We start from the raw sequence: 72089 nt of genomic DNA, 5'->3' as shown, positions 1-72089 counted from the left end.
GCCTTAAAAGGGACAGGAATTGCTCACTTGGGGATCTCAACTCTCGAGATAGGAGTCTCGCTGATGCTCCTGGCCGAATAAACCGCTTCCTTCATTAACTTGGTATCTGAGGGGTTTTGTCTGAGGCTTGTCCTGCTACATATGATCATGGCAAAAGGCATCTCCTCACAGGCTGGCAGGAGAGAGAATGAGTGCCCTGCAAAGGGGGAACCCCCTTATGAAACCCTCAGATCTTGTGAGAACTAACTCACTATAATGACAATAGGATGGGGAAAACCACCCCCGTGATTCACTTATCTCTACCTGTTCCCTCCCATGACATGTGGGGATTATGGGAACTACAATTCAAGATGAGATTTGGGTGAGGACACAACCAAATCATATCAATGTGTAAATGTATATGTGCGTTTAATAGCTATCCACATGCCATGTCTGTTCAACAAACTGGTTATAAATTAATCACTCTGATGTCCCTGTGCTTCAATTTGAATATTTTCTAGTCATTTGTCTTCTACATTGGTAATCCTCTTTTTAGCAGGTTCTTATCTGCTATTCAACCCTTAAATTCAATTACTATATTGTTTAGTTTTATAGCTTTTATTTGCATAACAAAAGATTCTAGTGCCCTGGTAAAATTCATCATGTCATTATATTTTTCTCATGTATTAATCATAATTATTTTAAAGTCTATGGCTGAAAGCTCCAACCTATGAACCACTTGAAGACCCATTTATAAGCCTTTAATTTTCATTTTGTTCTCATTTTAAATGAACTTTTTATTTTAGAATAGTTTTAGATTTATAGAAAAGTTACAAAGATGATACCAAGAGTCATCATATACCTTTACACCCAGTTTTTTCTATTATTAGCATCTTACATTACCATGGCACATTCATCACAAAAATTGATCAATATCCATGCACTATTATTAACTAAAGTATGCATTTTGTTCAGATATCCTTAGTTTCTACTTAATGTCATTTTTTGTGATCCAGGTTATCATCTAGAATATCACTTTACATTTAGTTGTTATGTCTTTTTAGGCGCCTTTTGGTTGTAACATTTTCTCACACTTTTCTTGTTTTTAATAACTTTGATAATTTGACATTTGAGGAATGCTGATCAGGTATATCACAGGATTTCATTATATTAGATTTTATGTGTTGTTTTCATTATTATTAGTCTGGGTTACAGTTTTTGGAGAAAGAACACATCAGTAAAGTGCCATCTCATCACATCATATCAAGGGTATATGCTTGACTTACAACTATTTGCATAGATTACTTGGAATTCTTCTACATAGGAAGTTTGCCTATCACTTTCAATTTATTAACTCAATCATTCATTTTACTCTTTACCTATTTTCTTGCTCAAATTGTTTCAGATTTGGCCATTGGAACTCTTTCGGTTGTTTCCTGTGTCCCTTTGTGATGCCCCATGCCCTCCTCCATTCTCTCTCCCCACCAGTCTCCTTTTTATTTTTAGCACTTCCTTAGTTTCTGATGCCGTAATATGTCCCAGGCTCTCTGTTTCAGTATGAGAATCAGCCATGTCTCTGAGGGCTGCTGGTTCCTTTCATTGGTTTTCAAAAGCAAAATCTGGATGCTGGGTGTGTTCATCGCTAGTGAGTCGTTATATTTTTTGGCTTGCTTAGCAGATAGAGCAAACAAATATGTTTATGTACTAATCTATATCCCATTACTTGCAATGCTTAATTTTTATTATTTTTGAAACATTGACTATTAAAAACAAAGTATCTGAGTAATTTTTTTTTTTTTTTTTTCAAAAGAGAGGATATATTAAACATTGATTTATTTGAATTTTCTTAGCTGGTGGCAGACATATAGATTAGGAAACTATCATCTTGATTCAATTAAAGATTGGACAGATTCAATAGTGGATTTAACTCTTCTCGAGACTTGGTCTGATTATTTTTTCTTAGAAATAGTCTCATTTGAGAACCTAAGGTGTTTGTGGGCTCTCTTCGTTGGTGGAATCTGAACCTTGCTCTGCTGCACTGGAAGACTGCAAAAGTTTACTCAGCTTCCTGACTTCTTGGCTGCTGTATTCTGTTTCATCTGTAGGGCTAGGGAATCGGACAGTTTCTCAAATGGGGAACCAGCTCAGGTTACATTCAATTCTTTGGATTCCTGCCACTTCTAGATCTTGTTCCCTTATGTCATGGCAGTTCTGTAGCCCTAAAATCTAATTATTGTTTTTCTAAGCCTGTGAAACTTTCAAAATCTCTGCTTGGGGCCTTTCACTTCCTTATTTCATGCTGCTTATAACTGGGGCAAATGGCTTGACGAAAACGTGGGGTGGGATGTCAGGATCACTTCATTGAGTTTCCTTGGTATTCATGATCTTGATTGCCCAAGTCCTACCTGAGGTAGCTCTCTGACACCTTCAAACACACATATATTTTAGAATATATTTTATCCACTTTTTTAGTTGTTCTTGGAGGGAGATTTGGTCTGCCACAAGTTATTCTATGACAAAGTAAAAATAATCTATAAGAAAATGCATTAATCTCAAATCTCATGATTAATAGGTGAACATTAATTTTAGTTATAGAATCTAAATATAGTCTTACTAATTCAATGTTTTTCTTTTACAGATACTCACAATTAGATCCTGATGATTAAGCTGAGTATTTTTAAGGTATTTGTTTTTGGCTGAGAACTAAGAAGAGTTTGTAAGAACTTTTTTTAGCTGAGTAAATAACCATGTTATGTATTTTTAGTAATGTTTAATCGAATATTGAACACTGCATGAAAAAATGCATGGCTTCATATTCCCCTAATAGTAAACTAATATTTTTATTAATAAAGCATCTGATATGCCACATTATTATCTCTGGGTTGTTGAATCAAGTAAAGATTAGCCCCACCTTGCATATTGATTCAAGGAAATAGATTCTATATGTTATTTTATTTAAAAAGGTTAAATGAAATGTCAGTCAGTTATTAGAAAATTTCAGTACTTGGTTGATTGTGAATGCTTCAATATAGTAAATAACACTGAACTTTAAGAAAGGCAGCATTTGTGGAATATAAATTAAAATTTTGTAAGGGCTCTGAAAAGTTAAGTGATAATATGATGTTCATGAACATAAGTGATTGTAGCAGTGAGATAACTATTTTTAGTTAATTTTTTTCTATTACTTTTTAAAAAAGAACTCATAATTGGAATATTTTATATATTATTATACTTATATTTGTTTTAAGATTATACATATTTTTATATAATCTTTAAAATAATTTGCATTAACATGTTAATAATTCTTAAATTGATATTAGAAGTATTAATAAAAACATTTTAAATATACATATAAATGTGGAGAAAGGTAATTTGAGTGATAAGTAATAATAATCAAGTGTAACACACTTGTGTTAATAAGAGACTAATCAACTTAGTCTCTAATTCTCATGTCCTTGTACTGTATCAGTGAATGACTTTAGGACTCTCACATTGTAACTTTTCAAAAAGAATGTGGCCTACACCAATTTTAATGAAAATTAATTAATTATGACAGTTTCCCATGCTCTCTAATATGTATTCTTACTTATTCTTTCAAATAGTCTTATTAGAGCTACATGTGAAGTCACTCTTACCTACCCTACCTTACACATATGAAAACAGAAGCAAAGATATGACAAAAGAAATGCAAAGACACTATAATTTTCTCTTTCTCTGCATCCCTGGAGACTCACCTAATATTTTTATGGGATGAACTAAATATACAATTTTGTTTCTGTTCTAGTTTTCTTTCTTAGTGAACTATAGCAAATTTTTAAAGGATTTTATTTAATCACATTTTTTTCATTTGTTGCAAATATAGCAATAAAATTTCCCCATTAACAATATATATTACAATCAGAGTCATGAATAGCATGGAATGCTTGTTATTAACAAACATTCAAAAGCTTAGACACTTCTTGCAGTAGTAAATAATAGTGTATAATCTGTTAAATTCTAAAAAAGACACAAGATCAAGTTTAAAAAGTGGGCCTAATTAATTGGTATTTATTTATTCATCAGTTTAAAAATCCTTTATTTATCTGGAATCATTTGTTTTGTAGATGCATTTGTAAGTCATTTGTTTTGTAGATGCATAAATAAAAGTTATGTTATATAATCATAGATTCTACAAGACATAAGAGATCCTAGAGGTCATCTAATAAGAATCCTCTTATCAAAGATAGAATCCAAGACTTCACTGTTTGCTGACTGGAGAGTTTGTTGAGAAAGTCATCCTAGATGTTTTGACTTTTGTCTAGAACTCTTTTCTATGAAATATGATGAACTTCTTTAATATTCTCTCATTATTGTACACGCTGCTTTATGGCAGCTGAGCAATCTTTTGGCATATTTACACACAAAATCATGTAACAATCACAGCCCTATCCGTCAAAGCTCATTGGTTTCCTGTTCCCTAGTAGAGACACAGAGATTTATTCCCCCAAGTTCTCTTTAATTTTTTGCCATGTTGTGGGCCTGTGAGCCCCTTCAGAATGTAATGTGCAGTTGAAAGTCCATTTCTCTGCTCTGTTTAGCGCTCCAATCAGAGGCAGATTTCTTAATATCTGTTTGCCACTTAGTATATATTTTCTGCATTGTGTCTAATATGTATGGTTCTATAATTGAAAAATTATTCTCTGTAGCCCAGGTGGTATTGTACAGAATGGGTTCGTCAGTATTGATTTAAGCAGTTGATGGCTGCATTGGAGAAGGAAAGTCATTCAATTGTACCAAAGAGCTTTCAGTAAAAAGCAATTTGTTAAGCCTGTACTAAATGGCATCTTCAAAAGATATCTTCAGTAATAATCTTAAATTTAATTCTAAGTTTTTCTCTGCATTATAGCTTTGTGTCTTCTTTTATAGTGAAGACATTTTTAAAGAAAACAATAACAACAACAACAAAAGATTTTGCCGTGGGTGATTGCTAAGCATTAAATTCACTATTTTTTTTTTTTTTTCTACTAACAAATTTCTCAGCTGGCATGTGATTGGGGGATATAATAGTAGTCAGCTCTCTTAGAGAAATAGCGCAGCAGTCTGCTCTTCAGTTTCTATTTTGGGGAGAGTGTAGAATACTCATTTGCTATAGTTTTCTTATTTAAAAAAAAAACCCTTTATATTCTGGAAGTCTGCTTCAGTTTTCTAATTTGAAACTATTCACATCAAACGGTTTGATGCTATTGTTTCAGCCATGATTTCTGTGGATTCTATGTTAACCAAAAATCTGGAATTTGTATATTTGCCAAAGATGCATCACTATTTCCACTTGGTGAAAATTTCATTGCCTCTTGTTGGTTATTACCTTGACTGACATTACATGAGTGATCTCTTCTCCCCACACCCAGGTCCCCACTCTCTATGGCCTTTAACTTCTCCTGGTTTTTCTTTTCTCCATTGCACTTATCATATTTTAACCTAATTTTATTAACTCTTTATGATTATTATTTATTATCTATCTTTCTTACTGAAATGTAAGCTATATGAACACAGGAATTCTTGTATATTTAATTCAATCATATATCCCAAGTGCCTAAACAGTGTCTGGCACTTGATAAGTATTGTTGAACAAATGAATTTTTTTAAAAATTTTTTTGTTTTGAAGGTCCATTGGTATAAATCTGTTTTATTCATGTAATTGTGAATAATAATGGTATTCTTCAAAAAAATAATTTATTAAGCAACACATATGTGGATATCTTTACACTATTTCCAAGGAAGAAATTATAGCTCAAAGATATCCTGACTCTAAATAGTTTACTTATATTAATATAAAACAAAAAGAAGGTTCAAAAAGAAGGCTCCAAAGTCAAGGGAGTTTCCAAATTCTGCTGAGAACAACATTGGGAAAAGTTTTATGGTGGGGATATCTAAGTGCAGTCTGGAGCTGAAAACCATATTGTCAAACGTTTTCAGTAGATCTTTTTTATCATCATTAGTTTCTACATGAGGTTTAGTAATCCATCCTGAGTCCTTTGTTCTCATCTTGACAGATAATCTTTCTCCCAATCTACTTTGCATGACAAGTATACAATGACTATTATGATTTTGAAATATTCTTTCTTTACATTTACATTTATTAAAGTAGACATGACATTTAATATCTACTTATGTCCTTACATGTTTAAATATTGTGATGCCTACTAATATGAATCCTATTTATCATTATTCAAAGCCTTCAATTTTTTGAACATGTGATATTTGTTTAAAAGGGCTGTATCTATATCTAGTTTATATCTTTGTCTATCTACATTTTTATGTATAGATCAATTTAAATATAGCAGACATATTTATATAAATAAATAAAACACATATAATATATTTACATAAATATAAATGCCATAAATTTGTAAAGCAGAGAAAGATAAATAGGAAAGGAGAAGGGGAGACATCAAGAGCCTACAATCTTGTCCTTTAAAAAGTACCCATTTCTGGAGTTCAGAAAGCAATTACTGTGAAGAACAGTGTGCCAAGTCAGCAAACTCTGTGCGGCGTATGGTGAGGTAGATGGAAGCACTTGCAGAACTCTTTTTACCTAGGTTCAAAACAAGCCAGGGCTTAGAACCAAAGCAGGCTGAATGGTTCAATTTTTGTTGGCTTCTCAGCTCACAAACTAAAATAAACATGAATCCTATAGCTCTAGCAGGAAATAAAGATAATAAAAATCAACAGATAAAAGTTAAACAAAAGATCAAGAGAATCCTATGGCTAGAGAGCAGCTCGATGGCTAGTGCCTTTCTTTCGAGTGTTCTCACCAAGGCATCTCCTGAGCAGAAGTGCAGTCTAGCTGTTCATCTGAGTGTCCCAGCCGCATGGGACAGAGCATGGTCAGAGGAGGTGGGGGGAAGTGACAAAGACAGAGAGGTGAATGTGCTTTCATGAAACAGCTGTAGTCTAAGACCCTGGTTATGTCTTCAGACCTTAGAGAATATGAAGTTCAAAAAATAACCATTATTCCATACGCTCTGAAACCTAATCTGCATCCTTGAACTTGACAGGTAAAGCGCAGTCTTTCTCCATGAAGGTAAAATGAAGGAGGCAACGGAAAAAGGTGGTGAAATTGTCCCATTTTACTGGGGCATGATGTTGACAAAATAACTGAAAAAATATTAATATAAAATAGAGTCCCAAATTATGCCATAAAAATACTGGTGAGAGGATGGATGTGACATCTTCAAAGGGAAAAGCCTCAAAGGAAATAGAGAATGAAATTTAAACACCATAATCTTTTGTTTAGTTCTTAGCCAAAGAAATTTACAGTGTAAATAAAAACAAATATATTCTATATCTTTCTCATGTTACAGAAATAAATTTTGTAATAGGAAACAGCATATCTTTCAACATCAACAGAGTATATGCTTTAGCTTATGTTGAAGAAAACAATTACTTCACAAATGAGTCTGCTAAACTGCAAACTTCCAAAAAGCATTTGGCTTTGTGCAGAGAAAAATTATGGATTTCAAAATAAGGCAGGAGGAAAGTGAGCACTAAAGGACCCCCTCTTAGGCCCTCTTGCTTTGTCTTTTATGCTCTGTGACCTGCTCCTTCTTTCTGAATAGGCTTTTCTTGTTACTGGAATGTCAAGCTCTTAAGTTAGATTTTGGGCCTAGAGAAAATCTGTGGACAACACATTATGAAACATCTTCAAATAATTGTGGCTTTAACCCATATATGCTAATACAAATTAACAACCAGAAACAAATGATTTATTATCTATGACCTAATGCTTGTAGACCTCAAATTTCTTTTTTTTAAAACATTTGAGCAGGTTTTATCAACTATTTTGCACATTTGAAAATAATACTTCAGTAGATTTTATCTGCATATATTTTATACACATATCTTTAATGTTTTATTCATTGTTGCTATTATACTGGATCCATTTCTGATAAATTGTTGAGATTGAAATATGTAATTTGTTTCCATAGCGAGGGAGACTAATAATGTTTCATTCACTTGAATAAGTACACATACCTCTTCAAATACATAACTTTATGATCAGAAATTGTACCATGGGTATTGGAATAATTTATTAGTAATATATAACTAATACACTGAGGTATAAATGTGTTTCTTAATCTTGCCTATAAGGTATATTACATAAGAGAATACTTCATTATAGTTTATGTAAAATTAGTTTCTAGAACTCAGAATTTGTTGGAAGATAAATGTAGGAGATTTTGTGATGCATAAATATGCCAATTATATGCCTAACATTTTTTTTTTTCTTTTTTTTGAGACAGGGTCTTGCTCTGCCACTGAGGCTGGAGGGCAATGGTGCAATCTCAGCCCACTGCAGCCTCTGCTTCCTGAGCTCAGGCAATCGTCTTACCTCAGTCTCCCAAGTAGCTAGGACTACAGGAACGTGCCACCACACCCAGCTACTTTTTCTATATTTTGTAGAGATTGGGTTTTGTCATGGTGTCCAGCCTTGTCTCGAACTCCTGAACTCATGTGATCCACCTTCTTTGGCTTCCCAAAGTGCTGGAATTACAAGCACATATGTGATTTTTATGCACGGTTTGTTCATATTATAATGCAGTTTGTATTATTTTAGAATGCATTATATGTGACAATTGAGTTTTGCATATTATTTAAAAGAGTTCCATTCTATCTATACTCAACAAAGGTTGTTCAATAGTTGATAATATTTGAGGAAACAACTATTAAAAACCTCATATTTTATAAACAGTCTTTCAAAATTCGTATGATATGGCTTAAATAAGATTAGCATGGATTAATGGCCAGCTTTCAAATAAAACTGAAGATCAATTTATTTTAAGGTAATATCACTTCCTCTATTTAAGGTTGTTTTGTTTAGTTCCAAGATAATTCACTCCAATTCTGAATACTAATTTGAAGGTTTGAATGCATTGTCGTTACATGTGATGAATTCAAACGTGTGCTTGCTGCTTTGCTGAACCATAAGAAACAGCATATATAGCAATGATATTTAAAATGCACAGCTTATGTTGGACTCTGTGTGACAACCAAGTGACAATGATAGATCCAAATGCAATCCCAACTTAGAGCATCAATTAGGAAAATGGCAAAGGCCTTTCTAACGTTATAAATTACTCTGTGGATGCCAGTAACGAAAGCTCTCACTACCAGTAATTTTGCATGATTATGGTTTGGACAAAAGATAGCTGATGAGGGTTAAACCTTGTATTTATACAGCTAAAAAATATTTCTCACTAGATATATAACTGTGAGCATGATCTCAACAGCTTCTATGACTCTAAAATACACCTATGCCAAACAGATTTCAGATTTCAATCACATTTTGCTATGTCTTTAAATGACAGCAATAGTATTTTTTGAGATATTAATATTCAAGTTGCTAACACTCACATAGCAGGGTATTTCTATGAAACGACATCTATGCATGTCTTGATTATTAGTTTCATCAGTTACTGACTGTGACAAGTGATCCCTTTTCTGTTTATTGCAAGATTAGTTGTCTGTTTGGAATGTCTTAGAATATAATGTCAGTACTACACTCTGTTAGCTTTAGACTTTCAGAAAAGAATGCACAGCTTACATTTTACTTTCTGTGACAAACAAGTGGCAATCCCTTATGACTGAATGTGTAAAGTACTTTATGTTACCTTTAAAATATGTTTTATTTCTGGATTTCTTATTACTTGTAGTATGATATACTGCTTGCTGACTTGCGTTAAAATATCAAGCATCCCCCAAATAATTATACTTGTAAATCCATTGCTATCTGATCTTTCTACTATTGGTTCTTGAGCCTGATGTTTACACATGAAAAAATTTAGGGATTAGTGAGAATTCAATACCTTCATTTTCTCTGGATTCATAAAATTTAAAGTTAAAAAACATCTTAAAGGATATGAAGTCTAAGCCCTTCATTTGACACCGAAGGAAACAAGAACTCAGAAGTTAAGTGACTTCTTTGAAGTTGGTAAATTGGAAACTTCAACAATGTCACAAAAAGCCAAGATCCACTAATAGACCAAATGCCTTTTCGGAAGATAGTTAATCTCATAAATAATTGCTTTCCCATCCCCTCGGAATATTTAGTACTTTGAGTCAACATCCATTCAGAAAAATAGAAACTACTATATTATAGATATTTCAAACAGAATAAAGTTTAACTCAGGGAACTGATTGTAAATGTGTTGGAAGGTCCTGAAAGGACCACTATTGATGGGGGATACTGATAAATACAAAACAAACAAACAAACAAACAAAACTTCGCTTTTTCAAAAAACTTCCTTCCTTTCTTCCTTCAGTTGCTCCAATTAGGCAACCTTGAAAAAGCCAGATGACAATACCAAGAGATCCATAACGAATTATAAAGGTTGATTGCAAAACTTACAGTAAAGCCAGAGATGAGATAGTTGAAAGAAGGACTTCTGATTCCAGCAAAAGTAATGCATGTTCTGTGCTCTCACATTTGGATGTGGCAATGCCAAGCAAATAATATGACTTTGGATAATGGGACTTTCTTTATTCAAGAGCAGCTATCGGGGAGGGGCTTAGCTCTGAGTTTTCAACCATTACCATTATCAGTATCTGGGGGATGAATGCTTTTGTCCTGAAGAAAAGGGATTTGGGTATGCAACACAATGTCCAGTACCATGGTAGACACTTCTACAAGCTGATTAAAAATTGCATTTTTAATCATATTGTTCCAGCTTTCAGCGAGCAAATGTTTTTAACCTCTTGCAAAATCGAACACATTCTTACTGAGGTGATGCTAATGAAAAAACTCACAGGCAGTTATGCCCCTCTCCAGACTTTATCCTTCCTGTCCCTCTTCCTTTGCTCCTTATTTTATGAATGTGGGTGTAAGTCATTGCTCAGAGGCCCCTATGGAAGTGTTACTTACTTCATCTCACTCATTTAAATATTGAGTAAATTTCTTGATTTTCTTTCTGGACACCTTCTTCACCCATCCTAGCCAGGTGGGAGATTTTTCTCTTCACTATCAGTGAAGGCTTCAAGATTTTCTTTGACACCTTATGAATAAATAACTCTTCATGGCCAGAGTCAGCAATATTAGAATGCACAAGTGCTTAGTTGAGCTGGAGAAATGCATAACCTGGTTTTTTTCCCACAGTTCCTCCAAATGAAGAATAAGGGTTTTCCCTATGTTCCTAACACCAAAAGAGAGATTCAATGTTGTCACCAGAGGGCATTGCATACAGGGTCTTCGGGAGGGAAAGGGTTCGTTCATATACTCCATCCCCTCACCTCCTAACTCTTGTGACCAGGATTACTCAAAACATAGCTCTTTTACTGCTGGTTATTTCCTCACCGAGCAATAAATACAAAAATCACCTTAACAATGAAATATAACACCAAGATGTGACAACTTGCTAGCAGCCCTCGCACACTCTCCGCGCCTCCTTGGCCTAGGCGTCCGCTCTGGCCGCGCTCGAGGAGCCCTTCAGTCCGCCGCTGCGCTGTGGGGGCCCGTCTCTGGGGCTGGCCGAGGCTGGAGCCGGCTCCCTCTGCTGGTGGGGAGGTGTGGAGAGAAAGCCGCTGGCGCGAGCCCAGGCTGCGGCGCCGCGCTCACTAGCGGGCGCGGTTCCGGGTGGGTGCGGGTTCGGCGGGCCCCGTACTGGACGCAGCCGGCTTGCTGGGCTTGGTCAGGGGACGAGCTCCCTCTGGGCTCCCTGAGTGCCCAGGCTAGGTGCCGCAAAGTCCCATGGCCAGTACAGTTGAGAGGCGATGCCATTGAGAGGTGAAGCCTGCTGAGCTTCTGGGTCAGGCGGGAACTTGGAGAACTTTTCTGTCTAGCTAAAGGTTTGTAAAGGCACCAATCAGCACTGTGTCTAGCTAATTGCGTGGGGACTTGGATAACTTTTGTGTCTAGCTAAAGGTTTGTAAACGCACCAATTAGCACTGTGTCAAAATGGACCAATCAGCTCTCTGCAAAACAGACCAATCAGCTCTCTGTAAAATGGACCAATCAGCAGGATGTGGGTGGGGTCTGATAAGGCATAAAAGCAGGGCACACGCATCAGCAGGCCCAACCTGCTGGGGTTTGCCTTCTACCTTGTGGAGGTTCTATTCTTTTGCTCTTAGTGATAACACTTGCTGCTGCTCACTCTTTGGGTCTACCGTGCCTTTATGAACTGTAATTCTCACCTTGAAGGTCTGCAGGTTCGCTCCTGAGGCCAGCGAGACCACGAACCCACTGGAAGAAATGAACGACTCTAGACGCCCTGGTTTTAAGAGCTGTAACACTCACCTCCAAGGTCTGTAGCTTCACTCCTAAAATCAGTGAGACCATGAACCCACCAGAAGGAAGAAATTCCGGACACGTCTGAACATCTGAAGGAACAAACTCTGGACACACCATCTTTAAGAACTGTACTACTGCGAGGGTCTGTAGCTTCATTCTTGAAGTCAGCGAGACCAAGAACCCACCCAATTCTGGACACGACATGCCCATCTCAGTGTTGATATATATATTTTTCTTAATCTCTCAGATATGACTGAAGTTTTTTTTTTTCCTTTTTTCTTTTTTTTTTTTTTTTTTTTTAGACGGAGTTTTGCTCTTATTGTCCAGACTGGAGTGCAATGGCACAATCTCGGCTCACTGCAACCTCCGCCTCCTGGGTTCAAGCAATTCTCCTGCCTCAGCCTCCCAAGTAGCTGGAATTACGGGCATGCACCACCACACTCGACTAATTTTGTGTTTTTAGTAGAGACAGGGTTTCACCATGTAGGCCAGGCTAGTCTCAAATTCCTGACCACAGGTGATCCACCCACTTCAGCCTCCCAGTGTGCTAGGATTACAGGTGTGAACCACTGCATCTGGCCTATGACTGAGACCTTCTATGGCCTTGTGTGTTAGGTGTAGCTTCCAGACATCACTGGGGACAAAATTATTCACACTAAAATCAAAGTAGTCTTTGTATTTGAAGGACCCCAAGCTTCCTAGCTTTCTCATTGGAAGTGGAGAAGCTGACTGCCCTGAGTTGATGGGATCTATTTGTCAGGAGCACAACCTCAGCAGCTCTCTTCTATGAAATGATGTATCCAGTTGAAACCTTTCTGCTCAGTTTTGTTGTCTGAGAGCAGCCAATGCTGCCCTATACTTTTGAGCCTCCAAAATAGCTCTGTTAATACTAAGAATCTGAGGGGTCACTACTGTCTGTGACAGCATGGGCTGTTCATCTAGATTTCTTCAGAAAGAATTTGTATGCATCAGTGTCAAAGAGACTTGTGCTGCCTGCTCTGATTTTCCATACTCTGCCCTACTTTACCTTGTCATATTGCTCTCTCTCTTTTTTTTTTTTAACCTCACAACTTAACATATATGTGCAAGTCCTCTCTCCCTGATGCTGATATCTAGTAAGAAACTTGACATATAAGTCCCTGGTAACGTCCTCATTACTGAAAAACCATTCAAGAGCTGTCAGCAACATTGACAGAGGCATTTGAGAATTTGAGAACACAGATAATTCTAATGGCTAACCCTGAAAAAAATGTATTAAATGCCATTGCTTCTCCGTCTGCGACCTGACACCTCTCATGCAGTAGCACGTTCTCACCACAACTCAGTCTTTCTCTCGCATATCTGGCACATTTCCTTCAATGTAGCATATAGTTTCTGTCATCAGTTTCAAAATATTCTTAAGAACTAACCATATAATCATATTTTAGCAGATGAAAAAAACAGGTCACAGAATCAACCAAAGCACAGCTGTCTTTTGAATGAAATACTCAAAAATCTTAAGAAATTTTGAGTTTTTCAAAGCAGAGTTGAAGACCAATTTCTAGTCTGTGACTTCATAAGAGTTTTTTGGATACTCCCAGGTTAGCTTACAAATGCTTTGTGAAACATTTGTATCATAAACAGTGCATTCCTCTGGCTTCCACAGCAGTACACGAATTCAGAGTCATTTCCTTACCTTTCTTAGGACATTCAGATTATATACAAAGGACCGTTGTTCAATTCAGAACCCTGAATTTGAGAGTTTGGCTGTCACAGTGAAAAATGTGTCCTGGTTAGTATATTCTGAAGCAAAACGCCAGTAAGTGCTGCATCTTAGTTTATGGATTTTAGCTGCTGTTTTTATAAATAGCCAGATATGACTGTCCACCCAAAGGCAGCTATTATTTTTGCCTCTTTCCAACTCTGAAGCACAACACAGATGTTTTTAAATTACTCCAAAATACAAATTTCTGCATAAGCCAATTACTGATCTACATGGTTTTTAACAAAGTATGTCATAGGAAAAGTTTAGGTAGTTTGCGTTGAGCAGCTCATAAAATTTTACTCCTAAATGCGCACGAATACACACAAACACACACTAAATGAGGCTTCTTTTAAAAACTTATATCGATGGTTTCAAGTCGCATAAACTTTCTTTCTTCCCCTCCACTTTCCATCAATTTTCCAGCCACTATAATCTCTCACTCTCTTTTTTATGTAGAGCAATATAGCTTAATCTCAAGTTTACAATATTTTCTGTCTACCATTTTCTGGAGCTCAGCCTCCCAGCCTCCAAGGAAACGTATTAAAGTATTATGAAATACTTATTATTTCTTCACCTGTTATTAAAGGAGACTTATTAAAGTATTCAGCCAACATATGTAATCTAACTCTGAGGGGTGGAGTAAGCTGGATTATTTTACTGGTAATGAGATAAAAATAACATTTTGTTATACTATATCAAAAGGAAACAGCAAAAGACATTGTATAAACAGATATTTTCTGGCACAGAGAAAATATCCTTTAGGAATAAAATTAAGTTTTAAAAACAAACTTTAAGAAATTGCAGACTTCAAAGATGAAAAACCTTAAATAGGTATATGTAGTAAGAGCTAAGATTAGAGAAGTCTGGAACAGTTATTTATATGTGAGTAAAAAAGAGACAAGAAGAAGAAGCAACAGCAGAAGCAATTCAACACAAAAACTACTCTCATAACCACCTTCAGATCAGCATTTTATAGGTTATTATGCACAGTTACATCTTTAATAACTGTACAGTAACATAAACATAGTTCTCATTTCATGGGTAAGGATTTTCAACTTACTCTTATTGTAGTTTTACAGAGACACATATATTTTTATGGACCTGTGCATAGACTAAATGGATTTCACCTGACTATTGTAGTCATGATGTGGGATCTAAAACAGAAAAGCAGGTCAGCAGCATGCTGTGTGAACTGATTCCTGAGTATGGTTTATTTATATGCATGCGTACACCACCGGTTATACAAACAAAAATGGCAATGCTTTTTACTCTCAGAACTACAATTCCCCCCATCATTCTTTCCCCCTCCATCCTATTAGCTTATTTGAAATAATTTGATAAATAATTCAAACATAACTTGTTATCTGGTCTCTATGAGCTCAGCAGTTCTATAAGCAGAAAATTTTAAGAATTAAAAAAGGCTACTAGAAATATATATGTCAAGATATATATAAAATATATATATGCATATATCAAGAAATAATAACCTAAACAGCCAACAAAAAGCTAGTAACTTTAGAAACTGTAGTAAATAGTATTATTCAGTTATAAGCCAATTGGCTACTGCAATAGATTTTATACATTAATTAATATTAAATTTAAGAGATCTCTGATTTTACTGTTTTGACATATCCTAACTCTAATTATCTTTAACTTAAAAATAACACAAAGAAATGAAAACATGGGATAAACTTTCAAAGTGTCAGAAATAAGAAGAAATAAAGGGAATAGTGACCATGACCTTGCCTTAGTTTGAGCTATTAGGATTAATTTTAAGTGAGTGTGCAGTTAGATTGGACAATCAGGAAGGTTTTGCCCAACTCAGTGAAACTAATTTACCTTTTTACGAGGCAGCAATAAATTGTTTTCTTTTTACAATGCTTTCCACCGAAAGTGATTTTTAAAAATATGAATAGTTTACAGTTTTATTTTTGCTCTAAATACGAAGGCAGTATAGTACATATGATTCGTTATGATAACCACAGTAACTTGAAAATTTGATACCTCGATTTATTTCATGTCTCTTTTCTTCTCAGTTTACATTTCTTTTGAATGCAGCTCTAGTTTGATAAATAACTGTGTTGTTTAACACTACTTTTAGTACTTTATCTCATTGCCTAATTTATCATTTCTGTCTTTCATTGCAAAACTTGAAAAGTTGTTCCTGATATCACATAACAAAGGCTCATAACCAAGAAATGGAACACACACACACACGCACATATGTATGTAAACTGCATATTATATAGCCAAATATTTAATGTAACTAAGAAACTAGTTACCTTAAAGATTATGTCCATGTATGAGGAATTTGGATCACATCCATGAGAATACATTGGATGTATGCTTTTTACTTATGTATTACTTATATATTAAGGAAACTAGCTATGTTGGTTTGTCCTTGATTGAATCCTGACAGCTTGCAAGCTATGTGTATTCTACCATCACAGATATTGTTCTAAAACACAAAGGAACCATGTGCTTTGTTTATGTCCCAAATCTCAAGGGATAGAAATCCAAACTTTGCAGTGTATCCACAAAAGAGGGAATATCTGCTGTTTTCATGATACCGACATCAATTTTCACTTGCCTGGTAATAACGCCTTGATTTTTCTGCTGTTATTTGCCCATTCTGCAATGTAGCCTGTCTTGTTGGGACTCAAGTCCTATGAGATAGAAAACCAAATTTTGTGGGGTAATTACAAAGGAGGGAATCTGTACTCTTCATTGGGCCAACATTAATCCTCACTTCCCTGGTAATCATGCCTTGATTTTCCTTTCGTGATTATTCCTTCTACAAAGCTTGTAGCTTCCTTGGGGTAGGGAACTAGCTTGGCTGTGTCACTAATACTAGTCAAATCATGCTTTACCTTCCGGGAATTTAAATTTTGAGGAAAATAACAGAAGAATGGAAAACTATTGGAGCTGTTGAATCCACGCTCCTACCCTCTATCTCTGGTGAAATCTTTTCACCTTTTGTAATTTGTATTTTTTTTTTTTAACTGACAGATGGATGTGCTACTATAGGTTAATTCGGAGGGCTCTATTCACTGAGATTCTCCCTCATCCGTCTCCCCTTAAGCCCCTTTTTGAAATATTTTATTCTATTTTAGACACAGAGGTACATGTGCATGTTTGTTACATGGGTATGTTACATAATGTTGGGGATTGGGGCTTCCAGTGTACTCATTACCCAAATAATGAACATTATACCTGACAGATAATTTTCTCACAGCCCTTCCACCTTTCCTGCTTTTGCAGTTTCCAGTGTCTACTATTTTCATCTTTATGTCTACATGTACCTATTGTTTAGTTCCCACTTATAAGTGAGAAGATGTGGTATTTGATTTTCTGTTTCTGAGTTAGTTACTTGAATAATGGCCTCCAGCTCCATCCATGTTGCTGCAAAAGACAAGTTTTCATTTTTTTTAATGGCTTCATGGTATTCCATGGTGTATATATACCCCATTTTCTTTATCCAGTCAATTGTTAATGGACAATTAGGTTGGTTCCATGATTTTGCCATTGTAAATAGTGCTGTGATAAACATACGAATGTAGATGTCTTTTTGATATAGCAATAACTTTTACTTTGTGTAGATGCCCAGTAGTGGGATTGCTGGGTAAAATGGTAGTTCTCTTTTGAGTTCTTTGAGAAATCTCCATGATGTTTAGTAATTTATATTCCCATAAATGATGTCTAAATGTTCTCTTTTCCCCATATCAACACTAACACCTGTCATTAAAATGACCATACTTCCCAAAGCAATATACATATTCAGTGTAATATCTATCAAACTGTTCATGTAATTTTTCATAAAAGTAGAAAAAAAAATCTTAAAATGCATATAAAACTTAAAAAAAAAAAAAAGCCTGAACAGCCAAAGGCATTTTAAACAAAAGGTAAAAAATTGGAAGACATCACATTGCTGGACTTCAAATTTTACTACAAGCCTGTAGTAACTAAAGCAGCATGGTACAGGTATAAAAATAGACACACTGATCAGTAGAATAGAATGGGGAACCCAGAAATAAGGCCACAGACCTATAACCAACTGATCTTTGGCACAGCAGAAATGAACAATGGGAAAAGGACACCCTAGTCAATAAATGATGCTTGGAAACTTGTCTAGCCATATGCAGAAGAATAAAACTGGATCTCTGCCTCTCACCATATACAAAATTTAGCTCAAGATGGAATAAAAACTTAAACTGAAGAGCCAAAACTATAAAAATCCTAGAAGAAAATGTGGGATAAACTCTTCGGCACATTGGACTAGGCAAAAATTTACAATAAAGACTCCAAAAGCAAATGCAACAAAAATAAAAATAGACCGATGGGAATTAATTAAACTAAAAGGCTTCTCCACAGCAAAATAAATAATCTACAGGATATGTAGGCAACATGCAGAATGGGAGAAAGTTTTTGCAAATAATGCCTCCAACAAAGGACTAATCCGGAATCTACAAGGAACTCAAACAATTCAACAAGGAAAAAAAATCCCATTAAAAAGTGGGCAAAGGACACAAACAGACATTTCTCAAAGACAACATACAAGTGGCCAACAAACACATGAAAAAAATGTTTAACATGGCTAATCATCAGAGAAATGTAAATTAAAACCACAATGAGATATCATCTTATACCAGTCAGAATGGCTATTACTGAAAAGTCAAAAAACCTCGTTTGTAATTTTTTTTAATCTCCAGTTAAATCCTTTCACCTTTTCAAAATTCTTTCTGCGTATTAGGTCCTCAGGTTTTACTTTGATTCTAAGAGATAGAGGGAATGATTCCAATTAGTTTTGTTGTTGTTTTTCTTTCAGTAAGAGTCAGTTGCTGTTGATGGTAATCAAAGTCCCCTTATTAATCCAAGTTTCACGATAGAAATTCTGCTTATGTCTCATGCTCTATTCCTGACCACTTACAGTAAACTCTGGAGGGTCTTACTCATCCTAGCATTTTCATTGGCTAATTGTTTTGCTTGAGATGTCTTTCCTGGCTTCCTTTCTCTTTATGTGCCTGACTACTACTTATTTTTTTCTCTCAAGGTTGTTTCCCTTGGAACTCCTTACCTTTACCTCATCCTCATGTTAGAATAGATGACTCTTCCCAGCCAGGCACGGTGGCTCACGCCTGCAATCCTAGCACTTTGGGAGGCTGAGGTGGGTGGATCACAATGTCAGGAGTTCAAGATCAGCCTGGCCAACATGGTGTGCAATCCCAACTCTACTAAAAATACAAAAATTGGCCAGGAATGGTGGTGGGCACCTGTAATCCCACCTACTAAGGAGGCTGAGGCAGGAGAATCACTTGAACCCGGGAGGCAGAGATTGCAGTGAGCTGAGATTGCACCATTGCACTCCAGCCTGGGCAACAGAGCAAGACTCCATCTTAAAAAAAAAAAAAGAAAAGAAAAAAAGAATAGATGGATCTTCCCTATTCCAATTGCAAGCAATCTGTGTATGCCTTAATTATAGAAATGATACAACAAATAATTGCTTACTTCCTTATTAGTCTCTTCCGACTAGAAGTAGCTGTTTCATGGAAAGTTCTGTGCCTAAATCTTTGTGCCTTCAGGGCCTACCATATAATCTGCTTATGGCAAATATAATAAAATGTGTGATGAATAATTCATGCATAGGTGAGTTCTTGCTAATTTTAAAAAACACAGGCCAGGTGCGGTGGCTCATGCCTGCAATCCCAGGACTTTGGGAGGCTGAGGTTGGTGGATCACCTGAGCTCAGGTGTTGGAGAACAGCCAGGACAGCACGGCAAAACACTGTCTCTACCAAAAACACAAAAATTGTCCATCCATGATGGAGCCCGTTTGTAGTCCCAGCTACTCAGGAGACTGAGGCAGGAGAATTGCTAGAGCCCTGGTGGCAGAGGTTGCAGTGAGCCAGTATCGCACCATTGCACCCCAGCCTCAGTGACAGAGCGAGACCCTCTCTCCAAAAAATTAAGAAAAAAAAAAACACACAGGAAATTTTGAATATTATAACTACTATATATTAGAAAGCTGTGATATGCCTTTCCTCTAATTTTGGTGTTGTCCTTCATATGCCAACAAAAGTTTAACACTGAATTGCCACAATAAATGAAGGCACATTATGCTGAGAGCCCATATTTGACAACAGTATGTAAAGTCTGGATATTTGTCATAGTTGGAGGGATCATATCATGTATTGTCCAAACTGCAACAGTTTTGAAGGAGAGAGAAGGTCTTACTGTGCCAAGGTAATTGAAATAAACTGGGCTTGTTCTGGCTGAACTAGGTCATACCATCATCTTAGTTATGATTAACTGAGTAGACAGTGAGAAACCAAGGAAGGACACTGCTTCTGTTACCTTCTTTTTATGGTTACAGTATGACTAGAGCAGATCTGACTATGAAATAGATATTTACAAGGTAATTTCTTTAAATGTAATTTTTGTTTTATTTTTAAGTTCAATATATATCTGGAATATTTAAAAGACAGAAATCAAGCCCTTTCCTTTCTCCCTCTATCATTTCTTTAGGGCCAGCCTCCTGATGAAAGTTATATTAACAGTGTTTCTTAAGGAGTCTTTTGTTTGTCTCAAAGGCATTAAGAATAGTAATTTGTAGTATTTCTATGTTTAGCTCACTTTCCTTCTATAGGTACACAAAAAACTGTTGGATTTTGGACAGGCATCTTTTCATTTAAGTTGGCTTGCAGCCTCATTTCTAGTGGGCTGAGTAAATATCTGTCTTGAAATTCTGCATTGTTCAATCCTTTGTTAATGTGCAGCTAAGAGCTTCTTGAGAGCATAAAGCCATGAACTCATACAACCAGGAGCTTAGGTAAAAATGCTTTAAACATCCCTTGCCCTCCTGTCTCTGCAATCTTTTTCAACTTTCTACATTCCTCTCTCAGTTTTGAATGAAGTCTGTGAAAAAAATAGACATTTGACATTGACTTTACCCTCTGTCCAAATTCAGTGTTTGAAGAAACATGTCTGAGAGTATTCTGATGAACTTTCCCTTGACATTTAAAATCTGCTAGAAACTACACTATTCCCAAAAGGAGCTCTGCCATTAGGGTTGAAATCTAATTTAACTGTCACAAAATGTAGAATAAATTTGGAGATTAAAAAAAATAGAGATTTTTTTACTCTCTGGTTAGCAATAATATTGTTTCCAAATAGCAGTCCTCTCTTCTCAGGGATATGCAATAGGGCCCTGGAAGAGATCCATGTCATCCTCGAAGGCAATAAATGTAACTAGTCCAATCTTATTGGAAGGTAACTCAGATTGCTATGAGGTTGGCTTACAGAACAGGTTTATGTGTCTTTAGAGGGTCAATGAAAGAGAAAAACAAGAGTATGAACCCTAGTAAAAGTCAGGTCTCCATTCTTCCACGGATAGTAGAGAGGCAGTAAACCTTCATGTATGTCCCTGGTAAAGGGGAAACTTGATTTTCATCATCATCTATGTGGCATGTGACCCCTAGATACTAGAAGCAAAAAAGACAGAACAATCAGGGGTCAGAGTCAATAACAGTGGGAAGAAAATATTGGTGGCTCTGCTTAGGAAGGCCTGAGAGTATATCTATAGCCTGAAGACTTGGCACATGTCATGCAGGCTTGGGAAACCTGAGAGACAAGAAATCAAGGTAATTAACCCCCAACATTTCACATATGAGTAATTCTTTGAGTCAAGTAATAATGCTGCCATGCCTTTTCTCAATGAGTAAGTTTCAAATAATAAGACTTCCCAATAATTCTGTGACTATATCCTTTTTTTTTAAATACAGATGTCATATATTCATCTTGTTAATTAACTTTTTGTAATTTCTTGCCATGATGCCAGGTTAAGAAACAATATGTGAAATATATTTGGAAGTTATATATGCTATTACGTTTGCTTTGTCTAATAAAATGTTTTCCATATAGTGGAAATTTTCTAAGTATTTTAAATTTCTGTGAAATTCTAATTTATTAAAATTTTCAGCATGTTTCCTCTGGTCAGAATAGAAGGCATTAGGAAGAAAGAACTATTTGTTTTAACCACCTGTCTCTTCTACAATGAATAATTAATATACATGTGAATATATCAGAAGCTCTCTGTGTTGATAAACTGAACATAATTGAATGGAGTGGAATTAGAAGTTAGAACAATAGCTCAGCTTAACAATGTTTATCCATATATTTAAACTGTGTGCAATCTTCTAGGCTCTTTGATAAGTGCTAGAGAGTCAAATGTAAGAATTTCTACTCCCAGAAAGCTATTTTTTCACTATCCAGCGGGTAAGGTAGACATAAGAAAAAACAAATACTACTACTTTACCACATACAATAAAAAAAACTCTATGTAAGAAATAAAGGTTGTATATAGGAAATTTGTGTTAGGGAAAGATGAGGTTAGAAAAAGTTTCATAGAGTAAGTATACATTATGAATAAAGAATACTAATTACACAGTTAAAAACAGGGTGAGGGTATTTTGGATGGAATAAAAAAAATATGAAGAAACAAATAAGCAAAATAGCAATGTGTGTTCCTGGAAGTACAAATAAAGCATTGCTTTAATTATAATGGGCCTAGAATTTATCCTCAAGAGGGAAAAAGCACCAGATTCTGGAGGGTCTTTTATGCTATGATAAGGTACTTACTTGTCTTGGGGCCTTTTACAGTGAAAAGCTATCAGACTGTGGACCCCTTGAAGGCAGGCAGGCTCTCTTTGTTTTTATTTATTTTTTTAAGTCTCTTGAGCCCAGTTCAGGTTGTGGCACATAGATGAGCTACAGATCTTTTTTTACTTTTGTTATTTGTTTTTAGTGGTTGAAGAAATGGATCACTAAAACAAATGTTTTTATTGGAGTGATACCATTAGGTGTATATCTGAAATCATTCCATTTGATAGTAAAATATAAGATCTTGTAGGAAGTTTAAACCTGAAACAGGCAAAACAAATAAAAAACTAATAAAATATTCTTTGGGAGATATAAGATTGCCAATTAAGGCAGTGCCAGTGAGGTGGACAAAGGAAGATGGGTTTGTGACATATGAGAAAAATAAAGACATCCTATTTGGTACTTTGTCAGAAATGGTGTCACAGAGAGAAAGAGAAATAGAGAAGAACTCAAATTTTCTGACCTAAGTAACTGAATTGTTCAAAAAGTCGACACCTAATGTAGGAACTGCAAAGAATAAAAGGGGCTATGCAGAAAGAAAAGTTCGACTTAGATCATGGTTTAAATTGAGTAGTACTTATTCTATATCTGGACTCAAAATCATGTTTATTTGGTCAGTCTGAATGGAAATCAGAAATTGGAATTTATCCTTTTAGCTCCTGAAAACCCGCATTTCTGTTCAAATGTACCAATATGCAAGGGGTAACATGGCTACTTTGAACCTCAATTATAATTTATAACTTAACTTAGTAGCTTCATGAATATGGGACTGAACAGCTATCTAAAGAGATCAGCTGGGTTTTCTGAAAATTGTCAGACACTTCACTGGATCAAGGAATGTGGAATCTTAACTTTTATGAATACAATTAATTAAACGACCTCTCCACAAATGTGCTAGAAATAATTAGGCATCAACTAATTTCTTGCACTGATATCTGATTTGTTCATTTACTTTTCCATTTAATGCAGTTACTTTAGGAGTTCAACTTTATTGTGCTCCTTAGACAGTTTCTCCTTGTGTTATATCCATATGGTTTGAACTACTTTGTAATTTCAGCAAAGGTACAAACCTATAAACAACTTTAGAGTTCTTCTGTCAAGAGTGTGAAAGCATTGTGAAAATTCAAGGAGTGGATGAGGAAAGGACACAAAAGATTCAATGAAAGGATTAGAAGATAAAGTCTAGGAAAAAAAGTGTTAAGTACTTTGAATAGACAGGAATAACTTCAAGTAACTTAGAAATGCATTGCTGGGGAATCAGAAGTGTTATTTCAGACAATATCAAAAAGAGAGCCTGCCACAAAAGCTCTGGCAGTTATTTTCTTTACTTGTATAAGGATTTGCTTGGATTCTGTTTTGTACCAACATTATAATACCACATTAGAAACATTAGTCATACTTTATGGAGGCATTTATGGATAAAATATAGAGATATTATTCTAATTTATGTAGACATTTATAGCTAAAAACAAAAAAATGCTCAGTTACTGAAGAAGCCCAGCGCAGAGCTGCATAACTTAAATTTGCATTATAATTTTCAATAAACATGAATTTTTGCATAGGAATAGACTTTGAATCAGTAGCAATTATATTTTATTTTTGCATATTTGTCTGAGAAATAGCATAATAAACTTAGATCTTAAAATTTCTATGAATAACAACTCAAACTTGTATGTTATAGAGGAATAGTAATAATAATATCAATGACAACAAAAAAAGAATTTGAGATCTAGCAATAAACTTACTACAATGAGCTTGCTGCATTTAAGAGAAATACTTTCGAGATTCAGGGAGTCCCATTGTATTTGAAAAAAAACATGATACCATTGTCCTTCTTACCATCTGCAGATTTGTGTATAGGGTTGTTAATAGAATGTATGGTCATATATCTAGTTATACAGGAAATAAAACTTCTCTTAGATTTGTTATTGTTATTGATATATCTTTTTCTCTAATCATTTTCCTACAGCAATAGGAATTTTGTCTGTTTTTTGTTGGCATTTCAGGAACATTTGTGTATCAGGTGGACATTAAGGATATTTTTCCTTTAAAAATGCTCATATAGGCCGGGCACAATGGCTCACGCCTGTAATTCCAGCACTTTGGGAGGCCGAGGCGGGTGGATCACCTGAGGTCGGGAGTTCGAGACCAGCCTGATCAACATGGAGAAACCCCGTCTCTACTAAAAAATACAAAATTAGCTGGGTGTGGTGGCATGTGCCTATAATCCCAGCTACTAGGGAGGCTGAGGCAGGAGAATCACCTGAACCTGGGAGGTGGAAGTTGTGGTGAGCTGAGATTGTGCCATTGTATTCCAGCCTGGGCAACAAGAGTGAAACTCCGTCTCAAAAAAAAAAAAAAAAAGCTAATATGCACAATATTTTGCTTAAGATTTAAGAGTGGTCGTAGAATCTCCTCAAGTGTAATTGTACAGTCAGAGTCAAGAATTTTTGAGTAACAATTCTTTCTTTGTGTATTAGAACCTCTTTCATTAGCTTGTTCCTCTCTTTTCAGTTTTCAGACATGTCATCTAGAATAGTCCTGTTAGGGGTGTGCTCACTGAAGTGGATTTGGGATGTTATATGTTTGTTCATGATGTTTTAGCTCATAACATTTTGTAGAATCCTCTGAGATCAGTTTTAAAGATGATAAAAGTTAAAACGTCTTCCACCATTCTTCTTAGAAAGCCCTCCAGGCCAAATAAAATTTAAGAAAACAAAACCAAGATAAATCACTGTAACAAATATGTTCTGGAAAATTCTTTGGAACATCTTACCATCAAGAGCTTTAATATCCAAAACAGACCATTGATTTGTCCATTCGGCCCAATAGAGAAATAATAGATAAAGTCCCGAAGACCAGAAGTAGCCTGGCACAATCAGGGAACAGAAAGAATAACTAGCATGGCTTAAACATAAGAGACAAATCCAGTAGTGTTTTGAGAACATATTACAAAAATAGGCGGAGCCAGATCATGTGGGGCTTTATAAATCAGCATAAGAAGTCTGCAATCTGAGAAGACACTGGAAGGTTTTAAGCCAAGAGATACAGTGGAATAGGAAACTAAACATTTTGAAAATATCACTCTGGCTTCTGATGGTGAAGGATAGCAGAAAGGCAAATAATGAAGAAGAGAGACAAGTTAAGAGCCTGGTCTTATTTTGGTTAAGGGAGATATGATGACAGCATACTCCAAGCTGTGATGAGGTTATTAGAAATGAAGAGGATGGATATAATTGAAATTTGATCACTGGTACAGTTTGAACAAATATCACCAATGAATTAAAAATTGGGACCAAGGGAAAAATCCTTTGTTGATGACTTAAGCAGTTGCCTATATCCATGTCATTTTAAAGATAGGAATAGCTTGCATAATAGTAGAAGGAATTTACATACCTATGACACATTCAAGTTGAGATGTCTAGTAGGCGGTTGAAAATATTCGTATCATTTCTTCAGAGAGCAGGAATAAAGCCATTGATCAGGAACAATTATATTGTTGATATTAAAAGTCACAAAACCTTTTATAGAAGATGTAAATATTAAAAATATAACACATGCCTTTTTTTACAATTTTCCTTCTCATTTCATATTGTACTAATTTTCTATACTAATAAATACAGATATACAATATATTTTTAAATGACTGCTTAATACATAGCCACGTAAATGTGCAAAATGGACCATTGCTAATCACTTCTTTTAAAGAAATACAGAGATAATACGTTTTTAAACTATTAAAAGCAAAAATATTGAAAATAAATAATTTTAATTTCTTTCAGACTGACAGATAAAGTTGTGTGCATTTATCATGTACAACATGATGTTGTGAAGTATCCTTGTTGAATAGTTATCATTTTTGTGGTGAGAACACTTATTCATACACTTCTAAGCATTTTTCAATATTATAATATATTGTCATTATCTATAGTTACCATGCTGTACAATAGATCTCTTGAACTTATTCTTCCTATCTAGCTATAGTTTTGTGTCATTTGACCAACAACTCCTTATCCTCATCCCTTGAAGTACCTTAGCCTCTTGTAACCACCATTTTACTCTCTACTTCTATGAGATAAATTTTTTTAGATTCCACATATGACTGACATCATGTGTTATTTGTCTTTCTGTGCCTGTCTTGTTTCACTTAACATAGTGCCTTCCAGGTTCATCCATGTTGTCAAAAATGAAAGGATTTTCTTTAGTATAGCTGAATGGTATTCCGTTGTGTATGGAATATGGATAGAATATTTTCTTTATCCATTCATTTGTTTAAGGACCCTTAGTTTGATTCCATATACTGTCTGTTGTGAATATTGCTGCAACAAACACTGGAATACAGATATCTCTTTGAGATATTGGTTTTATTTGCTTTAGATACCCAATAGTGGGATTGCTGGATCATATGGTTTCAGTTATATTTTTAGTTTTCTTAAGGAAACTTCATACTGTTTCCATAACGGGTGCACCAATTTACATTTCCATCAACAGTGTTCAAGGGTTCTCTTTTCTCTATATCCTCACCAACATTTGTTATAATTTGTCTTTTTGATAATAGCCATTCTAACAAGAGTGAAGTAATATCTCATTGTGGTTTTGATGTGGATTTTGCTGATAATTAGTGATGCTGAACATTTTCCCACACACTTTTTGATCACTTGAATGTCTTATTTTTATAAATATATATTCAGGTCTTTTGTGCATTTTTAAAATGGGTTATTTGTTTTTTTGATATTGAGTTGTTTGATTTCCTTATATATCTATTTTGGACTTAACCTCTTATCAGATATACAATTTGCAAATATTTTCTTTATTTTTGTAAACTTCCTTCACTCTGTTGATTGTTTACTTTACATTGGAAAAGTTTCTTAGTTTGATGAAATTCCATTTGTCTATTTTTGCTTTTGTTGCCTATGCCTTTGAGGTCGTATAAAACAAACAAACAAACAAAAATATTGCCCAGATTTATGTCATGGAGGTTTTCTCCTGTTTTCTTCTAGTAGTGTCATAGTTTCTGGTCTTACATTTAAGTTTTTAATCTATTTTGAGTTGATTTTTGTATATGGCTGATATAAAGATCTAATGTCATTATTCTGCATGTTGATATCCAGTTGTCCCAATACCATTTATTGGTGAGATTATGGTGTGTCCTTTCCCCATTGTGTGTTCTTGGCATCTCTGTCAATAATCAATTGACTATATATGTGTGGATTTATTCCTGGGTTCTTCTGTTCCATTGCTCATTGCTCAATATATTTTGTTTTGTTTTGTTTTGTTTTGTTTTCCTGAGGTGGTTTCTCACTCCATTGCCCAGGCTGGAGTGCAATGGTGTGATCTTGGCTCACTGCAACCTCTGCCCCCCGGCTGAAGTGATTCTCCTGCCTCAGCTTCCCAAGAAGCTGGGATTACAGGCATGTGCCATCATGCCCAGCTAATTTTTGTATTTTTGGTAGAGATGGAGTTTCACCATGTTGGTCAGGCTGATCTTGAACTCCTGACCTCAGGTGATCCACCCACCTTGGCCTCCCAAAGTGCTGGGATTACCTGCGCGAGCCACTGCTCTGGGCCAATATGTCTATTTTTTTAAATGCCAGTACCATGCTGTTTTGTTTACCATAGCTTTGTAGTATATTTTGAAGTCAGGTAGTGTAATGTTTCTAATTTTGTTCTTTTTGCTCAAGATTCTTTTGGTTATTCAGGTTGTTTGTGTTTCCATATGAATGTTAGTTTTTTTTTGTTTTTGTTTTTTTTTTCCTTTTTGTAAAGAATGTCATTGGTATTTTGATAGGGATTACATTGCTTTCAGTAATATGGGCATTTTAACAACATTAATTCTTCCAATCCATGAACACAGAATATCTTTCCAGTTATTTGTGTCTTCTTCAATTCCCTTCATCAAGGTTTCATAGTTTTCAGTTTAGAGATCATTTACCTCCTAGCTAAATTTATTCCTAAATATTTAACTTTTTATATATAACTGGAATTATTTTACTGACTTTTCTTTCAGATATTTTTCTGTTAGTATATAGAAATGTTACTGACTTTTTTGTATGTTGATTTTGTATCCTACGAGTTTACTGAATTTTTAAAATTAGTTCTAACATTTTTTGGTGGAGTCTTTCGGGTTTTCTACATAAAAGATCATGTTGTTGGCTGGGTGTGGTGGCTCACGCCTGTAATCCCAGCACTTTGGGAAGCCAAGGCAGACATATCATGAGGTCAGGATATCGAGACCATCCTGGCTAACACAGTGAAACACCAACTCTTAGTCTCTACTAAAAATACCAAACAAACAAACAAATAAACAACAACAACAAAAAAAACAAAAAAACCTAGGCGGGCATGGTGGTGGGGTGCCTATAGTCCCAGCTACTCAGGAGGTTGAGAGGCAGGAGAATGGCATGAACCTGGAGGCAGAGCTTGAAGTGAACTGAGTTCATGCCACTGCACTCCAGTCTGGGCAACAGAGCAAGACTCCATCTCAAAAAAAAAAAAAAAAAAAAAGATCATGTTGTCTGCATACCAGGACAATCTGACTTCTTACTTTCTAATTTGGATGTCTTTTATTTTTTTCTCCCATCCTCTTGCTCTGGCTGGGACTTCCAGTACTATATAAAATAGATTTAAAGCCAAATTTTATTCAGAGCCTGGTTAATTTTTAGGTTGTTTTTGTATGTCATATATTACTTTTTCCAAATTAAAGCCAACAAACAAAGATCAATGATAATTTAGGATAGAATATTTTCATTTTCTAAATTTTCTAATCCTCTTAGTTTCACCCAGCTCTGTGTAGCCTGAAGAAAATGGTGTCAAGGATCTAAAGTCTCACATTCTCTCTTTCTAAATGACAAAATAATCCAAATCTAAAATAGAATATTCATTTTAAAAAGTAGTTTTGGAACATTTGGGCAAGTCTTGTGTCCTTTGTAGTCTAGATGACGCCTGCTACTCTTGGTTGATTTTGAGATAACAAATAAATAGAGCTGTCCCAAAATGTTTTTATAAGATTTTTTATTGCACTGATTTATTTACTGTTTTAATGTGATCTATAGCCTGTTTAGTTTCAAAATATAGGATTAGCAATGTCATAGATATAATAATGGAAGAAAACTAAAGTGTATTACACCATAAATATTGTAAATATACTATTTGAGAAAATATGCTTTTTGCTAAGATTCATATAATATAAGCAATTCCTGAAGAGTTTTATGTATCTCTCAGTCTCATTCCTTCTCCATTTTCTTACATTAAAAACACTTCTTTTTTTTTTTTTTTTTGAGACGGAGTCTTGCTCTGTCGCCCAGGCTGGGGTGCAGTGGCCGGATCTCAGCTCACTGCAAGCTCCGCCTCCCAGGTTTACGCCATTCTCCTACCTCAGCCTCCCGAGTAGCTGGGACTACAGGCGCCCGCCAACCCGCCCGGCTAGTTTTTTTGCGTTTTTTAGTAGAGACGGGGTTTCACCGTGTTAGCCAGGATGGTCTCGATCTCCTGACCTTGTGATCCACCCGTCTCGGCCTCCCAAAGTGGTGGGATTACAGGCTTGAGCCACCGCGCCCGGCCTAAAAACACTTCTTAAGTGTTAAATATATAAAAGTGCAAATATTAAGAGATAGCCTTTAAGTAATATAAATTTGCCACTTTAGAATTTTTAAACGACTGTTTCCTATTAACTTGAGATCTGCCACCCAACCTCCTTGTAGCTTGCCCTCTCTCCCCTCCTCATTGTTTTCTCCTCTCCCCCCTTCATTTCTTTGTATTCTTTGTGTATTTCCCTAAAAACTATGATTCACATAGCAGATTCAGATAGAGGAAGAGTGGACATAAAATATGTCATTTATGTAGGGAAGTTTTGCTGTGGTAAAATTTATTATAAAAATGCCATCCAAAACTTTAATCCTTGTTCTGCAAACACTCTGATAAAAGCAGTGTCATCAACTTTTCTAGTGGTTCCCTGAGTTGGACAATTGTATTGCCAGCTTGGTCACATGTTCTAGAATCTCCTTTCCTTTATGGTCTTGGGTTAGCATTGGACAAAAGTACATATTACCCAAATTTAGGAGGCAAAAGTAATGTAACAGCCATAAGTCTCTAATGGTTTTTAGATAGGTACAGTAAAAGACACAGAAGTGTCCAGCTGGTTGATGCTTGTCCTGGTTATTCTCTGTTTTCCTCCAGGTGTTCTTTCTGACTGTCAGCCTCACTGACCGCAGCCACCTTTGTCTCACATGGCTGTGGGCCCACAGGACCAAGAGGTACACAGAGGCAACAACTTTCCCTTTTGCTGCTGAAATTCCCAGATTCTCTTTCAAGATTCTACTTACCCACTTATGCATGGCCTTCAGAAGGTTGATTTTAACTTTTCTCTGATTGTCTAACACCCCCTCCAGACCCATTTCCTCTCATAATAGCATAAGATCTCACTTCTATTATAAAACTGATTTTATAGTAATTATAATGGTCTACTTCTTTGAATGATACATTTACAGAAGTGAATTTTTTCCTTCTTTTAAGTTATTACAGTGTTAGCTGGGGCATGTAGTTCCTTACTGGAGACATGTTTTATAGTGTCACTTGCAACTAGGTACTGCAATTGTTTTGTTGTTGTTGTTTGTTTGTTTGTTTTTCTATGAGCAACAATGTATGCAATTTCCTTCTTATTTACTTAAAAGAAAATTGACTTGAGCTCCACATTCTCTTCCTTCTGTCCAATGGGATGGACTATCATATATGATAACCCAATTTAACTATGTAAATGAGGATTGTTCTTAATGGGTAGTAAAAAAAGAAAGAATGTACTCAGATTATTGAATGGTCTTTGGAGTCAAGCTATCCTGTCAGCCTGAATCTCTCACTTCTAGCATGTTATGTGAACACATATAAAACTTTTTGTCATATTTAAATTATTGCAAATTCTCTTAGCTAAAGAAAGTTAGCAATACACTGAATATTGCAGGCAATGTTACCAAAATCTTGTGATTTTCATGGCTTTTCTGTGGAGCCCCTCAATATACTTCTGTTGCTACTTTCCACCACACTCCTACTTACAGGCATGTACACACACACACACACACACACACTTAGAGATGAACCCATCCACACACCAAGTATAAAGTAAAGTAACAAGGTATAGATGGCAGATGGAGGCAGAGGTTATATTAGAACCAGGTAGGCATGAACCAGACGTTTTGCCTCAGGGCTTTGGTTGGTGGTGTTCAATGAAATAAGCTATTTCACCAAGATTTAAGTTTCTCCAGGAATCCCCAATTGCATAGGATTTCCTTGATCATTCTGGAGGAGGCTAGTATCATAAAAGTATTTTTTAAATATTGTACTGTTAATAAGCATGCTTTGCATTCATAACCCAGTTTTTATAACCTTGGTTATCCAAATACTTATTGTTCAATTCTATTTGGTTTACAATTTAGAAGAACCACCTGCCTGCAGAAAAGAACAAATGTCAATTCGACTTTATGTTAAGGCCAACTTTCACAAGTCACAAACTTTCTGGAAGCAAATTTAGCAACAGAAAGTACACCCTAGAGCATGAAAGATCTGCCACATCTATCTTTAGTATGAACACCCAGTGTCTGTACTATCTATAGGTACAGTAGTGGGATAAAAAATAACAAAGGATGCAATTTCAAAAAATAAAGAATGGGGTCATGTGGGAAATCAGGAATTACACTAACCAAATATTTGGCAATGTGTAGTTTTACAGGTTGAAGTAATACGCAAAAATCGGTATTATTACTACTCATGTAAAATGGTTGAAGAGTCATAAAGTATGCCTGTTTATGGTAGGAAAGCCATGTGCAATATAGGATTGATGCTTGTAAAGAGACAAGAATAAGGTAAGACAATGAAGCAAGTCCACAAGCATGAGACAAAATGTACTCCAGATTAAATACACTTGAAACACTAGAATGCACTAAGTGATTGAAATAATTAAAATGGAGCAATTGAGATGTAAAGATGAAGGTGAATGCTTTTAGTGAAAGCATCGCAGTATTCATTCTCTCAGTCAAAGATGCATTGCAGTCTCTGTCCTGAGAGAAAAGGAACTAGATGCCAAGTTTTCACCCAGGGCTGCCTAGCAACTAGCTCTTCTAGGGAGGGCAGTGCACAAGTTAATCTCTTTGGTAAGCATTTGTAGCTATTAATTTAATTAGCAAAGGCAGTGTAGCATGAATCATCCTGGTGCAATAGCAAAATATTAATGAAGATTTGAAATTCTAACTTCAAATAGGCACATTGAAGACTGTTCCCAAGTCATAGTGGGCTAGGGGAAATTTATTAAAGAAAAAAAAAGTAACACAGAAAACTTTCTTCCTTGCAATCTGGTTCTATGGGGTTTCTTGAAGAGACTACAACTTAAATTTGCTTTCTCGATTCTCATTGTACAGGAACTTACTGTTCAGCTTTGAAAGAAGAGACTGAGAGAGGTTTTTCTAACACTAAAATTCTATGAATCGTGAATACCTGCTCAATATCCCAGGTTTAACTGTACTTTTCCTTAGAAAATCCATGAATTTGCCAACATAACTGTCTTTAAGGCAAATTGTACTGGATACCTTTCAAAGGCTATTAATGCTTCTCTTGTTACTGAGTTAGAAGGAAAACTGTTCAGTGATAACAAGAAATGTTGTATGGCTTTGACTCAGAGGCTGAGTGTTCTATCCCCACAAGGCTCCTGCTCAGAACTCTCCATTTCAATTTAATAAAAGACAGTTGTATTTTAGATGTTTCTGGAAGTCAAGTTCTACCAAAGGCAGATCACCTAGCATTTTATGTACTTTTGAACAACTTTTTCCTCTGGCAAAATACTTTAATGGGGTACTGGATCTTGACATTGAAAATAACACTGTGTGATAAAGCTTCAATGTTGTTACAAGCTTTGACGAAGATACACTGAAAAAAAATTGTAACCTCTCAAGTCCTTGTTTTGTTCCTCTTTCATTCTTTTCTAATAGAAGAATGGAATTCAACAATATTCTAGTTTCTGCAAAGTAAAACAGTAATTTGCTCATTTTTTTCCTGGCTCCTGCTGTGAAAATGATGGCTTTTCATTTTATAAGAGAATCTGAAGTTAGAAATTAGTTCTGTAGGATATTTGTGAACAGATTATCCACGAGGTCAAAGATGTTAAATGCCTGGAGAAAAATTGTAAGTCAAAAGAAAAAGGAAAACAACCATTACAGTAGCAGAGATGGTTATTTAAAATCATAAAGTCTATGCGTAATCTATGAAATGTAACTTTCCCATGGCAGGAGTGAAATATGTGTCTGTGTTTTTGTATGTGTGTATGTGTATCTGTCATAATTCCTAACCCTTCAAGTATGTTTAATAGGATGTACACTTATACAAATCAAGTTATTTTACTAGAACTAACTCATTTGGCTTCAAATATTTACTTCACCACCACACCTAAGAAAAGATATGGAAACATAGAGGCAAACAATCCAATGTTTCTCAGACACTTGTTTGGCTAAAAGAGCAATCAAATTAACTCATTTTTTTAAATTTTTTGAAATTATGAAGCCAAAATAAAATTCTCACCTAGAGATGGTTGGGTCAGACTATTTAATATATTAGTTCTCAAAGTGTGTTATTGGATGAAAAGTACCAGTATCACCTGGGAAATAGCTGAAATGCAAATTATTAGTCTCTTCTCCATACCTAAGGAATCAGAAATCCTGGGATTGGGACCGACCTAGTAATTTGTGCTTTAAGAAGCTCTCCAGGTGATTCTGATGCATGTTAAATTTGGAGAAGCACTGCTTTTTATTTGCCTCATGATAAATACCATTCATCATGGCAATAACATTTTCTTTTCCCTCATTTCCTGGCAACTATCATAAATATAACAGCACGGTCATTTTATATAAATTTTATTTAAAATATATTTTAAAACACTGTTCTTATTTTATTTTTCTATTAGTGGGGATAAAAAATTCATAACATTTCCACATCTTCACAAGACACAGTAAAAATGTAAGAAAAGACGACAGAGAAACCAACACTTAGACATAACCCACAAACAACATTTTGTTAAATAATTTTCTGTGTGTCTATAAATCTATATCTATAATCATGATCCATGGTGCTTTGGGTGAGGAAAGCTTTTATTTTGTTTCTTTTGCCAAAATATGAATTACATATTGTTTCAGTGAACTTTTGCTAGGTTACGTGTAAACTGAACAAATTTCAAACTCTCAATGGCATACAACATTGCAAATTGTCGTTGTCGTTTTTCCTCCTATTACAGCAGCAGTTCAGGGTCTTTGTTGCTGGCCTGAATTCCAAGAACATCCTTATATTAGGACCCAGGCTGAAGAATCTGTCCCTGCCTGTCAAAGGTAAACATACAAGCTGATCTACAAAATCCATGTAAAGATTTGCTCAGAAGTGGTACATACCACATACAATCCCATTCCACTGACCATAGCAAGTCTCAAGAGTACAGCTGACAATAGAACCAGAATGAACCCTGACCTATGGAAAAGCGCAGCAAGCCAGAGGACAGGAGCCTAGAGCATAAGACCCTTAGCAGGAAGGAAGCTGGTTCTTGGGAACAACAGTTTGCCACAAGTATTCGTTTTCTTCTGTTCTTTTCTGGCACATCGAATGTCATTATTATCTTTGTACTTCCGCTATTATACAAACATCATTTCAGTTTCCTCACCACTCTATTTTCCTCCCCTGAGGACTTCCACTGAAGCTTCTTCCACAGACTGAATTGCTTCCTCCTCTTCTCCACCATGAAATCACTGCTGTCTTCCTCCAGACCATCCCTGTCTCCAGGTCGCTTCATCTCTTCCAGTTATATGTTTTAGAATCGACTTGCATATTGTGGCTATTACAATTAGTGAGTCATGATTAGAATTATGATTATAATGCATAGTGATTATTTATTTAATATTTTATTCCAAAAGTAGTTATGAAGTTCCATAGAGAAAGGAAAGCGGTTGATTTTTCTCACCATTGTATCTCTAAACAAGGTGTGTATAAAATAGTAGCTCCATAAATATTAACTAAAAGACAGAATTTTTCTTATTTTCATCTTTTGCAATATTTTTATTTATTAATTTTTTTGAACACGACAACTGTCTTTCTCTGTCGCCCAGGCTGGAGTGCAGTGGCGTGATCTCGGCTCAGTGCAACCTCCTCCTCCCGGATTCAAGCGATTCCCTTACCTCAGCCTCCCGAGTAGCTGGAACTACAGGTGCACGCCACCGCGCCCGGCTAAATCTTTTGTATTTCAGTAGAGACGGGTTTCACCATGTTGGCCAGGATGGTCTCCGTCTCCTGACCTCATGATCCGTCCGCCTCAGCCTTCCAAAGTGCTGGAATTATAGGCGTGAGTCACTGCGCCAGGTCTGCGCTTTTTTTATTTCTTCTCGTTTGTTATGACTGAAGAGATACATGTTTATTTTATTCGTTACACTTATAACTATAAATAACACAATTGAATCCATCTTTATTAATTTATTAACTGCATATCAGAAGTAAAATGTTTTATTCCTTATATAAAAATCAAAAGAAACTGTCCCCTTACACATGTTCCTCCAATTATCTTTCCAGATGTTTGTGGTCTGTTTTGTGATGTTTTCCTTAATGCATTTTGTTATTTTTATTTCATGGTCTTTCATTCAAGAACTTTGAACTCTATATCCTGTATTACACATATGATTGCTAAATATTTTTGGGCTTAGTTTTTTTGTTTACAAAGACAGAATACCTGCTGTTTGTCTTTTATAGCACAAGTCCCCATTTGTGTCTTCTCTATTTTGTGTTGTTTCTGGGTTAGTACTTAGTTGCAGTAATAAATAGAGCTTGTGGGAAGGGTATATATAGAATTCCTGAGTCCTCAAATTCACAAGAATGTCCTTATATTAATTACACAATTGAATTATAACATTGTTTGTGTAGAATAAAATTGAAGCATATTATCTTTCGCCCAAATTATTGACACATGTATCTTTTTTTTTTAGTTGGTTGTTGTTAAAATGCTTTGTAACTTTGGGGCTAATGCAGAGGTCTTTATTTAAAATCCCAACCCTTCTAAAGTCTGCCTCGTTGCTATTGGGTGAATTCCTGGGACTCATATTTGACCCAAAGCCTCTCTTTCATGCCATATACGAGTTACGAATTATTTATAATTGCTCTTAGGAAAAGCTCAAAATCTTCAACACGGCCTACACGTGATCTGATCCCACTAGATTCTCCTGCTCAAATTTGCCATGAGCAGACATAAACATCTCTGTCCCTAGTTGCTTAAATAAGAGGAGATATATTACTTTTAACCAAAAGATTTCTGTAACAAGGATACTGTTTTCATCAGACCAAACTAAGGTCTAAGAAGTTCAATAAGATAGAAAGTCCCCAAACTAATAATGCCTCATTTCTTACTACCACTCTTTCAACATTGGTCTGGGCACAACTGTCAGTGTCTAAGACAGAAAGGAAGTCAAAGATTGTTGTTCTGCTCTTGAGGAGCCATGTGAATCAAATCCTAACCCCAGTGGCTCCAACTTATCTTTTTTATGTGTTAATTTTATACTTTCTGTAAATCTAGAGGCTGACACTCAGAAATGCTCCTCTCTTTCTACCTATTATGCTGTGTGGGAAGTTGCTGACATCACTTCAGCAACTGGCAGGCAAGAAAGAAGCTGTAAAACTGTCTACAGACTGGGTTTCACAGAGCTTCAGGAAGTTTGGGATTGGCTGCTAATGTTTCAGCATTAGTTAATGTCACCATTTGTAATGGGAACCAGAAGCATAGCAGGATTTTGAGATGGCATGTATCATAAAATAATAGAGAGGCTAGAAAAATTAAAATATAGTCCTGCTTCATAACATCTACTGAAATAATATCCCTCTGTGCTTTCTTATTTTAAAGCAAATTTATTATTTACTAATATTCCTTTACTTATTTTTCTAGAGTAATCGACAAAAATTTAGTTTTGCATTGTCACAGGCAAGGCGAGAATGAGTTCGTTTTTCCATCAATGGATGTAGGCTACTTTTAGCATTCCATCGTAACTTTAAATCTGGAAGAAAAAGTTGTTTCTCTGGGTACTATGGTGCATTACTAAGGCTAAATCCCAGGTAGCATGGTGTCCTTGACATTCATTAACATGAATATCGTATATATATTCATGTATATATGTATATATGCATGCATGCATAAATAAATAAATATATATATGCACCCGTGTGTTATCAATGCAAATAACTTTGTCAAATCAGTATAAAAAAACTTGACTTAAAATGGCTAAAGTAAGGGCACTTTTACCTCACAGACTCCACAATCTGTAAGTAAGATAGGTCTAAGTTCTAGCTCCATTTATCTGATCTTTCAACTCCTTTTCCCTCATTGGTATGCACTTTGTTTCATTTTATTTCCTCAGACTACATTTTCGCATGGTCATAAGATGGTTGTTAGTGGTAAACAAGGCTGTGAGCTCCCTGGTTCATTTCCAGTACAAGTAAAAGAAAATTCTGTCCCAGAAACAATAGAACATAACATTCTTTCATTCAGTGTCATTGGTCCAAATTAGGTGAAGGACTCATATCAGTAACCATCATCAGAAAGTAATATACACTGATTGATGTAAGAACAGATTCCCTAACTAATTTCTGACAAAAGAGCTAAGACATCTATGCTTGATGTAAACTAAAACAATCCCACTCCTGGTGTTGGATTAAGGATCAGCTTCCACTGAGTCACATGGGCTACTTGGGAGCTGGTGGCTTCTGAAGAAAACTGGGATTTTAGGAAAGATTGGTCACTGTAAAAACAATAGACAATCTCTTCTTAAAGAAAAATTTATGTCTCCTTTGAAAGAGTTCTGAGAACAGCCAGATGAGAAGCAGATGAGAAGTTTATTTTCTAATATCTTATAGAATATTGGTTAGAATGTACCTAAGAAAGCCTCTGTAATGGCACAGCTCTGACTTCTAAACTTAAATCCATTTCTATCTGCTTAGTTGAGTTTGGCCACATTACTTTTCTGTAAAATGGGGAAATGATATTACTTACCAAATAGGAAAGTATTTTTCTTTCATTAATTACTTAAGTGAGATAATTCATGGGCCTGGCAACAAATGCTGACTTTATTTTTGTTATTATTGACTTTTCTTAAAATTTAGAAATGTCATTTGAATAAATTGTTTCCTGATCATATTCCATTACGTTTCCTACAATGTTTTAACCAACTGCTTGGATAGTTTAGCTCCTTCTTCATTTTAGGAAATATTTTTTCCTCTTTTATTTTAAATTTGAAATTTTTTTAATGTTATATTTGCCCTATTGTCTTCTTCAGAGACATAATCATCTCTGTGTGTTGTATTCTACAATTTGATTTCCACATCTGTCATTTTGTTTCTAATCATTCATCTTTTTATTATTTTTGTTTGTATTACTTTGACTTTCCTAACCTTATTCTGCACATAACTGATTTGGTTTTGTGCATGGTCAATTTTAATCCTCACTGTTTCTAATATGTTGTTTGGTTGAGAGATGATACTGCTTTGCTTTTTCATTTTTTTTTTTCCTGACAACTTCTTTTACGTTTTCTTCTGTTGTTTTAGCATATCACTTTTAAAAACTCATTTCATTAAGTTAATGTTTTTTAAAATTATTATTTCTTGACATTGTTAAGAAGTTGGCTATACTTGTTTTGGATTTGGGTGGTTAATCAATTTCCAAAATGGGCTCTTTATCTGTTTTTCTGTTTTGTTTTTGTTTTTTAGACAAAGTCTTGCTCTGGCACCCAGGAGGGAGTGCAGTGGCGCAGTTATGGCTTACTGCAACCTCCGCCTCCCAGGTTCAAGTGATCCGCCCACCTCAGCCTCATGAGTAGCTGGAACTACAGCTGTGTGCCACCACACCTAGCTTATTTTTTTTTATTTTTTATTTTTTATTTTTAGTAGAGACAGGTTTCACCACGTTGCCCAAAATGGTCTCAAACTCCTGGACTCAAGCAATCCACCCGCCTTGGTTTCCCAAAGTGCTAGGATTACAGGCGTGAGCCACCGTGCCCTGCCTGTATTTGTTGTATGAAACTTCTTTTTGTATTTATATATTGCTGTATATGCCTTATCAAATTAGTCTTACTTGTTTTCTCCTTGCATGTTTAACTTTAACTGATGAGAGTATGGGTCTTTTGGTTTCTAGTTAGTGTGAGTGAATTATCTATGGCCTTGTTTAGGTGGATGAATTTTAAAATCTGGTCTTGAATCGAACTTGAAAGCTTGAGGACCAGATGTGCCTGGTTGTTATTATTTTTTTTTTTTCTTAATTCTGCACCAGGAAGTACCCTACCCAATTTGATGAGTATCTGTCCTGTTAACTTTTCCTGTAACACACAATTCATATTAACCAGTCAGCTATGAGCATGTCCACATGCACAAACTAAAAAACCCAGAGAAAATGGATAAATTCCTATACAAGTCCCAAGATTGAACCAGGAAGAAATAGAAATTCTGAACAGGCCAATAACACGTAATGAAATTGAATCAGTAATTAAAAAAAAAAAAAAGCCACTACCAACAAAAAAGCCCAGAATGAGATAGGTTCAGAGCAAAATTTTATTAGAGTTACAAAGAAGAGCTAGTACTAATCATATGTAAACTATACTAAAAAATTGAAGAGGAGAAATTCCTCCCTAACTTATTCTATGAAACCAGTATCACTCTGATAGCAAAATGAGACAAGGACACAACCATAAAAGAAAACTACAGGCCAATATTCCTGATTAACATAGATACAAATATCCTCAAGGAAATACTAGGAAACTGAATCCAATAGCACATCAAAAAGATAATGCATCATGATCAGGTTTTATACTAGGGAAGGAAGGATAGCTCAACATATGCAAATCAATAAATGTGAATCACCACATAAACAAAATGAAAAACAAAAAACATATAATCACTTCAATCGATGCAAGAAAAGCATTCAATAAAATCTAACATCATTTCATGATAAAACCCTTAACAAATTAGGCATTGAAAGAACATATCTCAAAATAATAGCCATATGTGTAGGACAAACCCACAGCCAACATCACACTGAATGGAGAAGGGTTGAAAGTTTTCCTGCTAAGAACTGGAACAAGACAAGGATGTCCATTCTCACCACTCCTATTCAACATAGAACATAGTACTGGAAGTCCTAACCAGAGCAATTAGGCAAGAGAAATAAATAAAAGGCATCCCAAATGGAAAGAGGAAGTCAAATTATTTCTGTTTACTGATAACATGATCTTATACTTGGAATACTCTAAAGACTCCTCCAAGCGATGTCTAGACTTAATAAGTGACTTCAGTAAAGTTTCAGGATACAAAATCAATATAAAAAATCAATAGCATTTCAATAAACTAATAATGTTCAAACAGAACCATGTCAAAAACTCAATCCCCTTTACAATAACAAAAACAAAAAAAAGTCAGGAATACATTTAACTAAATATGTGAAATATTTCTATAAAGAGAAATACGAAACACTTGTGAAAGAAATAATAGATAACACAAATAGAAAAACACTGCATCTTAATGGATTGGAATTGTTAAAATGACCATACTTCTCAAAGCAGTATACAGATACATCACAATTCCTATCAAATTAGCAATGCCATTTTTCATAGAGTTAGGAAAAAAAATCCTAAAATTCATACGGAACCAAAAAAGAACTTGAATAATCATAACCAAAGCAATCCTAAGCGAAAAGAAAAAAATGGGAAGCATCACATTTTCTGACCTCATTTTACACTACAAGACTAGGGTAGCTAAAAACAGCATGATACTGGTACAAAAATAGACATATAGATCAATGGAATAGAATAGATAATGCAGAAATAAAGCTACATTCCTACAATGAACTGATCATCAACTAAGCTTAAAAATATATAAATATTGAAAATATAAAAATTTAAAAGGGCATGCCATTTAATGAATTGTTCTGGGAAAATTGAATTGCCATATGTACAAGAATGAAAGTAATCTCACCAAATACGAAATTAAATATTAAGACCTGAAACTGTAAAAATCTTAGAAGAAAACCTAGGAAAAACTCTTGTGGACATCAGCCTACACAAAGAATTTATAACTAAGAACTCAAAAGCAAATGCAACAAAAATGAAAATAGACAAATGGCACTTAGTTAAATTAAAAAGTTTCTGCACAGGAAAAGATATAATTAGCAGAGTAAACAGACAACCTACAATTGGAAGAAAATATCTGCAAACTGTGCATCCCAAAGAAAACCCCAATATCCAGAATCTACAAGGAACTCAAACAGCTCAACAAGAAAAAAACAAATCCATTAAAAGTGGGCAAAGGACATGAACAGATATTTCTTGGAAGAAGACACATAAGCAGCAAACACATGACAAAATGCTCCACATGACTAATCATCTGAGAAATGCAAATTAAAACCACAAGGAGATACCATCTTATACCAGTCAGAATGGCTATTATTAAAAAGTCAAAAAATAACAGCTATTGGTGAGGATGCAGAGAAAACGGAACACTTATGCTGTTGTTGGGAATGTAAATTAGTACAACCCCTATTTGGAGATTTCTCAAAGAACTAAAAATGAACTACCATTTGACCCAGCAATACCATTACTAGGTATCTATCCAAAGGAAAATAAATTGTTAAATCAAAAAGACAACTGTACTTGTATGTTTGTTGCTGCACTTCTCACAGCAGCAAAGTCATGGACTCGATATAAGTGTTCATCAACACATGATTATATAAAGAAACGTGTGTGTGTGTGTGTGTGTGTGTGTGTATGCACCCTAGAATATACTCAGCCATAAAAAAGAATGAAATCATGTCTTTTGCAACATGAATGGAGCTGGAGGTCATTCTTCCAAAAAAAAAAAAAAAACTTGGAAACAGAAAGTCAAGTAACGCATGTTCTCACCTATAAGTGGGAGCTAAACAGTGGGTACACATGAACATATAGTGGGAAATAAGAGACACTGGGGACTTCAAGAGGGAGGTGGGTGGGAGGAAGGTAGAGGGCTGACAAATTACTTACTGGGTCAATGTTCACTATTCGGGTGATAGGAACAGTAGAGGCCCAAACCTCACCATTATGCAATAGATTCACATAACAGACCTTCACAGGTACCCCCTGCACGTATAAAAATAAAAAATTAAATAAAAATAATAAATGCAAGAGCAAGAAATGGTGCAGTATAGAACTGTAAAATTTTATAACTCCACTAATATAACAGCCTATCAAAACTGTCACAGTCAACTTTGGGGAAACTACAAAATACAATAAATACCAAACAATAACCATGGTGTGCTTAATGCAGAAAAATGCTACTGAATCTTGTTAAGAAAATTTTATTACATTATTTCTGACTTCGTAAAGAATTCCCCATTTCTCAGCTTAGTATGGGCAATTGAGCAGTGGCTCAGATTTCTGCCGTGGCTTCCTGGTGCCATACGTGTAAATAAAGATCTCTCTCTCTCTGTATGTATGTATACACACACACGCATGCACATATATACTTACATAACTATATAAATATATGTGTGTGTATATAGATTTTTATATATACATATAACTCAGTCATTATAGTATACATTTCTAGTTAATAGACTCATGTTGTAAGTGATTATCATTTAAACAATGTACTAACTTTTATTTTGTTTTTGTTGCTGCCATTTTATCTGCCAACACTACTCTTTGGAAATAATTTCCTGCCTTTATTTTATCTTTTGTTGGGACAAAATGGGAAAATGTTGCATTTTGTTAGCCCTTTTCATTCAACAATTGGGATGTTACTTATTTGCAGTGGAAATAAAAGGTATTTTGGAGGATATTTAGTTTACTCTTATTACATTTTTCCCAAATTATTTATGATTTGATGTCTCATATCAATTAGGAATATTCAGAGAAACATAACAGAATACTGATGAATAATAGCTTGAGCAACTGAATTTTACAATTACTTGATAACAGATATTTCAGAGGAACGCTGATTAGTGTATCTGCTAAATGATGTCATGGCTGACACCTCTTCCTTCTCTTGATCTTTCCCTCATGACTAGAAGATGCCATCACAGCTCCAACAGAAAATTAGAATATTTTTTGGTGAAAGTGAATGGCCCAAAAGAATACATCCCCAGGTACTAAGCTTTTATAATTCACTGGTAAAATACCTAAGCATCTGCCCATAATAAAACAATTAGCAAACTCTGTTTACATACAAAGAACTTCCCTAGTACACCACCCTTAAATATGAGCTATCAATGAACATTTGAAAAAAGCTTTTAAGAGGAAAAGATTACTATAAAAACATAAGATTATTTGGTATTTCTTAAACTGCGTGGTAGGTATATGGGGTTCAGTTATTCTTCTTTAATTTACATGTAGATAATACACAAACATATATGTATCCATTATTCATTTTACATTGAAACACATGTTTAAAAAGAACTTGATGGGTTGGGCGTGGTGGCTCACGCCTGTAATACCAGCACTTTGGGAGACTGAGGCAGGGGTATTATTTGAACTCAGGAGTTTGCAAGCAGCCTGGGCAACACGGTGAAACCCAGCCTCTAATAAAATATAAAACAATTAGCGGAGGGTGGCGGTGTGGGCCTGTAGTTTCAGCTACTCGGGAAGCTGAGGCAGGAGAATCGCTTGTAGCCGGGAGGCGGAGGTTGCAGTGAGCCAAGAGCCAAGATCATGCCACTGCACTCCGTCCTGGGCGACAGAGCAAGACTCAGTCTAAAAAAAAAAAAAAGTCCGATGGTAGTATAGAAAGGAAGGCCAGCATCAACCCATCTTGTTTTCTGTATTAGTAGAACAGTATTTCATCTCTACACTTACTAGGTGGTGAGGCTATAGGAAGGAATAAGTAGATTTTGCTTCTTCTGTGCTGGAGGCAGGTGAGGGAGAAAAGAGTTATGACTGGTGTTTCCTGAGCAAAATGACAGTGTTTGCCACAAGGGCTCATGTGGATTCCCAACTTACTTGCAGCCCAAGTTATGAAGTCTGCAACCAAGTGAACCAGACTGCTTAAAAGCTCCTGAAGCTTACAAATTTGATTGCAAACATGCCCTCGCTAATCATGTTCCCTTTGCTTAGAGTATCCATCACAGCTTTCTCTACCTATAGAAATTGTACTCAATGCTCAAGACCCAGAAACTGTCAAAGAGAAACTTCCACATTAACACATCACCTCTTCCATGAACACCTTCCCAATCTTACTCATTACTCTTGGTTAGAATTTCTCTCTTCTTTCTTTAAGATATTACTGCATTTTTAAAAGTGTATTACTGCATTTTTAAAAGTGACTTTTAAAATGTTTTACATTCTGCTGTGTATTAAGGTGATTTCTCTGTATTTGTTATCATTCTCACTAGACTGCAAGCCCTGTAAAGTTTGTCTTTTTTCCTGCTTATCTCTTCCAAAGCACATTACGAAGTGCTTGGCACAAAGCAAACGCTCTTTTTTGTTTGTCTCAAAAAAAGTTGTTCAATTGGATGCATCTTAACCAGAAACTTGATTTATGCTTAAAAACACTTATTTGGGAAGAAATGAAAAAATATAGGTATATATTTGTTATTTGTAAGACTTCTATGAACACTTAGGTTAAATTCATTCACTTAGGTACTCTTATTTATATTTTATTCCTTAAAAAATGTGAGTAGTCGACATTTATCCTTGCATAATTTCAAGTACTTCAGTTACTGAGGAAACTATGAGTGGATGATTTACAAAGGGAAACACCAGTTTGATTCATCTTTTTTTGCTCAGTCTCGAGGTTGACTTGCTTTATCAGGTAGATGGCCTGTTGAACAGGGTTTTAGAGTTCCCCACTGACACAGAAGTCAGAGACATTCTGTAGTGACTGCATCTACGGATGATAAATAATGCCGGGATCCACGCTTCCTTTATATGTCTTTTTTGAAGACAGACTAACCTTTAAAGCTGTAAGTTACAATTTCCCACTGTCTACTGAGCTGCCAACAATAGGATGGGTCCCCTGTGTTCAGCTGAACTAACCAAAATTCTAAAGTTCAAAAGAAAGAGATGGTGTTTCTAGCTTTAATGTTGTCTTCTACTTTTCCCTTTCTTCTTTTAAAATCTTATAGCTACACCTTGGAGTTCCGTGGCTTGTTCCACATTGCTGAACATTCAATGCCCAGGGTAAGGTAAACACAATCCTTTATAATCCTTCCCCAATCCCTTTTGATTAAATATGTTCCACGACTCTGTCTAAGTGAGTGCAAAGGGGCCAGTAAAGCTGCTTCAGCTTAATCGTTGTTGGCATTCTTTTTCACTTGGGGCCTTAATGGGAAGCTTCTCTTTGACATTTTTTTTTAGCAGTAAACCTGCCGTGAATTCCCATATACTTTGTACGAATGTTTCCATTAATTTGAGAGTCTATATTTTCCCCTCTAAAGTAACTGCCTAAAAACAAAATGAAAGTCAGTGTTAGGAATTCTTGGTGAGAATCACAGGACACCAGATGCCATCATTATAAATTTTAAATGTTACAGGTTACTTCTGAGAATAAAAGAATATGTGTCTAAGTATTTTAAGGATACATAGAATGTATTTATATGTATGTATATTAGATACAGTAAAATTTCAATATTAAAATTTTATTGAAGTTAGATTTATACTATATAGACATATATGATTTAAAGTTTTTATTTTGTTTAAGTAATTTGTTGGTTTGTAATAGAAATTATTTCTTTATTTGACAATTTAAAAAATTTTAGCAAAATGGGTAAAGGACTTCAGTCTAATATGTGTGCACTCTTTAAAAAGAAGAAAATCTTCAAGTGGCATGAATCAGTATTAAACAAAGTACATACTTCTTCTAACTCAAGTTTGTGTTAAACTCAGTCAATCAAAAAAGTATCAGAAGGCCAGAACTTTATAATAGAAAATTTATTAAGGTATCACTTTAGTCTACTTAACTATAAATTCTACTAACTATGGAAGGCTGTAAAACGATTTAGTTTTTCTTTTTAACATTTTGCTTACAATTCTTGCATAATGTATACATGAAAGGTTTTGAAAATTTTAGCACCTGCTCTATTTAAAAGTTTAGTTTAGCTCCTAAAATATCTTCTTATCCATTAACATAATCAAAGCGTTAGCTGAATACAATTTTTCCTAGAACAATGATTCAAAGGCCTACTGAATTTTTAAACAAGTGCTTATACTGACACCTTCTAATTAGAAGCTTCTTATATCAGAATACTAAGCAAAGTTGATGTCCTCAACTTTTTTTTCCTTACATACCTAGTAACCTACAAAAAATTACAATACTCACTTATTGTAAACCTGAATTTTTAGTTCTACTTAGAAACATTTCTTTAAGAGGAGTTTATCAATAGCTTATAAAGTATATTTTTTAAAACAATTATTGATATGAATAAAAACATGGCCTATCATCACCAGTCTATGAAAATACCATTAGAGACATTTTCTTAAAAACCCAAATTGTTATGGTTCCACTCTCATTTGTCCATGTGAACTCTAACTTTCTGAATCACTCCTTAGCAGCAGCTTCTCAGTCCTCTGCTCAGATGGTAGCCCTGTTACCCAGGCAGAGTCTTTTGCTGCTGTTCTTTCCTCATATCATACTATGTTACTAAGTTTTTGCTGAAATTCAGCCAAGCCCTTTCACCCTACAAGCCAGAAGGACTCCATTGTCCAGAAGGACAATGGGATTTTAAACGACTTTTCTAAATACTGCTCTGGGGGTCAAAGTCATTTCCAAAGCCAGAGAAGTTCTTCTGGTTTTTGCCACGTCATACAGCATAAACCCTCCTCTATTCCCACCTTCCAGTGAACAGAACTCCCGACGATGGGCCAGCTTCCTTTTTAAATTTTCAACGAAAAAGAAAAGGGGATGTAATTTTTTCTGTTTGTTTGCCTTTCTTCTTTTCTTTCTTTCTTTTTTTTTTTTTTTTTTTTTTTTTTTTTGGTTTGTTTGGTTCTTTTTTGGTTACAACATCCATTTCAGGAAGTTTCTAAAACCATTAATGTTGCAAAGAGGCCTCTAAAATTCAAAAGCAACTGATTATACTTTTTGAGATGAGGAAAGAGACAGTTGCTTTCATTAAAGCTTTGACCTTGATATTTACTTCTTCATAACATCAGACTAACTAGGAGAAGTCAGTATTGGAAAATGACATTAGAGCTACTGGAATGTGTTCACATAGTGGTGTAATGTAGACACTTACCTTCACAGAAAATGATTTATCCTAGCACTTTAAATAATAACCGTTAAATTATGTATTTTATGTTTGAATGGTAATGTAATTCAAAGACTTTTTGATATTGCAAATAATATTAAAATGTGAAAGGTCTTCATGACAAAATCAACTTAATTTTGCAGAATGAGTAAATAGAAAACATAATTCTTTGAGTTATGAAGGTAAAATTGAAATTACAAGTAAATATGGATTCCATATCTTAGGGTCATCAGTAATTATATAAGATATAATTATGGAGAAAAAGAGTTATCTTGGTGTTTTGTGCTTCTGTTGATTTTGGAATTTGCAGTTATACTAAGTACTAAAGAGACACAATAAATAAGTGTATCCCATTTGTCATGTCCCTTTAATATTCTTTAATTTGGAACAGACAAGCTCTTCTTTATAATATTTTATAATTTGAATGCTTCTGATGTTTCTGATGATTTAATTCAGTTTATTTTGTTTGGGGGAGAAATCCCACAAACATGATGTCAAGTGTTTGTCAGTGCATTGTATCAGAAGGTGTATGCTATTGAGTTGTCCTATTACTGCTTATGTTAATTTTGATGTCTTAGTTAAGCTGGTATCTGTCGGGTTTGGAAAGCGTCTTTCAAGTCTTACTTATTTTACTGTACAAACTTGAGGTTTACATGTACTTTGTCACCAGATCTTAAGAGTTGACCATTTTAAATAGCTTCAGTGGCAAAATATAAACAGAAAAAATTTAGAATGTTAAAATCTAATTATAATTTAAGAAAAAAGAGCCATAAAAATATGAGTCTCAATCATTAGGTAGTCAGCTCCCCTAAATTGGGGATTCTTTTCTATGGTGCAGGAGTTAAACGGGTTGTTTGTCATTCCAGGGACAAGCTCACTTTATTGAATATGTTCTTAATCATCTTGTCCAATATCTACCTGGAAGGCTAATAATTATAGCGACTACACAAACTGTACAACCATGAATGTAACAAAATCTTAGTGTTTGTCTCTCATTTGATTTTGAATTTTCTTCTCTTCTTTTACATTTATTTTGTGGGCTAGGTAGTCTATATCTATCAGTCTCTGGATAAAAACTTGAGAGGGCATCAGGTTTTTTCTGGTTACTGTTAAGTAATAAAAATGTCAACGGGGCGTGGTGGCTCACGCCTGTAATCCCAGCACTCTGGGAGGCCAGGGCGGGCAGATCACGAGGTCAGGAGATCAAGACCATCCTGGCTAACACGGTGAAACCCCGTCTCTACTAAAAATTCAAAAAAATTAGCCGGGCGTGATGGCAGGGGCCTGTGGTCCCAGCTACTCAGGAGGCTGAGGCAGGAGAATGGTGTGAACGCGGGAGGCGGAGCTTGCAGTGAGCCGAGATGGCGCCACTGCACTCCAGCCTGGGCGGCAGAGCGAGGCTCCGTCTCAAAAAAGAAAAAAAGGTCTATGATCCTTTTAATTAAAAAAAAAAAAACAAACAAAACAGTTTTGTTTCAGTAACCAAATGCCTAGTACTTTGTAGCAAACACAATGAACACGGGTTAAAGTGAGCCTTTTCTCTTCTCAAGGTTTTCATAATGAGTTGTGAAGTCAAGAAAAGGATAGATCATTTTTTGCTCATTCAGCAGTTTTACTTCCTGTCTGCCATATTGCTAGATGCAATTTCTGAATTTGCTAAGCTTATATCAAATAGAGGTTGAAGGAGGGTTTGAGTAGGTAGAGGGAGATAAGCAGAGCAGGAAAGTGTTTACTCAAGGGTGATTTTGGTAGTGATCTAGCATCCGTGCACTTGTTTCATGGTAGATATTTATAGTTCATTATATCGGTCATGGATGTCTTCATGAATTCTTTGGAAACATCCATTATGAAAGTTCTCCATTAGTGCCTTATTTGAATCATGATTATTTTCAATTGTCTGTTAATTTTTTTTCCCTAATATTTGTGTTATATCTGAGTCTGGTTCTGTCCCTTGGCAGTGTCTTGTTCATCTTGCTTTTTTGTATGTCTTGTAAAGTTTTCTTTTTTTTTTTTTTTAAGTTAGAAATCGTATATAGGATTATAGAAACTAAAATAAATAGTCTTAATTTCTTTTTTTTTTTTTTTTTTTTTTTTGAGACGGAGTCTCGCTCTGCCACCCAGGCTGGAGTGCAGTGGCCGGATCTCAGCTCACTGCAAGCTCCACCTCCCGGGTTCACGCCATTCTCCTGTCTCAGCCTCCCGAGTAGCTGGGACTACAGGCGCCTGCCACCTCGCCTGGCTAAGTTTTTGTATTTTTAGTAGAGACGGGGTTTCACTGTGTTAGCCAGGATGGTCTCGATCTCCTGACCTCGTGATCCGCCTGTCTCGGCCTCCCAAAGTGCTGGGATTACTGGCTTGAGCCACCGCGCCCGGCCCAATAGTCTTAATTTCTAAAGTGGTATGCCTTTTCTTCTGATAGGACTTTAATTTGGGAGTTTGAGTTGATCTATCCAGGCTATCCAGGGTTTGCTGTATTGCTAGTGCCCCTTGCCACCTACCATACACAAATGTTAACTGTTTCTGGAGAAAGATAACATAATCCTAGACTTTAACTTATTTTCACAATTTTTCAGATACAATACTTTGACCATGAAAAATAATCAAGTGAAGACTAGGACAACTTGAGCAACCAAAAGAAGAAATAATATCTGCTATAGTTTAAATGTGTTCCCCAAATTTCACGTGTTTGAAACTCAATACCCAAATGTATATCCTGATAGCATTTGGAGGTAGAGTGTTTAAAGGTAATTAGGATGATAAAGTCATCCAAATGGGGAACCCATGATGAGGTTGATTGCTTTGTTCAGGAACAGAGTCCTGAGCTGGCACATACTTGCCCTTTTGCCTTTTGCCATGTGATGCTTCTGCCATGTTATGATGCTGGAAGAAAAGCCTCACCAGATGTGATCTCTCTACCTTGGACTTCCCAGCCTCCAGAACTGTAAAACATAAATTGGTTTTCTTTATAAATTGTTCAGTCTGTGGTACTCTGTTATAGCAACAGAAAATGGACAAAGAAAATATCCAAAAAACCATCTCCAGAAAGACTCTAAGTATTGGAATTATCAAACACAGGCTTAAAGATAATTATATTTGCCTTATTACAGATATAAAAGACAATTTTAACAGAGGATTGAAAAGGAAACAAACAAAAAGAACAAAACATTTTTCAAATAAGATAATATACTAACTATAAAGCTAAACAAATTTATAATTACTATAATACAGTAATTACAAACCTAAAACTACATAATTAAAAGTAAAACTGCATAAAATACATCTATAGCAATCATCATGTGCAGTACCAGGTTATTGGCTTCTAATATTTTTCTCCAACACAAGGAACCAGGGAACCTCAGAGAAATGGCTAATTGTAGGGATGGTAGAGGAAATATACAAAATGAGCCTGGATCATCTTGTAGTGCCAGAATATAAGAAGACAGAAAATCAACCAAACAGAAGGATTAGTATGTTAAAAGGACACAGGAGCCAAATAAAAGAGGTCCCAGAGGCAAAATCGGAACAATGTGAGTCACATGATAAATAAAATGGCTTTGGATTAAAGCCCAAAGTATTAAATAAATATTTCTAATTCCATACTGATATAAAGATATGATTGAATAGATAAATAAATGGGGAATAAGAGAAAACTCTTTCATGACGAAGAATTCGGAATAATTTATTTAAATATTCTGCCCTAAAGGAAATGGAGACTAATTATTCAGTGTTTCAGGGTAGGTTGCACAGAGTGACTTGCTTTCCAAAAAGGAAAGGGATAAAGAGCCCTGACAAATACTACTTCAGCCAGGCAGTGAAGGTCAACATGAACAGTTATAAAACATGTTAATAATATGGACCCTTGATATGATGAAATGAAAATAGTACTTTACCTGCTTGATCTAACAAGCCCTGTCTAAACATGAAATAAAATCCAAACTTCATATAAATTCCACAGGGGCATTCTACAATGTATTTGACTTCTCAAGGTCATCCAAAAGAAGAAACATCTGAGAAAATGTCACAGGCAAAGTAACTTAAGGATATATGAAAGTTAAATGTAATATGTTTTCCTGGATAGTATCCTGGGAAAATAAAAGGATGTTAGATATATCTTAGAAAATCTGAATAAACAATGAATGATAGTTAATAATACTGCATTAACATTGGTTTATTAATTGTAACAAATGTACCATGTTAATATGTGGTGTTAATAAAATAGGAAACTGTACATCTAAAATTGTTTTTTAAATTAAAATCTGTTAACAATATTTTTAAGCCTCAATAGATAGATCAGCAGATTTAATGTAGCTGAAAGAGAATATGAAGACAGAGTTGATGAAAATCTATGCAGAATAAAGCAGAGATTGACAAAGGGGTGGAAAATACAGAGAAGAAGGTGAGAAACACAGAGGATGGAGAGAAATAGCTGAACTTAAATGAAATTAGGTTTCTAGGAGAAAAGCAGAAAAAGAAAAGGAATATAAGCAATGAATGATGAGAAATAAGATTTTTCAGGACTGATATTAAGACATAGATTTATTCTCTATTAACCCAAGTCAATTTAAATATGAAGAAAGCTATACAACAAAAGTTACCATGAAATTGCAGAAGAACAGAAAAAAAGCGAAAATATTAGCAGTCAGAAAGGAGTATAATGCATATACCATTTTGAAAGGCATGACAGACAGACTGAGCAGAATTTTCAGAGGAAATAACAGAAACCAGAAGACAATGTATTGATATTTTCTAGATGTTAAAAAAAAATAACTATAAACCTATAAGTCTATATCTAATAATATGTATCCTTTTTTTTGTTTGTTTTTTTTGTTTTTTTTTTTTTTTTTTTAATTTATTTATTATTATTATACTTTAAGTTGTAGGGTACATGTGCATAACGTGCAGGTTTGTTACATATGTATACTTGTGCCATGTTGGTCTGCTGCACCCATCAACTCATCATTTACATCAGGTATAACTCCCAATGCAATCCCTCCCCCCTCCCCCCTCCCCATGATAGGCCCCGGTGTGTGATGTTCCCCTTCCTGAGTCCAAGTGATCTCATTGTTCAGTTCCCACCTATGAGTGAGAACATGCGGTGTTTGGTTTTCTGTTCTTGTGATAGTTTGCTAAGAATGATGGTTTCCAGCTGCATCCATGTCCCTACAAAGGACGCAAACTCATCCTTTTTAATGGCTGCATAGTATTCCATGGTGTATATGTGCCACATTTTCTTAATCCAATCTGTCACTGATGGACATTTGGGTTGATTCCAAGTCTTTGCTATTGTGAGTAGTGCTGCAATAAACATACGTGTGCATGTGTCTTTATAGCAGCATAATTTATAATCCTTTGGGTATATCCCCAGTAATGGGATGGCTGGGTCATATGGTACATCTAGTTCTAGATCCTTGAGGAATCGCCATACTGTTTTCCATAATGGTTGAACTAGTTTACAATCCCACCAACAGTGTAAAAGTGTTCCTATTTCTCCACATCCTCTCCAGCACCTGTTGTTTCCTCACTTTTTAATGATTGCCATTCTAACTGGTGTGAGATGGTATCTCATTGTGGTTTTGATTTGCATTTCTCTTATGGCCAGTGATGATGAGCATTTTTTCATATGTCTGTTGGCTGTATGAATGTCTTCTTTTGAGCAATGTCTGTTCATATCCTTTGCCCACTTTTTGATGGGGTTGTTTGTTTTTTTCTTGTAAATTTGTTTGAGTTCTTTGTAGGTTCTGGATATTAGCCCTTTGTCAGATGAGTAGATTGCAAAAATGTTCTCCCATTCTGTAGGTTGCCTGTTCACTCTGATGGTAGTTTCTTTTGCTGTGCAGAAGCTCTTTAGTTTAATTAGATCCTATTTGTCAATTTTAGCTTTTGCTGCCGTTGCTTTTGGTGTTTTAGACATGAAGTCTTTGCCCATGCCTATGTCCTGAATGGTACTACCTAGGTTTTCCTCTAGGATTTTTATGGTATTAGGTCTAACATTTAAGTCTCTAATCCATCTTGAATTAATTTTCGTATAAGGAGTAAGGAAAGGATCCAGTTTCAGCTTTCTACTGATGGCTAGCCAATTTTCCCAGCACCATTTATTAAATACGGAATCCTTTCCCCATTTCTTGTTTTTCTCAGGTTTGTCAAAGATCAGATGGCTGTAGATGTGTGGTATTATTTCTGAGGACTCTGTTCTGTTCCATTGGTCTATATCTCTGTTTTGGTACCAGTACCATGCTGTTTTGGTTACTGTAGCCTTGTAGTATAGTTTGAAGTCAGGTAGCGTGATGCCTCCAGCTTTGTTCTTTTGACTTAGGATTGTCTTGGAGATGCGGGCTCTTTTTTGGTTCCATATGAACTTTAAAGCAGTTTTTTCCAATTCTGTGAAGAAACTCATTGGTAGCTTGATGGGGATGGCATTGAATCTATAAATTACCTTGGGCAGTATGGCCATTTTCACGATATTGATTCTTCCTATCCATGAGCATGGTATGTTCTTCCATTTGTTTGTGTCCTCTTTTATTTCACTGAGCAGTGGTTTGTAGTTCTCCTTGAAGAGGTCCTTTACATTCCTTGTAAGTTGGATTCCTAGGTATTTTATTCTCTTTGAAGCAATTGTGAATGGAAGTTCATTCATGATTTGGCTCTGTGTTTGTCTGTTATTGGTGTATAAGAATGCTTGTGATTTTTGCACATTAATTTTGTATCCTGAGACTTTGCTGAAGTTGCTTATCAGCTTAAGGAGATTTTGGGCTGAGACAATGGGGTTTTCTAAATATACAATCATGTCATCTGCAAACAGGGACAATTTGACTTCTTCTTTTCCTAACTGAATACCCCTGATTTCTTTCTCTTGCCTAATTGCCCTAGCCAGAACTTCCAACACTCTGTTGAATAGGAGTGGTGAGAGAGGGCATCCCTGTCTTGTGCCAGTTTTCAAAGGGAATTTTTCCAGTTTTTGCCCATTCAGTATGATATTGGCTGTGGGTTTGTCATAAATAGCTCTTATTATTTTGAGGTACGTTCCATCAATACCGAATTTATTGAGCGTTTTTAGCATGAAGGGCTGTTGAATTTTGTCAAAAGCCTTTTCTGCATCTATTGAGATAATCATGTGGTTCTTGTCTTTGGTTCTGTTTATATGCTGGATTATGTTTATTGATTTGCGAATGTTGAACCAGCCTTGCATCCCAGGGATGAAGCCCACTTGATCATGGTGGATAAGCTTTTTGATGTGTTGTTGAATCCGGTTTGCCAGTATTTTATTGAGGATTTTTGCATCGATGTTCATCAGGGATATTGGTCTAAAATTCTCTTTTTTTGTTGTGTCTCTGCCAGGCTTTGGTATCAGGATGATGTTGGCCTCATAAAATGAGTTAGGGAGGATTCCCTCTTTTTCTATTGATTGGAATAGTTTCAGAAGGAATGGTACCAACTCCTCCTTATACCTCTGGTAGAATTCAGCTGTGAATCCATCTGGTCCTGGACTTTTTTTGGTTGGTAGGCTATTAATTATTGCCTCAATTTCAGAGCCTACTATTGGTCTATTCAGGGATTCAACTTCTTCCTGGTTTAGTCTTGGAAGAGTGTAAGTTTCCAGGAAATTATCCATTTCTTCTAGGTTTTCCAGTTTATTTGCGTAGAGGTGTTTGTAGTTTTCTCTGATGGTAGTTTGTATTTCTGTGGGGTCGGTGGTGATATCCCCTTTATCATTTTTAATTGCGTCGATTTGATTCTTCTCTCTTTTCTTCTTTATTAGTCTTGCTAGTGGTCTGTCAATTTTGTTGATCTTTTCAAAAAACCAACTCCTGGATTCATTGATTTTTTGGAGGGTTTTTTGTGTCTCTATCTCCTTCAGTTCTGCTCTGATCTTAGTTATTTCTTGCCTTCTGCTAGCTTTGGAATGTGTTTGCTCTTGCTCCTCTAGTTCTTTTAATTGCGATGTTAGAGTGTCAATTTTTGATCTTTCCTGCTTTCTCTTGTGGGCATTTAGTGCTATAAATTTCCCTCTACACACTGCTTTAAATGTGTCCCAGAGATTCTGGTATGTTGTATCTTTGTTCTCATTGGTTTCAAAGAACATCTTTATTTCTGCCTTCATTTCGTTATGTACCCAGTAGTCATTCAGGAGCAGGTTGTTCAGTTTCCATGTAGTTGAGCGGTTTTGATTGAGTTTCTTAGTCCTGAGTTCTAGTTTGATTGCACTGTGGTCTGAGAGACAGTTTGTTATAATTTCTGTTCTTGTACATTTGCTGAGGAGTGCTTTACTTCCAATTATATGGTCAATTTTGGAGTAAGTACGATGTGGTGCTGAGAAGAATGTATATTCTATTGATTTGGGGTGGAGAGTTCTATAGATGTCTATTAGGTCTGCTTGCTGCAGAGATGAGTTCAATTCCTGGACATCCTTGTTAACTTTCTGTCTCGTTGATCTGTCTAATGTTGACAGTGGAGTGTTGAAGTCTCCCATTATTATTGTATGGGAGTCTAAGTCTCTTTGTAAGTCTCTAAGGACTTGCTTTATGAATCTGAGTGCTCCTGTATTGGGTGCATATATATTTAGGATAGTTAGCTCTTCCTGTTGAATTGATCCCTTTACCATTATGTAATGGCCTTCTTTGTCTCTTTTGATCTTTGATGGTTTAAAGTCTGTTTTATCAGAGACTAGTATTGCAACCCCCGCTTTTTTTTGTTCTCCATTTGCTTGGTAAATCTTCCTCCATCCCTTTATTTTGAGCCTATGTATGTCTCTGCGTGTGAGATGGGTCTCCTGAATACAGCAGACTGATGGGTCTTGACTCTTTATCCAGTTTGCCAGTCTGTGTCTTTTAATTGGAGCATTTAGTCCATTTACATTTAAGGTTACGATTGTTATGTGTGAAGTTGATCCTGCCATTATGATATTAACTGGTTATTTTGCTCGTTAGTTGATGCAGTTTCTTCCTAGCCTCGATGGTCTTTACATTTTGGCATGTTTTTGCAATGGCTGGTACCGGTTGTTCCTTTCCATGTTGAGTGCTTCCTTCAGGGTCTCTTGTAAGGCAGGCCTGGTGGTGACAAAATCTCTAAGCATTTGCTTATCTGTAAAGGATTTTATTTCTCCTTCACTTATGAAACTTAGTTTGGCTGGATATGAAATTCTGGGTTTAAAATTCTTTTCTTTAAGAATGTTGAATATTGGCCCCCACTCTCTTCTGGCTTGTAGAGTTTCTGCCGAGAGATCTGCTGTGAGTCTGATGGGCTTCCCTTTGTGGGTAACCCGACCTTTCTCTCTGGCTGCCCTTAAGATTTTTTCCTTCATTTCAACTTTGGTGAATCTGGCAATTATGTGTCTTGGAGTTGCTCTTCTCGAGGAGTATCTTTGTGGCGTTCTCTGTATTTCCTGGATTTGAATGTTGGCCTGCCCTACTAGGTTGGGGAAGTTCTCCTGGATGATATCCTGAAGAGTGTTTTCCAACTTGGTTCCATTTTCCCCCTCACTTTCAGGCACCCCAATCAGACGTAGATTTGGTCTTTTTACATAATCCCATACTTCTTGCAGGCTTTGTTCATTTCTTTTTCTTCTTTTTTCTTTTGGTTTCTCTTCTCGCTTCATTTCACTCATTTGATCCTCAATCGCTGATACTCTTTCTTCCAGTTGATCGAGTCGGTTACTGAAGCTTGTGCATTTGTCACGTATTTCTCGTGTCATGGTTTTCATCTCTTTCATTTCGTTTAGGACCTTCTCTGCATTAATTACTCTAGCCATCAATTCTTCCACTTTTTTTTCAAGATTTTTAGTTTCTTTGTGCTGAGTACGTAATTCCTCCTTTAGCTCTGAGAAATTTTATGGACTGAAGCCTTCTTCTCTCATTTCGTCAAAGTCATTCTCCGTCCAGCTTTGATCCGTTGCTGGCGATGAGCTGCGCTCCTTTGCCGGGGGAGATGTGCTCTTATTTTTTGAATTTCCAGCTTTTCTGCCCTGCTTTTTCCCCATCTTTGTGGTTTTATCTGCCTCTGGTCTTTGATGATGGTGATGTACTGATGGGGTTTTGGTGTAGGTGTCCTTCCTGTTTGATAGTTTTCCTTCTAACAGTCAGGACCCTCAGCTGTAGGTCTGTTGGAGATTGCTTGAGGTCCACTCCAGACCCTGTTTGCCTGGGTGTCAGCAGCAGAGGCTGCAGAAGATAGAATATTGCTGAACAGCGAGTGTACCTGTCTGATTCTTGCTTTGGAAGCTTCCTCTCAGGGGTGTACTCCACCCTGTGAGGTGTGGGGTGTCAGACTGCCCCTAGTGGGGGATGTCTCCCAGTTAGGCTACTCAGGGGTCAGGTACCCACTTGAGCAGGCAGTCTGTCCCTTCTCAGATCTCAACCTCCGTGTTGGGAGATCCACTGCTCTCTTCAAAGCTGTCAGACAGAGTCGTTTGCGTCTGCAGAGGTTTCTGCTGCTTTGTTGTTGTTGTTGTTGTTGTGTAGCTGTGCCCTGTCCCCAGAGGTGGAGTCTTCAGAGACAGGCAGGTTTCCTTGAGCTGCTGTGAGCTCCACCCAGTTCGAGCTTCCCAGCAGCTTTGTTTACCTACTTAAGCCTCAGCAATGGCGGGCGCCCCTCCCCCAGCCTCGCTGCTGCCTTGCTGGTAGATCACAGACTGCTGTGCTAGCAATGAGGGAGGCTCCGTGGGCGTGGGACCCTCCCGGCCAGGTGTGGGATATGATCTCCTGGTGTGCCTGTTTGCTTAAAGCGCAGTATTGGGGTGGGAGTTACCCGATTTTCCAGGTGTTGTGTGTCTCAGTTCCCCTGGCTAGGAAAAGGGATTCCCTTCCCCCTTGCGCTTCCCAGGTGAGGCGATGTCTCGCCCTGCTTCAGCTCTCGCTGGTCGGGCTGCAGCAGCTGACCAGCACCGATCGTCCGGCACTCCCCAGTGAGATGAACCCAGTACCTCAGTTGAAAATGCAGAAATCACCGGTCTTCTGTGTCGCTCGCGCTGGGAGTTGGAGACTGAAGCTGTTCCTATTCGGCCATCTTGCTCCGCCCCCACTCAATATGTATCCTTTTAAGAATAAAAGTAAAATACAAATTTTTAAAGGATTTTTTCTTAGTTTTCAAAAACTAAGAACACTGGCACCATCAGCTTCTCTTAAATGGAAATACAAAAATGTATTTCTGGCTTATACTGAGATCATGGAGGATGACAGGTAGGACTAGATTGAAGCTCTGACTTGGCATTGGAGCAGCGTGTGGAAGCTCGCATCATGAATTTATGCTCCAGAGCAACTGCAGGAATAAATCAGGTAACTTCAGAGGACCTACAGACCCCGTGAAGGAGCCAGATTTCTCCTGCAGGACCCAGGAGACAACCCAAATACTGTGAGTACCCAAACGTAGAAGTGGGAAACGGAGATCGTCCACCCCCAAATACTCACCCCCACTAGGGAAACCAAAGGCTTAGACTACGGGAGAAGATTTTGACTTTACCTGAAGCTGAGTCAATTTAGAGAACTGAACAAAATACAGAAAGTAGTGGGAAAAGCCCTGGGACCTCACTGGGTCCCCTAGTAAGCTGTTTTTGCTTGGCCTCACAGGGGTCCTCCAGGAGGGGGCGTGAGATGCTGGGAAAACCCCACAGGGAGAAGAAACTCTCCAGCTGAACTTTCTAACAATTTGAATTGATCAAGAAACCTCCTGGCCAGAACTCAGAGGAGGGCATGAATCCAGTGTAGGGACTCCACAGGCTGAGGCAGAATGAAAGCCATGTTTGCTTTTGCAGCTGGGAGGCAGGAAGCCTGGGGCAAGTTCTCAGCCCTACTCACCCACTGCCTGGAAACAGACTTGGTGCTGTTGGGAGTGGGCGTGGTGGGAGATAGACTGGCCCTTTGGATTGTGTGGGAGCTGGATGAGGCCTGTGACTGCTGGCTCTCCCCCATTTCCCTGACAACCTGTGTGACACAGTAAAGACAGTCATAATCCTCCTAGGAACATAACTCCATTGACCCAGGAACCTCACCCCTCTCCCATATAGCAGCTGCAGGAAGACCTGCCCAAGGAGAGTCTGAGCTCAGATGATGTCTAGCCCTGCCCCCACCCAATGGTCCCTCCCTACCCATCCTGGTAACTGAAGACAAAGGTCATGTACTCTTGAGAGTTCTAGGCCCTGCCCACCAGCTGTTCCTCCCTGTACTACCACAGCTGATGCTTTCTGGAAAGTGACACTTTCTGGCAGGAGGCCAACCAGCACAAAAATATTGCATTAAACCACCAAAGCTAAAAACCTTCACAGAGTATATTTCACTCCCCTGCCACCTCCACTGGAACAAGTGCTGGTATCAATGGCTGAGAGACCCAGAGATGGTTCATGTCACAGGACTCTGTACAGACAATGCCCAGTAGCAGCCAGAAGCCTGGTAGACTTGCTGGGTGGCTAGATCTGGAAGAGAGATAATATCACTTCAGGCAAGGTGCGGTGACTCACGCCTGTATTCCTGTTACTTTGGAAGGTCTAGGCAGGCAGATCATGGGGTCAGGAGTTCGAGACCAGTCTGGCCAATATAGTGAAACCCTGTCTCTACTAAAACCACAAAAAAATTAGCCAAATGTGGTGGTGCATGCCTGTAATCTCAGCTACTTAGGAGACTGAGGCAGGAGAATTGCTTGGACCTGGGAGGCGGAGGTTGCAGTGAGCCGAGATTGCACCACTGCACTCCAGCCTGGGTGACAGAGTGAGACTCTGTCTTAAAAAATAATAATAAATAAATAAAATAATAAATAAATAATCACTTCAGCTCGGCTCTCAGGAAGCCACATCCATAGGAAAACGGGGAGAGCACTACATCGACGGAATACCTTATGAGACAAAAGAATAACAGCCTTTGGCCCTAGACCTTCCCTCTTACAGCCTACCCAAATGAGAAGTAACCAGGAAACCAACTCTGGTAATATGACAAAGCAAGGTTCTTTAACACCCCCAAAAAATCACACTAGCTCATCAGCAATAGACCCAAACCAAGACAAAATCCCTGATTTACCTGAAAAAGAAATCAGGAGATTAGTTATTAAGCTAATCAGGGACACACCAGATAAAGACAAAGTCCAACGTAAGGAAATAAAAAAAAAAAGATACAAGAAGTGAAGAGAGAAATGTTCAAAGAAATATATGGCATAAATAAAAAACAATCATAACTCTAGGAAACAATGGACACACTTGTAGAAATGCAAAATGCTCTGGAAAGTCTCAGCAATAGAACTGAACAAGGAGAAGAACGAAATTCAGAGCTCAAAGACAAGGTATTTGAATTAACCTAATCCAACAAAGACAAAGAAAAAAAAAATAAGAAAATATGAACAAAACCTCCAAGAAGTCTGGGATTACGTTAAATGATCAAACCTAAGAATAATTGATGTTTCAGAGGAAGAGGAAAAATCTAAAAGTTTGGAAAACATATTTGGAGGGATAATTGAGGAAAACTTTCCCGGCCATGCTAGAGACCTAGACGTCCAAATACCAGAAGCACAAAGACAACCTGGGAAATTTATCACAAAAACAAACATTGCCTAGGTATAGCATCATCAGGTTATCTAAAGTTAAGATGAAGGTAAGAAGTTTAAGAGCTGTGAGAAAAAAGCACCAGGTAACCCATAAAGGAAAACCTATCAGATTAACTGCAGTTTTCTCAGAAGAAACCATACACACTAGAAAGAATGGGGGTCCTATCTTCAGTCTCCTCAAACAAAACGATTATCAGCCAAAAATTTTGTATCCAGTGAAACTAAGCTTTATATATGAAGGAAAGATAGAGTATTTTTCAGACAAGTGAATGCTGAGAGAATTTGCCACTACCAAACTACCACTACAAGAACTGCTGAAAGAAGCTCTAAATCTTGAAACAAATCCTGGAAACACATCAAAACAGAACCTCTTCAGAGCATAAATCTCACAGGACCTATAAAACAATAATACAATTTAAAAAAACAAAAACAAACAAACAAAAAAAACAAGGCATACAGGCAACGAATAGCCCAATGAATGGAATGGCATCTCCTACCTCAATACTAACATTGAATGTAAATGGCCTAAATTCTCCAATTAAAAGATATAGAATTGCAGAATTGATAAGAATTCACCAACCAACCACCTGCTGCCTTCAAGAGACTCATCTAACACACAAGGACTCACACAAACTTAAGGTAAAGAGGTGAGAAAAGACATTTCAGGCAAATGGACACCAAAAGCGAGCCAGAGTAGCTATTCTTAGATCAGACAAAACAAACTTTAAAGCAATAGGAGTTAAAAAAGATAAACAGCAATATTATATTATGATAAAATGCCTTGTCCAACATAAAAATATCACAATCCTAAACTTAAATGCACCTAACACTGTAGCTCACAAATTTATAAAACAATGACTAATGTACCTAAGAAATGAGAGAGTCGGTAACACAATAATAGCGGGGGACTTCAATACTCTACTGACAGCACTAGATATGTCATCAAGACAGAAAGTCAACAAAGAAACAATGCATTTAAATTATAACCTGGAACAAATGGACAGATATATACAAAACATTCCATCCCACAACCACAGAATATACATTCTATTCAACAGTGCATAGAACTTTCTCCAAGATAGACCATATGATAAGCCATAAAATGAGCCTCAATTAATTTCAGAAGATTAAAATTAAATCAAGCACTCTCTCAGATCACAGTAGAATAAAAGTGGAAATCAACTCCAAAAAAAAACCTTCAAAACCATACAAATACATGGAAATTAAATAACCTGCTCCTGAATGATCATTGGGTGAAAAATGAAATCAAGATGGACATTTAAAAATTCTTCAAACTGAATGACAATAGTGACACAACCTATCAAAACCTCTGGGACTCAGCAAAGGCAGTGCTAAGAGGAAAGTTCATAGCCTTAAATGTCTACATCAAAACATCTAAAAGATCACAAACAGACAATCTAAGGTCACATCTCAAGGAACTAGAGAAACTAGAACAAACCAAACCCAAACCCAGCAAGAGAAAGGAAGTAACCATGATCGGAGCAGAATTAAATGAAATTAAAATGAAAAACAGAACAATACAAATGATAAATGAAACAAAAATATGGTATTTGAAAAGATAAATAAAATTGATAGACCATTAGCAATATTAACCAAGAAAAGAGAGAATATCCAAATAATCTCAATAAGAAATGAAACAGGAGATACTACAACTGAAGCCACAGAAATATAAGAGATCATCCAAGGCTACAATGAACACCTTTATGTGTATAAACTAGAAAACCAGAAGAGATGGATAAATTTCTGGAAAAATACAACCCTCCTGGCTTAAATCAGGAATAATCATATATCCTGAACAGACCAATAGAAAGTAGTGACATTGAAATTGTAATTTAAAAATTGCCAACAAAAAAGTCCAGGATAAGACGGATTCACAGCAGAATTCTACCAGACATTCAAAGAATAGTGACAATATTCCACAAGAAAGAAAAAGAGAGAACCCTACCTAATTCATTCTATGAAGACAGTATCACCTTTATATCAACCAAAACCAGGTGAGGACATTTAAAAAACAAAACAAAACAAAACAAAACCTACAGACCAATATCCCTGACAACTATAGATGCTAAAATCCTTAACAAAATACTAGTTAACTGAATCCAAGAGTATATAAAAAAGACAATCCACTATGATCAAATGTGTTTCATACCAGGGATACAGGGATAGGTTAACATATGCAAGTCAATAAATGTGATACAGCACTTAAAAAGAATTAAAAACAGAAATTACATGATCATCTCAATAGATGCAGAAAGAGCATTCCACAAAATTCCAGCATCCCTTTATGGTTAAAACTCTCAGCAAAATCAGCCTACATGGAACATACCTCAATATAATAAAAGCCATCTATGACAAACCCATAGTCAACATAATATTGAATGGGGAAAAATTGATATCATTCCCTGTGAGAACTGGAACAAGACAATGACACCCACTCTCACCACTCCTCTTCAACATAGTACTGGAAGTCTATGTTTCTCTTGTCTGACAAGAGAAAGAAATAAAGGACATTCAAATTGGTAAAGAGGAAGTCAAACTGTCACTGTTTCTGATAGTACGATTATATACCTAGAAAACCTTAAAGACTCCTTTAGAAAGCTCCTAGGACTGATAAAAGAATTCAGCAAAATTTCCAGATACAAAATTAATGTACACAAATCAGTAGCTCTTCTATACACCAACAGCGACCAAATTGAGAATTAAATCAAGAACTCAATCCCCTTTACAATAGCTGCAGAAAAAATAAAATACTTAGGAATATACCTAACCAAGGAAGTGAAAGACCTCTACAAGGAAAACTACAAAACACTGCTGAAAGAAATCATGGATGACACAAACAAATGGAAACACATCCCATGCTCATGGATGGGTAGAATCAATATTGTGAAAATGACCATACTGCCAAAAGCTATCTAGAAATTCATTACAATCCCCATAAAAATACCACTACCATTCTTCACAAAATTAGAAAAAAAATAATTCTAAAATTCATATGACCAAAAAAGAGCTTTCATGGCCAAAGCAAGACTAAGCAAAAATAATAAATCTGGAGGCATCACATTACCTGATTTCTGACTATACTATAAGGCCAAGGTCACCAAAACAGCGTGACACTGGTACAAAAATTGGCACATAGACCAATGGAACAGAATAGAGAACTCAGAAATAAACCCCAAAACTTACGGTCAACTGATCTTCAACAAAGCAAACAAAAACATATAGTGGGAAAAGGACACCCTTTTCAACAAACAGCGCTGAGATAATTGGCTAGCCAGATGTAGGAAAATGAAACTGGATCCTCATCTCTCATTTTACACAAAAATCAACTCAAGATGGATTAAAGACTTAAATCTAAGACCTGAAACTATTAAAATTCTAGATGATACAGTTGGAAAAATTCCTTTAGACATTGGCTTAGGCAAGGATTTCATGACCAAGAACCCAAAAGCAAATGCAATAAAAACAAAGATAAATAGTTGGGACTTAATTAAACCCAAGAGGTTTTGCATGACAAAAGGAACAGTCAGCAGAGTAAACAGACAACCCAAATTTCTACAATCTATACATCTGACAAAGGACTAATATCCAGAATCTATAATGAACTCAAACCAACAAGAAAAAAAACAAATAATAGACAATTATCAAAAGAAGGTATACTAATGACCCATAAACACATGAAAAAATGCTCAACATCACTAATGAATAGGGAAATGCAAATCAAAACCACAATGCAATATCACCTTAGTCCTGCAAGAATGGCCATAATCAAAAACGTAAAAAAAAAAAAAAAGATGTTGGCGTGAATGTAGTGAAGAGGGAACATGTCCACACCACTGATGGGAATGAAAGTAGTACAGCCACTATTTTAAAAAGCATGGAGAATCTGCAAAGAACTAAAAGTAGAACTATCATTTGATCCAACAATCCCACTACTGGGTATCTACCCAGAGGAAAAGAAGTCATTATAAAAAAATATACTTGCACACATATGTTTTTAGTAGTACAATTCACAATTGCAAAAACTTGTAACCAACCCAAATTCCCATCAATCAATGAGTGGATAAAGAAATTGTGAGAGATATATACGTGTGTGTATATAAATAAATATATATGTGTGTGTGTGTGTGTGTGTGTATATATATGTGAATACTACTCAGCCATAAAAAGGAATGAATTAATGGCATTCACAGTGAGCTGGATGAGATTGGAGACTGTTATTCTAAGTGAAGTAACTCAGGAATGGAAAACCAAACATTGTATGTTCTCATTTCTAAGTGGGAGCTAAGCTATGAGGATGCAAAGGCATTAGAATGATACAATGGACTTTGGGGACTCAAAGGGAAAGGGTCAGAAGGGAATGAGGGGTAAATGACTACAAATAGGTTGCAGTGTATACTGCTCAGGTGATGGGTGGATCAAAATCTCACAAATCACCACTAAAGACTCATGTAACCAAACACCACCTTTTTCCTCAATAACCTATGGACATTAAAGAATATTTAAAAAGTGTATTCCTCAGGGAGAAGAAATGTTATCCCAGATGAAAGGTTTAAGATATAAAGTAACAAAAATACTAAAAAATTAAACAAATAAAAATGGATATTTACAGGAAAGGTGCTTCAAAAGCATTAGCACATATTTAAGAAGCTAATAGCTTACATTTTGAAGCTATTTAAACTTATAACTGCACTTAGACAAGTGGAACACACTGTTGCATCATCTTGTAATTTAACAATAGCAATTAAGTGAAAGATAGAATTCGTGGTGATGTTGAAAAATACCAATTAATATTTGACTTTTATAAGTGAAGATTTAATGAATATTTTGACTAATTTTGGATGTTTTACCATTGCAGAATTTATGCTTTGCCCTTCCTTTCCCTATTACCACATATCTGGTATTTTAGATAAGAAAATCAATCTCCTGTGCTCTCTGAATTAGTGGAAATCTTGAGCTTTGCAACCCTAACTTTCACACATGAGCATCCATTTTAGCCCCATCCCTTAGACACTACACCATCTCAACTTACTGTTACTTTTTTTTTTTTTCTTTTTTCTTTCTGGACTGTATTGCATTTATTCTGCTCTCTCCAGAAATTCCTGGTGTGAGTAATAAACTTTTTCAATTTTCAAGGTGTGTGAAGTGTCATCAGCTTTGACATCTGATTTAATACTTGAGAAAGGGCTCATTTCCCTCCACTGGGTGACCACAATCTTTAGAGAAATGACTAAATATATAGTTAAGAAGTATGTAACTTCCTGGCTAATGGAACAAAAAGTGAAATAATAAAACATAATCAATCCAAATAAGATAGAAAGGGGGCAACATGCAGCAGACAGTACAGGGGAGGCAAATGGAATTCAAAAATATATCTTACTCAAACCAAATGTATCAATTATTACATTAAATATAGTCTAAATTATTTTGTTAAATGATAAAAATATTTCAGAATAAAACTATTAAATATATACAAAGTGAAAGGAGGAATATAGAACATAATACTACAGAAGGGATAGCCACAACTGACAAAGATCTACCCATTATAACATAATGCCAAAATTTTTAATTTACTAGGCAACTAAATGATATACTATAGCATATCATAATGATAAAACTTTTAATTCACTAAACAGTTGAGGACAATATACCGTATCACATAATAAAGCTTAAATTGGCTAAGGATGATACAACTATAAATCTGTATGAACCTGATAATATGCCTCAAATGTGTAAAGCAAAAATAGAGGAGATGTCAAAGGAACAACATATGAATCCATAATCAAAATGAGAGCATTTAAGATGCTGCTCTAAGGATTGAGTCAAAAATTCGTAAGAAAATAAAACATTAGAACAGCCTGAATAAATATGGCCTAAGAGTGAAAGAATCTTGCACCTAGCAATTGCAGGATATGCACACTTTCCTTACGCCCTGGTACACTTACTAAAATTGACCATATATTAAATATATTAAGATTCGCCAGAAAAACAGAATCAATAGAATATGTATGTACACATGTATGTATGTATGTAGAGGGTAAGAGACAAAGAGAGAGATTAATTTACTTTACACAATTGTCTCATGGCATTATGGAGAAGGCCTGCAAGTTCAAAATCTACAGAGTAGGCTGACAGGTTGGAGATTCATGGAAGAGCTGATGTTGAAGTTTAATTTTGAAAGCCATGTGCTGGTAGAATTCCCTCTTATTCAACAAAAGTCAGTCTTTTAGTTCTATTTATGCTGTCCACTTATTAAATGAGGACTATACACTTTATTCAAAATCCATTGATGTAAATGTTAATCTAATCTAAAATTCCCTTACAGAAACATTCAGAATAATGTTTGACCAAATATCTGGGCACTATGGCCCAGCCAAGTTAACAGAATTAGCCATTACACCAGACCATAAAGCAGGTATCAATGAATTTCAGATGAATGACCCCATATAAATTTTTTTCTCTGAAAGACGTGAAATTTAGAAATCAAAAACAAAACATTGTCTGAAAAAATCCCTATATGCTTATTACATAGAGAATAGATTTCTACATGTGTAATGGGCAAAAGAAGGAAAATATTTTAAACTGAAAAATAATAAAAGCATTTCCTATGTCAACTTGTAAAATACAACTAAAGGCATACTTTGAGGTTAATTTATGGTCTTCAAAGAATATTTTATAAAAAGAAAGGCAAGAGAGAGGTAGTCACTTCAGCCCAATGCAGGAGACTCACATTGGCTATTTATGCTCTCAATTTCCTTGCGAAGTTGACTGAGACTTTATTAGACTTCATCACAGTTTGATTTTCCCCTGACCAAAAGCTACATCCTCCTCTACCTTCCACAGTTGTTGATGCCTAGTAAATACCTCTATACAGTATTTTATCTCAAAATCTGCTTCAAAAAAACCCAATTTGCTACCCTACTCAAGTAGAAAATAAGCATACACAATGACCCACCATATTGCTCTTGATTTATAATAAACAGAAATACATTTGTAGCAAGAGATAAGTACAATAATGTCCCTAATAGTGGCATCCATTATAGACAAATACTGGAAGCAGTCCAATACCAGAATGCATAAATAAATTAGGTTATGTTCTTATGATGGATGACAATATATATACCTATAGCAATATAATTAATGAAGTTCAGTTTCATGTAACAAGAGATATGAATATGACAATTCAGGAAAAGCAAAAGGATCCGTAGAAAAAAATGCATAATAAATGAAAGTTAAAATACCAATCAAAAGTAAACTATTGCATTACAATTTCCCATAAATTTGTCTTTGAGGGAAAATTAGTGATAGAGAGGGTTGATTATGGGGGCTTTTGAGATCTTGGCAATGCTTCATTTCTTGAATAGGTTGGATATTTTATGTGTCCAGTTTGTACTAATTCACTGAGTGAAATATAGATTTTCTGTACTCTATACTAAAGCAATTTTGTGATTGCTTGATTTAGTCCTTCAACATTTAGTTAAGATATCACTCCTCATGAAGGACTTGTCTGATTCTTATCTATTGTAACTCATTTCATTCTTTTTACCTCATCTATCATGTAAATGTCTTTTTCTAATTATATCAATTGTTAATAGTTTATTTACTAATTCAGTTATTGTCTTGTAACCTTATCATAATGTTATATCTGTGGTATTAGGTATCTTGTTTGTTCACTGCTACATCTCTAATAGTAAACATACTGTCTAGTATGTAAGAGAAACTCAATAAACATTTGTTGAATTTAGGAGTAAATTAACTAATTATTAATAATTTTGCAGCCTATATCAAATGATCCCTTATTCTACTATAGATTTTAATGGCCTTTTAATTACATATGAAATAGTTTTTTGTATTTTGCATCTAGACCCTATTTTTAATTACATTATTTTTCTCTATACTTGTGCCTTCATGCAGTTAAGTCTTTATTATTCTTGAACTTACAATACTAATAGAAATTGTTTTTAGTGTTTTAGAGCTGGATTGAAACAACCATCATTTAAAATATGTAACTTTTGGTTTTGTTTTTTTAAATATAAGGGGAAATATATTTTTGATATTGTATCCACATATACAATTAAGTAGAAGATAATTCAGTCCCTGAAATCATTGATATAAAATAGCTCATGAGGCAAGTGTGTTCCCATTTATCTGAAATATAATCACCTTTCTTCATTCTTTTTTCTATTAATATTAGTTGTTTTAATCATTTAAAAAGGGAGATTTCATTATTATAAATAAATGATAACTAAATGTCTTTATTATTCACTAGCTATGTATATAGGTATGTTTGTGTGTTTATGCATGCATATCCAAAAGTTATGTCATTAATTGATAGCTGTGGCTATACTAAGTAAAGGAGAAAAGAGCCACTCAAGAATGATAAACTGAAAAAATTCAATGAACACAGTTTCAGTTCCAAAATATTATGACTAATATAGTATGAAAATTTTTTTTTTATTTTTGAGTTTATATATATGATATCATAGGAAATGGAAAGGTCAATAAAGCGAATATGAGCCATAGAAATAGGATGTGTGTGTATGTGTATGTGTGTGTTCAGATGAATATTTCAAATACCTTGGAAAAGTACAAGTAATTGAAGAACTTCTCTTATACTAAAAACAATATATATTAAATATAATTATGATAACCTGAACATCTTTTTTCTTTAAACATTCTGCCTAGAGAAAAGTTGGGTGCCTGTCTCAGTTCCAACAATAGGTGTACAGTACTAGTAACTGCCTTATGTGCACCCATACGTGGGGAACTGTCAAAACCATCAAACCTTGATTTTTTTTATTTGTACTCATCTTATTATTCTGTTTAAGCTTTTAAGCATTTTTATTCTTCTGAAAGTAATAAATGCAAATGGTTTAAAAAGTCAACTAGTCCTACAAGGCTGTAATAGAATATTAGAACTCTCTTGCCTTACTTATCCCATTCTGACTCCTTACAGACAAATGTTTTCATCTATTTTTAAAAGATTTTTTCTATTTATTTCAATATTTTAAATTTGTATCTTTTACTGCTATTTTTTGAAGTATGAACTTCAGAAATTATCTACTGACTCCATTTTATGAAAATCAAATAATTATCAATCTTAATTACTACTCTCGTTTCTTTCCCCATCCTTCTAAATTAATGCTATGAGTTTTAATTAAATCAATATTTTTTACTGCATTATGAAAAACTATGTAAATATTGTATGAGTCTTTTACCATGATTACATTTCCTTTCTGCTCTTCCTGTGGATAATAATTGCCTTAAAAGATTGTGTATTTTCAGATACATGAATCAGATAATTTTCTAAACTTACCAAAAGAGATGTGAACTCACTTTTATATAACTTACCGCTTTATCAAACATTTTATGAAATCACTTAATTAATTTTTCATCAAGACCGCTCTTCTGAGTCCTCTTGGTTCTTTTAGTTCAGTCTGGGTAGACTGAGTTCCAAGCCTGCTGCAGAATCATCGTGCTGAGAGCTCTTTTCACTCTCTACTAGATTTCTCTTCACCACTCATTTATGGCAAACATACTGCTGGATCCAGTGCCTTTTCTCTTTTAATTTAATTTGTCATATTTGGGAAACATATGTTCTAGTAGCTTCTTAAAATGAGGTGTAAGGTAGGAACATTTTTTTTTAGCTTTTCTTCTCATTTTGAAAATTCTATCCTCTGTGCCCTCTCCTCTGACTTTGCTGAGTTGCAGATTTTTTAGGTTGATTTGGTTTTTCAGAATTTTCATGGCTTTGTTTTATTATAGTCTATCTTCTAATGTTAGAGAATTTGCATCTACATTCTTTTGTATATAAACTGTTATTTTATGCTTTTTTTTGAAATAAATTTTTTCCTTATCCGGGTATGCTAAAATGTTACTAAAATGTACACTTATGTGAGCCTGTTTTGTTTTATTTTTTTCTAAGTAATTAATGAATTATTTCATTACATTTATGAAAATGTTTCTTACAACTTAGTTGTGGTATAATTGGCAAATAAAAATTGCATATATTTAAGGTGTAAAATAGGATAATTTGGGTATACATTATATAATGATAACCACATCAAATTAGTGAACACATCCATCACCATCCATAGTTACCATTTTGTATGTGGAGGGAGGTGGTGGGGAGAGGGTAGTGAGGACACTTAAAATCTGTTTTCTTATCAAAATGTTTTTGAATTTGTTTTTGGAAACTTTTCTTCATGTGTTCCTTTCTTTGGATTCTTCTTAAATCAATCTTCTTCCCATGTGCTTTATATTATACAACCTTTTTTCTCTTTTTTTTTTTTTTTTTACTTTGCTTTCATTTTTAGAGGTTTTCTTAACTTGAGCTTCTAACATTTCTAACATTGTTTACTATGATGAATATTTCACTTCTGCAAATTATGTTTCTCTTGCTTCCTATTTTTAATTGCATCTTTTTCTTTTCCAGGGAATGAATCATCTACTCTTCAGTGGTAATGAACAGAGAGGCTCATTTTCAGATTGGCTTATTTTGCATGGTAATATATATTTAAATTTGTTCCATATATTTTCTTGGCTTGATAGCTCATTTATGTTTAACACCAAATAATATTCAAATCTCTGGATGTTTCAAAGTTTATCCATTCACATATTGAAGGACATCTTGGTGGCTTCTAAATTTTGGCAATTATAAATAAA

At 35.6% G+C, this 72089-nt stretch overlaps 2 long non-coding RNA genes across 2 annotated transcripts in view; both read right to left on the bottom strand.

The window, feature by feature from the left end:
- LOC103884634 overlaps positions 1 to 8390 on the bottom strand; it is a 21147-nt gene extending 12757 nt beyond the window's left edge. The window contains exon 1 of the long non-coding RNA XR_647309.3: positions 8351 to 8390. This is a non-coding gene — a long non-coding RNA (uncharacterized LOC103884634). The remainder of the gene's footprint in view (positions 1 to 8350) is intronic.
- A 4343-nt stretch (positions 8391 to 12733) lies between these two features.
- LOC103884635 lies at positions 12734 to 58846 on the bottom strand. Its single transcript, XR_001902879.3, has 4 exons — positions 58804 to 58846; positions 50722 to 50827; positions 26036 to 26160; positions 12734 to 16651 (listed from the first exon to the last, which is right to left on the bottom strand). It is a non-coding gene; the product is annotated as an uncharacterized LOC103884635 (long non-coding RNA).
- Positions 58847 to 72089: the final 13243 nt, after the last annotated feature.

The sequence above is a fragment of the Papio anubis genome, chromosome 3 (genome assembly GCF_008728515.1).
Source record: "Papio anubis isolate 15944 chromosome 3, Panubis1.0, whole genome shotgun sequence".
Classification (NCBI taxonomy): Eukaryota; Metazoa; Chordata; class Mammalia; order Primates; family Cercopithecidae; genus Papio; species Papio anubis.
This window is presented reverse-complemented; position numbering and strand designations above follow the sequence as displayed.